We start from the raw sequence: 72,089 nt of genomic DNA on the forward strand, positions 1-72,089 counted from the left end.
AAGTCTCACCCATTTCTCACAGTATGGGAGAGTCCCAGGGGTGTGGGTGACATTCATATGTTAAAAGGTTCCTACTACAATTTACTGATCCTGAAACCATAGGCTGCTACTTTTATGGAAACTCATATAGAGGCTGTGGCTGTGTACCTAGTTATGGCTGTGAATGGAGCTACAGAGGACTGAATTGTGAATACAGTTTGAGATATCCACACAAGCAGTCTCTGAGGCAACCTCCAGATGTGGCTGTGGAAATGGTTCTGGCTATTTTGCTACAGAAGGTGTTTTTTTCTTTCTGTTAGAACCAGCACATCCTTTGCCTCCGAAATGTTTCTTCTAAGTAAAATCTAGGTCAAGGTCTTTGTCTGACAAGGCTAAGTCCGTCTTAGAACTAGGTCATCACTTACTTGAAACCACTTAGGCATAAATAAGTGTTCTCATGAATAGAAGCTGAGTGGCCAGTGTTCCACATTCAGCTGAAGACTGGAGATACAAGTTGGATTATTTTTCTAAAGAAACTGTATTTCCGATTCTGTATTATGAACTCTCTCTGGTTGAAGAAAATCACTCCTCCCACCCTCATCAATATGCTTCTTTGGATCCTATCAGTTTGGGTACCCACTTTTGTTTGTTTGTTTGTTTGAATCATTATTATGTTGGGCTTCATGAGACCTCTGCAATATTGGACAACAGACATAATAGATGAATCTTATGTTTTCCATTGGGTCATCCAAACACTTATCCATATATATTTATTTTCAGTAATTTGTGGTTGGTTATTTTTTATACCCCATGGCAACATACTTATACACAAACAGGGAAAATAATTTGGCAATGAAACGTAAAATAGATATTAAGAAGGACAGACCAGAATTTTGGTGAATACTCTTGAAAGAGGACACATGGTCTTAACTTTGAACAACAAATTTCTCTTATATTTAGGGAGACTGTGGGATATGTTGCAGCACCGCAAGAGGACATTGGGGCATATTCAGGATCCAAAGAAATTTGGAACAAGAATAGCAAACCCGGAGGATTTATGCTTTCAGACTTATTATGAGACTTATTATGGATCTGTAGTAGTTAATTACTGTATTATTATCTGAGTGCAAAATCGGTTCCGATATAGAGTGATATGCAAATGAAAGAAAAGAGAGTTCAGAAGCAGGGCATCCCATGTATGGTTTTTCATTATGACAAAAATGACTTTGCATGAGACTTAAAGATTATTTTTTCTAATAAATGGTACTGATCATTGAATAGCCATATTTTTGAAAAAGAAACTAATCCCTACCATAAGCCATACACAAAAGTCTAAAAAGAAACATAGATCTAAATGTGAAAGGTGAAACAAGAATTTCCGACAAAAACATTGGAGAATATTTTTAGGATCTTGGAGTAGGCAAAAATTTCTTAAAGATACAAGAAGCATAAAACATCAATGAAAAACGGATATATGGGACTATATTAGAGTTAATAACTTCTGTTTAATCAAAAACATCCATTAAGAGAGTAAAAAGAAAGGGAATATTATAGGGAATAATAGTGTCTTTTATTCAAGGGCTGTAGATATTAAGTGTAGATTTATAGAGTAGGGTTTATTATATTTTAAGAGTTAATTATCAAAATGTCATCAAAATCATCTCATGGTAATAGACTTTCAAGGAAGAATCGCAACTAGTCACAATCAAACAAATAGAAATATTTCCGAATAGGATGTCATCTCAGAATAAAAATTGTTTATCCGTTAGTTATTGAAGTCCAAAGTGTCATACAACACCAGACTACTTTCATTATATTTTAAATAGTAAATAATTATTTAAAGCATTTCAGGGGGGAAAAAGGCCACTGAAACATTGATTACCAATAAGATCTCCTGTTACAAGAAAGAATGATTTCAGTTCATTAAAATTGGGCATTTCAGAGTCTCAACTTAATGACATATAATGATTAAAATTCCAGAATTTGGCATAAACATTCTTGATTTCAAAGTCCTAATCTTCTTTCTGTCATTTGCTTGATTTGTGATCTTGGAAAATTTATTTTTTTCTCTAAATTGTATTTGAAGAAATAAATTATAGGGAACAATAGTGTCTTTTATTAGAGTGTTGTGGAAATTAAGTGTAGCTTTATAGAGTAGGGTTTATTATATTCTAAGAGTTAATTATCAAAATGTCATCAAAATCATCTGATGGTAATAGACTTTCAAGGAAGAATTACAACTAGTCACAATCAAACATATAGAAATATTTCCAAATAGGATGTCATCCCAGAATAAAAATTGTGACTAAATCCCTTAGTTACTGAAGTCTAAAGTGTCATACGGCACCAGACTACTTTCATTACATTTTGAATAGTAAGTAATTATTTAAAGCATTTCAGGGAAAAAAAGGCCACTAAAAGTAAGATATTATATTTCCATGGTTTGGCTCTTTTTATTTTCTGTTTCTTCATAAAATAATACAGTAATTATTTCAAGACATCAATTACATTTGACAATTAGTTCAATTATGGTGATCTTAATACTGATCACTTAAGCAGAGTAGTGAGATTGACTATACTTCGCTTAACTTGTGAGGGAATGAAAATTAAAGAAGTGAACAGGGACACCTGGGTGGCTCAGTTGGTTAAGCGTCCAACTTCGGCTCAGGTCATGATCCCACGGTTTGTGGGTTCAAGCCCCATGTCGGGCTCTGCGTTGACAGCTAGCTCGGAGCCTGGAGGCTGCTTCAGATTCTGTATCTCCCTCTCTCTCTGACCCTTCCCTGCTCACACTGTCTCTCTCTCTCTCTCTCTCTCTCTCTCAGAAATAAATCAAAAGAAAAAAAAAAGAAGTGAACAAAATTAGTACAGGCTACTGTTCTAAGAAGCTTCATGGTCAAGAGAAAGAGGAAGACTAATAGTCACTGATGGTGTAGGGTGAAGAGGAAGTTCCAAAACATTGTATCAGGAAATATAAGACTAAAATATGTTCAAGTCCCTGGGGATTGGCTCATGTGCCAATACTCTATTGCTATGTAACTATAGACTTAGAAGATTAAAACAATATATATTCACTATCTACCAGTTGGTGAGAAGGTTGGGAACAACTTAAGTGGGACTCTGGTCAGGGTGTCACAAGGCTAAAATCAAGTTGTTGGTGAAACAAGTGGAGGCTGAACTAGAAGGATCTACCTCAAGTTTCTCCAAGTCTTGGGCAGAATTCATTTCCTTAATGCTGCAGAATTCATTCCTGTCATTTGGATTTTCAAAGCCAGGAATGGAGAGATAGTTGGATGGAGAGAGAAAGAGAGAGAGAGGGAGAGAGAGGGAGAGAGATGTGAATGATGCTTTGGATTAGTCAGGTATACCTAGGATGATCTGCCTTTTGATTAACTCAAAGTCAACATTTAGAGACCTTGATTACATCAGCAAATTCCTTCACTTTTGCTATATGAGGTAGCCCAATCCTGGGAATGATATCCCATCATTTTTATGATGTTCTAACCGGTTAGAAGAATATTACAGCTCCTCCTTCTACTCAAGGTGAGGGAATTATAAAAGAGTGAAAACCATTTGATGAGAGTCAGGAGGGCCATCTGAGAGTTCTGTTGGCCATGGCCCACCATCTGATATATGATCTATGTTTAACAAGAGCTTGTTGCTTATTAAGACAACAAACTAAATTAATTACAAATACTGACATTATAAAACTACTTGAGAGAGAAGGAATGTGAGGGAAAAAATGCAGAAAAATACTTGGCCTCAGGAAGAAATGAGGGAAGATGGCTACCCTGTAGTGGATAAAAATTACCAAAGTTTACCAGTCATGATTAAATACTAAAGAATTTTTACAAATAGCTAAGAACTTGAAGCTTTGTGCTTGCTTGAATATTTTTGATCTTTTGTATTATACTACAAACAACAAAAAAGGAAAAAAAAAGAAGAAAAGAAAACTCTGGAGTGATCCCACTCCTTCTCTCTATATTCTCCTTTAGTTTAGTTTAATGTTTATAAGAGAGCACAAGTGATAATAATCTTCTCCACCTCAGAGAAGATATACAATAGGTTTGTGAGCCAGTCACAGTGACCTACTTGCAAAACAAACTATGGCGACATCATTACAATAAAAATTACAGAAGACCAAGTTATGGCAAATACAAGGAAATAATTTAGTATTAAATTATCAGATTTGTTGCATATTGGCATCTGAAAATGCAAGCATGGGCAATTGCTTCAGATTCTAGAATAAAAAGAAGTCCGTTTCATAGTATTTAAAATGGTAGGAATGGGAGGGAGCAGGACACAGTGTCCGTGGTGGTATATATTCGAAGACTATGAGGCACTGTATTTCATTTGCTTTGTCCAACTCAAGAGGCTATAATCATAATGAAAAAGTGTAAGATTCAAGGGGTTAGTCTTCTTGAGATAAGAAATCTCTCTAAAAATTAGTTCTGCCTGAAAAGCAGATGGGCAATTTGCCTGGTTCCTCTCTGAAGGTGTTAAAGCAGCCAAGGCCCCAGTTTGTAGACATGTTGTGGATGGAATTCCAGCCTCTAGAAGAAAAGCGGACTCCCTGTTCTCCTAGGTGTCTTCTCACTGTAGCACTCGGGGATTCCGTATGCGGAGAGCAGCATTGAAATATGAAGCTTTGGGGAGAATGATGCTGATAAATCTAGAGACAGAAAAAAAACCCATGATTTTGTACAGGCTTATGTAATGCAGGGAGAGGTCAAATAGTCATAGTTAGGAACCCCATCACATTGTGGAGAGATATCTTCCGGCATTGAATAACTTTGAGATCCAAAGTAGGGAGCACATTGTGCGCGTGTGCATGTGTGTGTGCGCGCTTGCGCCCGCGCTTTGAGGAAACATAGAAATTCACCTCTGTGGGCGAATCTCTATTTTAGATTCTGGGCTATAAATATTTACTTATCACTGTTTATGAAATATGTGTTGAGTTTTACCACGGGCTGTGGATTTAATGGTATAAGAAAGTTTTAGACTCTAACGAGTTCTCACTCTGGCATACGGGGGAGATAACAAGATCACACATTCCATTTTATATCAAAAATAAAACTTCTTAAATAGCACTTACTAGAAGCCATGTGTTACTATAAGGGGTTTATAGATACTAACTTAAATTCTCTTCAAAAACTTAAAAAGGTAGATATTACCATTATATTCATTTTATAGATGATGAAACTGAGGCACAGAGAGGTAAAGAGTATTGCCAAAGATGCTAGAGCTAGTAAGCGGCAGAGGTAGAATTTGAAGCTAGGCTCCATGTTTTTAAAGTCCCACAGCAAGAGGCCTCTCTTGAATATGGGTGTGGCGGGCCTGCATCAGCTTGTGAGGGTTTGAATGCCTGTGACTCTTCCCAAACCCACACCAGGGACGTCATGTTGCTAATTTAAAGTTGGCCAAATAGAAATAGTTCTTAATTTTTTCCTGGTGAGTAAGTGTACCAGCTCCCACTGGCAGTTTATGGTACAGATGACCATCATTGCTCTAATAGTTTACACATGAGGTGTTCTGGAGGGAAAATCTTAAAAGGGTGGCATTAAAATCAGACATGATAGGGAGTGAGAGGTTCAGGACACCTGAGTTCATTCTGTTTTTTTTTCCCCCCTTCTAAGGTTTTATTTAAATTCCAGTTGGTTAACATACAGTGTAATATTAGTTTCAGATGTAGGACTTAGTGATTCTGTCTTGAAGGATGAATGGGAGGCAGACTACCAGATGACTGGAGAAATGATCTTTGAGACCAAAGAAGGGAAAAGGAAACAATAAGGTGTCATCTTATTGACAGAAGTTTGGCCTTTTCTGGAACATCCAGATTTAGGAGTGACAGTCCCAGGTTTCTCTTACAAATATTCTCCCAGTATGAGTGTGTTGGAAGGCCTGGCTAGAAGATGTCACATCAGCTGATCTGCAATAGTCAGCGGGACCTGCCTTCTCAACTTGGAACTGGGAACAGAGAAAGATCACGTTAGGCAACAGTGTTGCATCAAAATTCATAAAAAAGACTCTGAGAAGAACCCAGTGTAGACAATGATATTTCCATCAGGAATTCTAAGTACCTGGGGTTCTCTTCATTTGTTGAATGCTGATGGACTCTGGAGAGGTTGAAACTATTTCTGAATAAATATTCCCAAGAATATTCATGGGAATGAGTTATCTCTGTGTTATGACCAGTCTTCAGTAAGAGACTGGGAAATCATCTTGTACGACGTGGATCAGGGAAATGAGCTCTGGATCTAGAAGCTATTGGGTAGCTACCTACGAGTGGGAAGACTTTCAGGAAAGCCCAATTCTCCTTCAGTCTCATTTTTCTCTTCTATGTGAAGCTGGGATTCAAATAATTGCTGTCTCTTTCACAATATTTTTTACTGGGATCAAATAATTTTGTTTTTTGTTGATAAAGTCACTGTGTAATTTAAGCATATACAGATATTTCTGTTGGAGAGTATTTCTTTGTTTGAGAGAATGCCTCAATCGTTTCTCTTTTTTCAGTAGTTTCTTGATTTAGCACTGACGGCATTCGGTGAGTTGTCATGAGGTAAAGAGTATATTTAGCATCACTACAGTCTTTCCTTTCCTGTGTACTATACATAATAATGTTCCTAAGTCAGTATTTAGCAGGCAACAACTATTCGTATCAAGGTTAATGAACTCTGAATTATGTCATGATGCCAAGCCTAGTAACATACTGTTTAGCACTTATTTTTGGCAATAAATTATTATACAAAGTGCTCCAGGCAATGTGTGGTAAAGCTTCTATGGCTTGTTTATTATCTGAATGTTTAGTCTTGATTGTTTCATTCATTCTGAAAACATTAGATAAGATACTTTTGTAATAAAATGCCCAGACTTTAGTATATCAATTTGAAAAATATATAAGGATATATTACAGCAAGATCAGTAGAGTTATAACCAGTGAATATCGATTCGTTGCATTTTGAGGGGGACTTAAGTATTTTGAGGGTAAAATTGTCAAGTAAGAAATTAAAATTCAATAAGGAGATGGAGGCTTATGTTGTTAAATGCTCCAGAGAGGTTAAGTAATACTAAGATCTGTTTAGTACCCAGGCAATAAGTCCATTCTTGGTGGCTTACTGAGAGTAGTAACTTTAAAGCTCTAATGGGGGATGGAATGCAAACTGCAATTAATTGAAAAATTAGTAGGTAAGAGGAAGGCCACATTCTGGGCACAGCCCACATTTGAAGAAGTTTCATTGTGAAGGAAAGCAGCAAGGTAGAGTGAATGCTGGACCAGATGCAGGGTCAAGGACTACTTCCTAAAATACTGATGGAAACTTGAACGTCTGAGAACCTATGTTTTTCCTACATACATCCTCCCAAATCTTAACATTGTGCCAGGAGCCAGCTACATAATTTGAAGGCGCAAACTGAAAATGTGATACCCCTTGTTTAAAAAGCTGAAGAGCAAATCTTTTTCTTGGGTCCTGTGCTCTCTTTTGACATGTCATGGTTGCTTTTTGTTCACTCTTTAATGTCATGTGCTCTTGGGAACAGGGATACCTACTGAGTGATGCTAGACTCTCACAGAGCCTAGACCCCAACCTCTCCTATGCCTGTGCCTAGGCTCCCATGGCAGGGGCTGGGGGGGGATGGGACAGAAGGTGGCAGCAGTCACTGGATGGGAATGGGGCAGTAGAAAACTGAGAATGCATTTGGGGAAGGGGGTAGGTGGTGGGAGGTGAGACTTCATATGAGAAGACACCCCAAGTCCCTAGTATGTGTCCCATTGTTCCAGCAGACTTCACTTACACACCACAATTCAAAGGTGGAAATATTAAGGACCTGTGCAGGTTGGTCTGATTGTGCTTCAGATATAGTGTCTACTCAGCCCATGTGGGATAAATTGAATTGATTTGTTTAGTGACTATTTAGTGAAGAATCCAATTAAACTTGAGCTGGGAAACATCATCATCCTAGACTTGTCTGGGGAGAAGGCAGGCAAAACTTTGCAGTGGGATGGAATCATAAAATTTTAAAGGATCACATGTGTATTGGGGATTTTGGGGTAAGGTGGGAACGGCCACAGATAATCATACTGGAAGTCTAAGCTTCAAGATGGCTTTTACTTTCTGGCTTAATTTTATACGGTCAGAATTAAAGTTAGCATACTTTTACATAGGCTTAAATCCAGAATTAGAGCACTTATAAACAGCCATATTCATTCTCTCCTACATGTAGTCTTTTTTTCAGGAAGAAGAATAGTAAGCAATTCTGACCTGAAGGGACAAAACCTGGAGAAATAGGTAATAATGGTACTTTGTTCATTAAGGGATGCTTGGAACTCACAGAAGTATAGTCAACTTGCATTTGGTTTATACAAATCTGTGAGGGTCAAAACACAATGTATGAAATGACCTAATATAAAATAACATGTTTATGGAGGTTAGCAACTTATGAAATACAAGTATTGGAATTTTTATTTTTAATGAAATCTAATTTATTAGATTCTGCCTTTCTTTCGAGGTCAAACATAAGGAGTATAGAATTTGAAGTCAAAATGACCTCAAATATCTCTCTGATTACACAAGTATGCGATTCTGGCCAAGTCACTTTTTTAAATGTTAGCACAGTAACACTGTTTGGTATAAAATGAGAATATGATGATAAGAATAGTAGTATTGCCCAACAAGGATTAACACACACACATACATAACATACATGCACCATGTACACATGCACATACAATTTCAAAGTCACTGAATTTAATTAGAGGACAAAACACATATTTTGCTGTATGTAAAGTCATGAGTCACATTAAAGATAGGTTTTTAGTAGAACTGGGGTGATGAAAAAGAAGTCAATTGTATTCCAGTCTCTTTATTAACCAGAGATAAACCCTGGTTAAGAGCAAATTCAAGACTTCTAACAAAATTGGAATGCCTAGTGAAATGAGCTCATATGAAGCAAATTATTATGTGACTGAGTAGGCAGACTTTGTGTTTCCCACCCACCTCTGACTGTATGTAAAGTTCTGAGACTGTGGGTAACATTCAGGCCTGCAGAACCATCCAGCACCTGCTCTCACCCTCTCATATACTTATATCTCATTGACATTTTCATCCCCTAAGCACCATGAGCTGTTATTGCTATGAAGATTCCCATAGAGGCTGTGGATGTGGCTCTGACTATAGCCATGTCTGTGGGCACAGGTATGGGATATGGATATGGCTATGGCTGTGGCCAAATGGGTCAAGCTCTGCTTCTGGCTATAGTTACCATGGCTCCTATTCATTTTGCTACAGGAGGTGCTTATTTTCTTGCTGTTAGAAAATCACTACCAGAGAATCCTTTGCTGCTGAAGTGGCAGCAGGAAATCTGTTCCAAGGAGTAGTCATTGACAACTTTTATTCCTTTGAATTGTTTTTTTCCCATGGGCTATAAGGTGGATGGAAGAAAGAGGATAAAAGTTGAGTTGTTTTCTGAAATTTAACTTCTTCCATCTCATGGTTTCTTCCTACACCATAGCCTTGGCCCCAAGTATTAATGCTCCACATTTGGGCAGATCAGTTCCCTAGTGAAATGCTTCTTTGAATCTAGTAAGTCTGTCACCAGTCTTCCTTTAAGTCATCAGTGAGGACAGATTTTGTCATTTCCCTGGTTTTTTTTCTTCCCCCTGACTTTAGGGGGGTTTCCAAATGTTTCTCAAAAATTTTTTTCGATAATTTACTGTTAATGATTAATCACATCTACAATAATAGAAACCTCACACACTTGTACATACATATGCACAGAAATCAGAGTTGTGTTTATGGGAAATGAAACTGGTAATGTCTTATAGAATTGACTGGAAGACGGAGCAATACAAGTCTGAGAGAATGCAGGGTACATGTCATGTAGGTCTGAATGGAGTATCGGCACCAATAAAGGGGAAGAGGTGATAGACTTCTGAACCCATCTGGAGGTCAAATCTCTGGATTCTGGGTATAATGAGGGGGAAGATAGGAGAGAAGAGAAGCTTAGTGAGAATGAATGCTTAGAATATCTAGACTCCTGTGGCACCTGGATGGCTCAGTCAGTTGAGAGAGTCTGACTTTTAATCTCAGCTCAGGTCGTGATCGTAAGGTTAATGAGATTGACCCCAGTGTTGGGCTCTGCACCGACAGTGCAGAATGTGCTTGAGATCCACTCTCTCTCTGTCTCTCTCTTTCTCTGCCCCTCCTCACCTTGCATGTGCTCTCAAAAATGAATAAACATTAACAAAAAAGGTTATCTATACACATAAGGAATGATGTGACATGGATTACCAAAACATATTTAAAGTCTTATGTGGCAAGAGGCTTTTATTTGCTTCTTGTATCCCAGAGGTCACAATTAGAACCAAAGGATGACATTTTTAGGAAGAATAACTTCTAAACGTAATTCATCGTTCCAGTAATTGTAGTTAAGAGTCAAATTGACTGTTCTCTGGGAATCCATGTGATGTCAGCTGCTCAACCACAGGCACTGCTGGCAAGACCATTACAGCGAGAGCTTCCAGTTATGTGGTGGCCTGAGAGTCTGAAAGCTGTTCATCAAGTATCACTTGGAGGTGTGGAGGCTGGCTAGCAGAGCAAATGATTTTGGCACTCACAGAGACCAATCAATCAATCAATCAATCAATACCAAAAAAGAGGACTATGCTCTCTTTGTCTCTCTGATTTGCTGTCTCCTATATTTGTAGTAGGAGAAGAGAGTGTGGATGAAGCACGGAGTCAGCTTTTCACACTGCAAAGTATTGTAAAAAAATAGGAAGATTGTCACGGCCAGTGTGAATTTCAATCATTCTTTCTTCAAATAAAATTTAGTCCCTCCGAAAGGGGCGCCTGGGTGGCTCAGTCAGTTAAGTGTCTGACTTTGGTTCAGGTCATGATTTCATGGTCTGTGAATTTGAGCCCCACATTGTACTCTGTGCTGAGAGCTCAGAGCCCAAAGCCTCCTGCGGATTCTGTGTCTCCCTCCCTCTCTGCCACTCTCCTGCTCACACTCTGCCTTCTCTCTCAAAAATAAATAAGCATTAAAAAAATTAAAAATATATATACTACTCAGTAGTATAGAAAGGAGTTGTTATCTAGTTTAGAGACTAAGGAAAGATAAGAAAAGCTTGTATTATGGTAGGTGTTGTGGATAACCCATATCTATCTATCTATCTATCTATCTATCTATCTATATCTATCTATTTATCATCTAAATGGTCCCACTTCTCAGTGAATTCATAATCTTGTGTAGGAGAAATAAGGTAAGAATGACAATAGAATGAAGTGACTATTTTTATAGTGATTTGCTATGGGAGTTATACAGTACAGGGTGGTTATTTAGTAGTGTGAGAGTCAGAATTATTCTAAGCAGAGGGGACCCTTGAGTTGAGGTCTGAGACATGAAAAGGACTTGGTCAGTCAGAAAGGAGAGCAAAACAGGCAATCTCCATATGCATTTATGATCATTGCTGGGAGAACTGTAATTACTAACCAGATCTGGAGAGGAATTCCCAGGCTCCCCTAAGAGTATCTAGGCAGCAGGCGTACCTCTTCCATGAGCAGGACAGGGCAGGGCCAGGAAGAGCACAGGCTGATGAACCCACCAGCAGAAGACTAAGAAGACCTGGCTGATTCTCATCTCCTGTGTGACTTCAGGCTAGTAACATAATCACTCTGAGCCTCAGCTTTTTTCTGCAAACGCTTGCGTGTCAGGTATATGCTCTATTCATTTCATTAAGTATTAGAATGAATTGCGATGACATGTAAAGACACTTTACAAAATACAATGTAGATGGACTGGTTAGCAGAGATTTTGCATTGTTTAATGAGAATTTAGAGAAGAAGATTTTTTGTGATTAGAAGCTAGAAAAAATTATACTATGAGGGGGAAATTTATACGCATTCCATACAGATTATGGAAATCTCTAGAATGTATTTCACGCGGATATTGAGGATTCACTGTTTAATAAATCTTTAATCTTGACTAAAATCTCTTATTGTAAGATGATACTTAATCAAGCTGTCTAAACAGACATAGTCCTGAAAATTAAGTACATTTCTACCACAGACTGATCTTTTGACTCCTCTAGAATTTCAAAAAAACCACATCAACTTTTTATATGATATGTACCTAAACATGTTCTCAAAGGATATGCTTTGTAAATACAATATAAAATCAGTCTCTAATTGCTGAACTTGAAAATATGCATAATATTATATCCAATGACATTATGTTGATGCTGTAGTTTTAATAACAAATTACCATACAAAATAGTTAATTCAGGGTGTAAAAATGCCCTTGGGAGAGTAATTTATGTTCCAAGGGGTTTTGCTTCTTCATCATAAAGATGTTTTTAATTAGAGCATATATATATATATATATGCTCTAAAAAAGCACTGAATAGGCGTGAAACATAAAAACCAATTCTGTAATATGCTCAGACCCAATTTTAGAAAGAAGAAACCAGTGTTCAGAGAATTTAAGCATATATCCAAATCTTTTATAGTTTGTAAGTAGCACACCAATATTTGAACTTATGCTTGAATTAATCCATTCATTTTTTTTATTGGATAACTATTGATTAAGTACAAATTATTGAAAGGCTTTGTACTCAGAGCTGGTCATTCAGAGATGCACAGAATAGTGATTGTCTTTTTCATTATGGATCAGTATCCAGAAGATAATGCAATATAGATGGAAGGCTTTTTCAATAATCTAGGGATATTTTTGCATGAAGGTAGGTGTTAGCAATGGCATTGAAAAGAAAATGGTCTATTCTAAGGAATTAGTGAAGTAGAATTTATAATTTTGAATTTCAAGCATGACATAAATGGAAAGAAACAGAAGGTAAGTGGAATGGAATATATTTTCTTTAAGTTTATTATTAAGATGAAACATAGCAGAGTGATCAGATTAGACCAGTGACCAATATCCATAAAAGGGGGGAAAAAGCTTATTGACTGAAGAAAATATGATTAATAATAAAAGTTCTGAAAAAATAAAATGGACAGTTTTGTAAAAATCGCTGTTGAGGGTTGTCAGTGAAATACTGAATCACCACTCTTCCCCTTGCTCTTGAAATTCGAGTATTCAGTACGATGAATGACCTTTCAGAGTTTGTACTCCTTTCCAACTTGGATTTAATAGTGGTTACAATAAATTTAAATTTTGGATTCCGCTTGATTCTGAAAATGATTTAAGTAAAAGCTAGACAAGGAAGATAATCTAAAAACTCTTCCACAAACAAACAAGTTCCCACTTTTTTTGTAAGACAAGCCAAAATATCTTCCACAAACAACAACAAAACCTAGTTTTCTATGACTCCATATAAAAATATATATATTTAAAGGTATATTTATTTATTTTGAGAAATAGAGACAGAGAGAGAGAGAGAGAGACTGAGTGCATGCATAAAAGCCAGTGAGGGGAGAGAAAGAGAGAATCCTAAACAGTCTCTGCACTGTCAGCACAGAGCCTGATGCGGGGCTTGAGCTCACACACCATGAGATCATGACCTAACCTGAAGTCACATGCTTAGCTCACTGAGACATCCAGGCACCCCTATGACTGCATATGTTTGTGGAAAGATTGGATGTTTGATATAGAGTGAGAAGAAATGGTATATTTGGATTTATAAATTTACAGGTATAGAAGCTCATGTGTAGATGCATAACTATAAACCAGAGTTTTTAGATCTCAGCACCATTGGTATCTTGGATTAGATATTTCATTGTTATTGGGGGCTGTTCTGTGCCCTGAAGAATTTGTAACGTCTCCGGTTTCTACCACTATACGCCAGTAGCATCCGACCACACTCAGGGCTTGACAGTTGACAATGTGTCTAGATAATGTCAGTTGTCTCCAAGAGTCCACGAGGCAAAGTCACTCACAGGTTGACAACTAATACGGACGTGCTCATAGGTTCATAGTTTCTGTTTCTCTTGTGTGGAAAGCAGATGAGCACGACAGTAGAGGCAGTTGAAATGGAGGGTGGCCCAGAGAGAACCACTGGATCTTCTTTTGAGGAGTCTCTTTATGAGCGCAGATGCTTAATCCTGGGACAAGAACGTGTGACCATCTTTGCAAATTCCCAGTTCCCAAGACCACACTTTGGCTGTGGCATGTGCTTACTTAGTGCCTGCGGAATTCAGCTAAGTTGCTGAAGGAATGCCTAGCAAACAAAGCAGTCAACACAAATATGTTATCATTTCCAAACTATTATCATTGTAGAACTATGTGCAGAGTTGAGAAAAACTCAATTACAAAAATAATGGGATTCTGGGTAAGTCGAGTGAAAATTTAGTATATTTTCCTTGGAAGAGGGGATGCAGGTAAATAGATGTGTAGTCTTGTTCTTTGGATTAAATACAGTGTTAGACTTTTAGGGTTACAGGGTTTCTGGGACTAAAAAGCTGGGAGGGACTTTGTATTGTAGGAACCAAAGCACTGGGGGTCCTGATATTATTTCTTTAACCCTCCACACCCTGCTGGCAGGGTGTGTGGTCTTCCTAAGTTTCCTTCAGGAACCAGTTGTCTTTAGAGTTTACATATATATATTTTAGAAGTTTATTTACTTTATTCATTTTGAGGGAGAGAGAGATAAAGCGTGAGCGGGAGATGGGCAGAGAGAGATGAGATCGAGAATGCCAAGCAGGCTCCACACTGTCAGCACAGAGTCCGAAGTAGGGTTCCAACTTACAAACCAAACCATGAGATTAAGACCTGAGCTGAAGTCAGATGCTTGACCAACTGAACCAACAAGGTGAACTGAGAGTTTATATTCTTTTAAATGGAATTTTATGAAGCTTCAATGGGAGTCCTTCTGAGATGGTGATTAAATGCAAGTGCAAAAGGAAGCAATAGAATAGGTATTTTTTCATTTGCTTGATTCCAGCAGTACACACCCTCATGAAAAGTGTCATTGACAGTGGACTACCCCATGGAAGAAACCAGGACAAGGCATGATGCTGAGTTCTGCAGAGCATGTCATTTTCGACCGAGTTCTAAATCTTTTCTGAAATATCAAGAAATTGGAGCAAGTGTCTTTCTGATCACTTGCCACTAACATAACCCAACTGGATCATTGTATGGCAAATCATACATGATAACGGGTCTGAGGAAGGGCTGGGGAGGAAAAAAAAAAAAAGAGTCTGAGGAATTCTGAAAAACAATGTTCAACATTAGTCTATACTGTCTTATGGATGTGGATAAATTTTGTAATTTTTTGGTGATAGGAATGCTGAGTTGAGGTTCATTGAAAGATATATTTTCCTGATGAATTCTTTGCTTATCCAAGTCACTTTTAGGATATCAGAAGGATATTTTGCTGTGGAGTGCAGAGTTGTGTTGCACATGGAATTTTGTTATTGAGGTGATGTATGAATGGTATTGAGGTTATATACAGATATATATATATATGCATATGTGCATATCTATGCATATATATACACACACATATATATATACACATATATATATGATCCAAGTGCTAATTATAGGTATCTTCTTGAAAAATTACAGTGATTCAGCTGAGGCTATAAATATCAATTAAAAAAATTAGAGAAAGAAGTCATACATATTAGACATTTCTGGAATCTGGTAGATATTTGAAGTCTAAAAATAAACAAGCAAGTGCTATTTTCTGTATCCTGGTCATTAAAATATGTTTATTTATTTATTTTGAGAGAAAAAGAGAGAGAGAGAGAGAGCATGCGTAGGGGAGGGGTAGAGAGAGAAGAGAGAGAGAATCCCAAGCTGTCAGACCAAAGCCTGATGAGATCATCACCTGAGCCAAAATCAAGAATCAGACACTTAACTGACTGAGCCATTTAGGTGCCCCAATCCTGGTTAGATTTTGATCTTCTATAGAAAGACTACTCAGTGTGGCATCAAAACACCTTGCTACATTTCTTTCTCTCAGAGTGGCTTCAGTTTGGGTCTATAATTTAACTTCCACTGATCCTTAAATTTATCTTATATAAAATGTGGACCAAACACTAGCTCTGCCCAAAATTTCTAACATTGAAGGGACAGTGCTTCCTCAAGAGTATCATGTTGTAATTAGTAAAAAAAAAAAAAAAAAAGGAGTTTCAAGAAACGTTGGCAAGTGCTGTGACATATGTCTGCATATTGGAGCAAAAGGGAGATCATTCAATCCAGACAGTAGCAGCAAGGAAAAGCATCATGTAGGAAGTGATTGGAGACCTGAGTGTGGAGGAAAGTTTTATGAACTGAGAACTAAGGGTAGCAAGAACTACTGGCATTAGAAATGATACTTTCCTCTTTTCTATGTTGAAAAGGTAAGTAAGATAGAAAGAATAACTTGGAAGAAAGGGGACATACTATATTTTGAAATTACAATGAGCATTTTTGTCAAAGATTGAGACCTTCTTTTAAGAGAATAATCTTGGGAACTTTGAATAAGTAGAGTAAAATGTACATATAAATAAGGGTTAAAGTTGATTTATGTTCTACTTTATGTCCTGAAGGGGTCAGGAACTGAGAAGGGACTTTTGCTGTATGCCGGGAGCCACACCGGCCTCTCTGGATGGCAATCACAGCAAGGAAATGGCAGTGTTTGCACAGCTCCTGCCATGAGAAACGAAAACTGGTATCTCCTTCTGCTACTGCTGGCTCATGTGGAAATGAGCCTGCTGGTATTGACCAGGCCTCACCGTATTCCATATCAGACCCATGTTCTGAACACAGATACCTCATAAGGAAAAGCATATTCCTGCCTTTACAAAAGAGATTTTAGATGAAAGCTCTATGGGTGACTGTCAAAAGGCTCTTCCTATGGGCCTTGCAGACCCAAGACTTAGATAATAAAGGGGGTTAAGAACACAAGAGTTACAATTGAGCCTGGTCCTGAGACAAAGAGCCTATTTTGGGGTTAAGGGCAGAACATAGTTACTACATATATCTTTGCTAATTGGTGAAGCATGGCGGTCCCTTCCTCAAGGCCTGCTTTCCACAGACACCCTCCCTTACACTGGCAGCTGGGATGAGGATCGATAAGAGTAGCTAAAACATAAACCCAGGTGCAAAGACTGACACATTTAGGGCCCCCATGATAGTTTCCACAAACAAACCAGTTCAGAAACATTCATCCTCTTGAGAGCCAGACAGAATGACTCCTAGCTTATCTATATACAATTTAACCTATATGTTATCCTGTTTTTCACTAAGAGCATCCTGTTAATTCCTTGGTTGTAAATTTACTATGACTGAGATAATTCTGCAATTGTTATCTCAAAAGGCCTCCCACTGTAGAAATTCCTTTCTTTGACTTCATGTTGTTGCTGAACCTTTAAATAAAGACACCAAAACCGACAGGACAGAGATGCCTGCCTGGTGATCAGAAAGAATCTCGGGGCTCTCTCACTCTCTCTCTCGCCAACACCGTCCATCCTTCAGGGACCCCTGGACCTGTCGGACCTGGGCTCCGACAGCTGTACGTATCTTAAAGTCATTCACTCTTACTTCAGCTTCTGAACTAAATGTGCAATGAAGAATAGTGGTAGGAGACTTTTTCAAACAAGAAAGATATATTTATTAAATTCAAGGAATGCACTGATATCTCATGATGTGAAACTCTGATAAGATCTGCATTGGAAAAAAAAGTTTAGTTTTTGGTTTAATTGAGGCATTTGTTTTCTCTTCCAAATAAAGTGCATGACACTTATATTAGCCACAGAAAATGAGAGAAAAGGAGGATTGCCCTACTTTCCCGGACCTCACTTAGCCTGGTATATGGAAGAAGAAAATATAGAAGATACACTTATATATAGCACAGGTCCCCAAACTTATTAGTAGTCAGTGTCCCAGTGAAAGTGAATGAATTATCAGATGTTGAAATACTTCTTGGGATTTGAGGAAAATTGAGCAAAGGGGTGGGGAATTGGAAGTCCAGGGTGGGTGGGAAAATCCTGGCAAAAAGTAACAATGGATCCAGAAAGGAGATTGGAGTTGGTTTTTTTCCCCCTATGGGCAAAGGTAGATATTTTAAGAAAGAGAAGAGATCAGGAGGAGCCTGAGTGGCTCAGTTGCCTAAGTGTCTGACTTGGGCTCAGGTCATGATCTCAAGGTTTGTGAGTTCTAGCCCTGCTTTGAGCTCTGTGATGACAGTGCGGAGACTACATCAGTTCTTTCTCTCTTCCTCTCTCCTTTCTCTTGCTCTCTCATTCTTTCTCAAACATAAGTGAATAAACTTAAAAAAAAAAGAGGGGCAGAATTTTTCTATTCCCCTCTGCGTTGCTGTATATATTATAGGATAGGAGATTGTGAAGATGAGTATAAGTTTTATATAGAGCACATGATTGTAGAGAGACAATTCTTTGGCAGGGTGAATTAAAATGCTGTTCTTTAAATAAAACAAGAGTGTCCAAAAATAATGAGTTCATTTATCCCAAGCCATTATTGATTGTTGACAGAGCCTGCCACACCACAGCTGCTTACATATTTGTTGGGTATGTCAGGGGGTGAATGGTATGTTTTGCCAGTCACTGACAGTATATAAAGGTCCAAGGCAAGTAGAAGACACACAGTTCACCACATCTTCTCACAACCCACGTGAATCTCCTCTCTTGACAACATGTGTTGCAACTACGGCAACTCCTGTGGCTATGGGTGTGGATATGGCTATGGCTGTGGCTATGGAACTGGCTATGGCTGTGGATATGGCTCCCGATATGGCTGTAGATGTGGCTGTGGATACGGCTCCTGCTGTGGCTATGGCACCAGATATGGCTGTGGATATGGCACCGGATATGGCTGTGGCTATGGCACTGGATATGGCTGTGGCTATGGCTATGGCTATGGCTGCTGTGGCTACCGGCCATTTTGCTATAGGAGATGTTATTCTTCTTGCTGCTAGAACATCACTGACCAAACCCCATATGCTTCTGAAATGACAGGACTTAAGAGAGGGCCGATTCAAGGATCCCATACCCCAAGGTCTATATCCAAGAAATTGCATGCTTCACAGAGGCTTTGACCTCCAGTTAACTATTGTAGGATGGCATCTTTTGGCTGTGTAGTATGATCTTACTCTTTTTCATATGTTGGTCTTCACTTCCTTAATCTCGATTCTGTGTTGTGACTGTGGCAACAATCCTAACACCCCACAGTTGGGCAAATCCTTTATTCTCAATAAAATGGTTCTTTGCTTCTAAGACATCTCTGTGTTCTTGCTTGTGAATTACTCCTTTTTTGAGATGTTTTGTATTCTCTTGAAAGTTGGGCTACAGTATGTTTCATGAACATGAGGGCTCTTCCTTGATATAATACAAGCATTTCTTCTCATACATCAATCAGAGGAAATGTCTTCTTTGCCTGTTTCTCATATTCCTCATGCTCAGGTCCTCAAACCCCAACACAAATCACATAGTATTTCAGAACTGTCACCTGGATATCACAGTGTATCTAGAATGGAGATGGAAGGGAATGACAAGAAGGGATGTCACCTCTTCAGGAGGTTGTGACACAAGCTCAAAGGAGAGGAGGTGTGGCCTGAGTACTTAAAGGATGAATGGAATGAAAGAGAGGGTTTTCAAGATTAATGAAACTTACAAGTGGACTCAGGTGTTTAATGAGCTAAGGAAAGGATAAATTAGAATAAAGAGGCGGTATTGTACCATCTGCATTTTTGTGGAAGCGCGAATACATTTGTTGGCATATATTGAGTCTGAGGAAATTTATTTAGGTCACTTAACTCACAAATAGTTTGGAATGTTTGTGAAAGGTAAATGTCCCACACACTGAAGATATGGGAGCAAAATTATAGCCAGGTTTCCTGCCGTCAGAGTGTATCCATTCTAGTAAGTAAAAAAAAAAAAAAAAAAAAGACTTAATTCAGGTAAATTTAGAGAAATAATTCCTATAGAGAGAATAAACCAGCACCTTTGAGAAGAGAGTGCAGGATGAAGTATTGGGGAGTCTGTTCAAGGAGGTATTTTGACATTTTGTGACCAATGAACGATGCCCGTTGAAGAAAATACTAGAAAGGACAGTGGTAAGTATGAAGGAGAATGAGAAATTCATTAAGTTTTGGGTATGATCAGTGGTGCCACAATTTTTAGTTGAAAAGAGCAAGGACTAGTGCTTTAAATGAGCTCCCTTTGTTTGGTGCAGATGTAAGAATGAGATTGAAAGTCCCAGTTGATTTTCTGAGTTTGAGGGCTTACTACTTTGTTGGGTTCTGACTTCAGTGTTCTATCCCTGTGTGACTTTCCAAATCTCTAACATTTGTCCCTACATCAGAAAATATCTTTTTAGATTCAATTTCCACCAACAGAAAAAAATGACTCACTCTCTCATCTCCATGACAAGGGTCACTGCACAGAGGTTGGGTCTGAGGAACATGGAGCTGGGAGACTCTAAAACACGGCCATTTCCAAGGAAGATGGTTCTGCCATTAAGGTCAGCCCTGGAGGGAGGTTATGCCCAGGATATAATGTGTCCTAACGTTGAAGAAATAGGGCTTATTTTAAGGGTTAGATAGTTTTCATAGATAGGATTTTTGTAAGTCATTTAGAGGACTGACTGTGCTCTGGGTTAATCTGAGGTGGGTACATCTTACAAACAGTAGAAAATAATCTTAATAATTACAGTTTATTAAAAATCAACTCATTGTCTCATTATGTTCTTGTCTTTGAAGGGTTTTTGAAAGAAGGAAGAATCAAATTAGGCATGTATATAATAATTTACAGATCCAGTAAAGGGTTAATCATTTATTAGGAATATAATTTACACAATAGGAAAAATGTGTTTGTAAACCAAAAACTATCTCTAAATGTGAAATTTGAGGCTCACTTAGTCAAAGAACATTTATGACTTTCAGCTTGAATGGAATAAGAACATTGTGATAATATACTGAAGTACCTTATAACTACTAAATGCACATCAACGTTTGAACACATTTTTGTTTTAATGCATTTTTTAATTTGGAAAATATTGATTAATTTCAAATTATGTGCCAGGCACTCTACTTCATGGTGGAATAGGGGTGCACAGAATAAGAGGGGTTTTTTTCTGCCATATTGGATCTGTATTCAGAGAGCTGAATGGAAAGGTACTAGAAATAATGCAATAAAGACAGAAAACTTTTCCAGTAGTTCAGGAGTGTTGTGACCAGAAAGAGGGTGTTTGAAAAGCAAAGTGTGTGTTCTAGGGAACTTGTGCATTAGAATTTATAATTGTGGATGTCAAGAATGGTGGAAATGTAGGGAAATTAAGCTAAAGGACAATTGTAATGCGGTATATTTTCCTTAAGTTTCTTGTAAGGGATGAATCACAGCAGAGTGATCAGATAGACCAGTGACCAGTATAAGAAACATTAGTAGGAAATACTCTCAACTGATGGAAAAATGTCTACTAATGAAAGATCACAGTAAAGGAAATTAGCAGTTTTATGAAACTCCCAGTTGAAAGCATTCAGTAAAGAACTGGAGGTCATCCATTTCTTTGTTGTGGAATTTGTGTGGAGTAGAAGGAATGATCTTCCTGAGTTTGTACTCCCTTTCAGCTTGGATTTTATAGTTTTTACAGTGAAAAGTAATGTAAATTTTGGATTCGGCCCAATTCAGAAAATTATGATTAATGAAAAGCCTAGACAACCAGTATACACAAAAATATCCCAGGAAACAACCAAACAAGCAAAAAAGAGAGACACCTTTCTTTTCTTACTTTCTTTTTTTCTTTCTCTCTTTCCTGTTTTTTTTTTTTTTTCCTTGGTTTTGTGTCTGGTAGTGGAATGATTCTCTATTTGGTTTACTTGAAAGGAAAGGAGGGGAGCCTGGATGGCTCAGGTGGTTAAGCACCAGACTTCAGCTCAGGTCATGATCTCACAGCTTGTGAGTTAGAGCCCTGTGTCAGTCTCTGTGCTGACAGCTCAGAGCCTGGAGTTTGTTTTGGATTTCATATCTCTCTTTGTTCCTCCCCTGCTCATGCTCTGTCTCTCTCTGAAAAATAAGCAGTTAAAAATTTAAAAAATAAAAGAAAGGAAATATTTGGAATTACACACCAGTAAAGAGATAAGCTATAGATGTGAGGTTATCAACCAAGATTTCTAGATCTCAACAGTACTGATATTTTATATCAGATGTTTCAGTGTTGTTGGGGTTTGTTTTGTGGCTTGATTAGAATCTGCCTTCATTTCTCCCACAAGGATCCAGTAGGTATCTAGAGTAGGTCTCTGGATGTCAGAAGCCTGGCAAGATATTGCAATGATTCCAGAAATGAGCTGAAGTATTTCTTTCCTTATGGGCAGAGGTAGATGTTTTAGGAGTGTGGAGAGATCATAAAAGACAAAACTTTCCTAAATTCCCATCAGGTTTCTTATACAAGGTATATTAAAAGACAGGATGTTGTAAACATGATTTCAGTTTTACGTAGAGCACATGATTCTCCTGAAACATGTTTTTAACAGAATGAATTAAAATGCTGTTCTTTAAATAAAACTGGAATCTCCCTAATAATGTGCTCACATTTCCCATGACATTATTGATTGTTGACAGTAATGGCCACAACACAGCTGCTTACATATTTGTTGGGTAAGTCAGGGGGTGAATGGTATGCTCTGTCAATTACTGACAGTATATAAAGGTCCAAGGCAAGTAGAAGACACACAGTTCACCACATCCTCTCAAAACCCACGTGAATTCTCCTCTCTTGACAACATGTGTTGCAACTACGGCAACTCCTGTGGCTATGGCTGCGGATATGGCTATGGCTGTGGATGTGCTCCCTATTATGGCTGTGGTTGTGGAACAGGCTATGGCTGTGGCTGTGGCACTGGATATGGCTGTGGATACGGCTCCTGCTGTGGCTATGGAACCAGATATGGCTGTGGCTATGGCACCGGATATGGCTGTGGCTATGGCTATGGCTCTGGCTGCTGTGGCTACAGGCCATTTTGCTATAGAAGATGTTATTCTTCTTGCTGCTAGAACATCACTGTCTAAGCCCACTTGCTTCTGAAATGACAAGACTTAAGAGATGGCTGATTCAAGGATCTGTTCCCAAGATTTATATTTCCAAGTAATTGTATACTTCACAGAAGTTTTGACCTCAGATAAACATTTGTAGGATGACATCTTCTGGTTTGAGGCTGTGAAGTACTATCTGACTATTTTCCAAATGTTAATCTTTACTCCCCTAATCTGGAGTCTGTTATGTGACTGTGGCAAATCCTGCATTTAGCAAATCCCTTATTCTCAATAAAAATGGTTCTTTGCATCTCACACCTCTCTGTGTTCTTGTTGGTGAATTACTTCTTTTTGAAGTGTTATGACCTCTCTTGAAAATTGGACTGACAATATATTTCATGAAGCTGAGGGCTATTCTTGACATAATACATGCATTTCTTCTCTTATGTGCATCAGAGATAATGCCTTCTCCACCTATTTCCCGTATCCCTAACACCACAACATAAATCACACAATGTAAGAACTGTGTCCTGGAAATCACACTGTATGAAGAACGGAGTCTTAGGGGTAAAGAGGAGTTAGGACACCTCTTCAGGAGGTTGTGACACAAGCCCAAGGGAGAGGAGGTGTGGCCTGAGTGCTTCAAGGATGAATGGAATGGCAGAGAGAGTTTCTGGGATTAAAGAGAAATTAAAACCTGCCTCAGCTGAGATACAAAGAACTAAGGAAAAGCAAAGTAAAATAAAAATGCGTTATCAATCATCAGCATTATAAGGAAAGTGCAAATATATTTGATGGCATATATTGAGTTTGAAGAAAATGATTTAAGTCAATTTATTGACAAATAATTTTGAATGTTTTTGAAAGGGAATGAATTTACACACTGAAGACATAGTAGGAAAGTTATAGGTGAATTTCTTGCTACCAGAGTGTTTACATTCTAATAGGTGATAATAAAAATATAAGAATTAATTCAGATAGATTTAGAGAGATAATTCCTTTGGAGGAAATAAAATAGCATCTTTGGGAAGAGAGTGTAAGTTGAAGTATTGGAGAGTTTGTTCAAGGAGGTATTTTGACATTTGTGTCAAATGAGCTGATGTGAGTTTCAAGAAATACTAGAAAAGACAGTTGTAAGTGTAAAGGGGATGAGAAATCCATTAAGTTTTGAGTATGATCAGTGGTGTCATGATTTTTAGTGCAAAAGAGCAATGGCTAGTGTCTTAAATGGGCTCTGTTTGTTGGCAGGCAGAGATAGAATGAGATTAATAGTTCCAGATGGACTTTCTGAGCTTGAGGGCTTACTACTTTGTTGGATTCTGATGTCCATGTCTTTCTCTCCTATGCCTTTCCAGACCTCTAACATTTAGATCCTACAACAAAAAATGTCTTTTCAGACACAATTTCAACCAACAGAATGAAAGACTCACTGTCTCGTCTCCATGACAAGGGTCATTGCAAAGAGTCCTAGTCTGAGATTCCTGAAGTCTGGAAGACTCCACAACATGGCCACTTCCAAGGAACATGGCTTTGCCATCAAGGTCAGCCCTGGAATGAGGCTATGTCCAAGATATGTGTCTTACCAATGAGGAAAGAGGTGTTCCTTCAAGAGTCCACAATTCTTACAGAAGGAACATCTGTAAGTCATTTCTGGGGACTGACTGTGCTCTGGGTAAATCAGAGGTGAGAAAATTCTATAAACAGGGAAGTCAATTCCAATGATTACAATTTGTTGAGCATCTAACTTACGATTTCATTATGTTCCTTTGCATTGAAGACTTTCTAAAAGAGGGCAGAATAGTATTAATTAGGCATGTGTATCATCATTTCTATTTATAGTAGAGGGTTCTATTTATAGTAGAGGTGATTTGTATATCTGGAGAAATGACTTTGAAGACGAACACATCTCTTCAAAAGGTGAAATTTGTGACTCTCTTAGCAATGATCATTTGGGACTTTCAGCTTGAATGAATTGAGAACATTATGACATATATCCACATTCTTATAGATTCTAAGTGACACTAAAGTTTGAGCATGTTTTTGTTTTAATGAGTCTGTTTGTTATTGGCAGAAATATTGATGGAATTGGAGTTATTTGCCAGGCACCATGCTTAAAACTTATGGATGATTCAAGGATGCACAGAATAAGAGATTTTTTTCTGCCATTACACATCATTATCCTAAGATCTGAATGGAAGAGTATAGAAATAATGCAATAAAGATAAGAAGTGCTTTTCAATAGTTTATGGGTATTGTGACCAGAGAGTGAGTGTTTAAAAAGTATCATGTTTATTCTAGGGAACTTGTGCATTAAAATTTATGGTTTTGAATTTTAGGAATGATGGAAAAGTAGAAAAATTAAAGGTAAAGGACATTTGTAAGGCCATATATATGTTTTAAGCTTTTTGTTAGGGAGGAAACATAGCGGAATGAACAAATAACTTATGACCAATATTAGAAAAAATAGTAGGAAGTATTCTCTACTGAAGGAAAAATTTCTAATAATGAAAGTACTCACAAAAAGAAATCAGCAGCTTTATTAAAATCCCTGTGGAAGGCATTCATTAAAGGACTAGATAATACTCATTTCTTGGTGTTGAAATTTGAGTGTGGAGTAGAAGAAATGATACTTGAATTTGTACTTCTTTCCAGCTAGGATTTCACAGTTGTTACAGTGAAAAGTAATTTAAATTTTGGGATCTGCCTGAATCTGAATATAGTGACCTAGACAATGAAGATAAGAAAAACATCACAAACAAACAAACAAATAANTGTCTGGAGATGGAGAGGTTGGATGTTTAGTTTAGTTGAGAAGAGAGGGAATATTTGGACTTAGACAAAAGTAAAGAGAGAGGCTAATTTATAGATGCAAGGTGACAAAACAAGGTTTCTAGATCTCAGCACTATTGACATTTGACATGAGGTGTTTCAACGTTGTTGAGGGCTTTTCTGTGCCCTGAAATGTGCATCATTCCTAGCTTCTACCAAATGGAGCCAGTAGGTATGTGCAGTAGGTCTCTGGATGCCAGAGGCCAGGCAAGATGTTGCAATGATTCCAGAAAGGAACTGAAGTATTTATTACCTTATGGGCAGAGGTATACATTTTAGGAGTGTAGAGAGATCAAGAAGGACAAAACTTTCCTAAAATCCCTGCATCCATCTTATTAAATGATTCAAGATTGTGAACATGGATTTTAGGTTTACTTAGGGTACATGATACTACTGAGAAATTTTTTTGGCAAAGTGAATTAAAATGCCATTCTTTAAATAAAACTGGAGACTCCAATAGAATGAATTCCCATTTTCATGAGACATTTATTGGTTGTTGACAGTGATTGGCATACCAGAGCTGCTTACATATTTGTCGGGTAAGTCAGGGGATGAATGATATGCTCTGTCAATTACTGACAGTATATAAAGGTCCAAGGCAAGTAGAAGACACACAGTTCACCACATCCTCTCACATTCCACGTGAATTCTCATCTCTTGACAACATGTGTTGCAACTCCTGTGGCTATGGCTGCGGATATGGCTATTGCTGTGGCTGTGGCCCCTACTATGGCTGTGGTTATGGAACAGGCTATGGCTGTGGTTATGGAACAGGCTATGGCTGTGGCTATGGTGTTGGATATGGCTGTGGATATGGCTCCCGATATGGCTGTGGATACGGTTCCTGCTGTGGCTATGGCACCGGATATGGCTGTGGCTCTGGCACCGGATATGGCTGCTGTGGCTACCGGCCATTTTGCTATAGAAGATGTTATTCTTCTTGCTGCTAGAACATCACTGTCTAAGCCCAATTTGCTTCTGAAATGACACACCTTAAGAGAGGGCTCTTCCAAGGATCTATACACCAAGATTTCTATATCTAAAACATTGCATGCTTCATAGAATATTTGACCTCAGGTGAACATTTGTAGGATGGCATCATGTGGCTTGAGGCTATGGGGTATCATCTGATACTTTTCCGTAAAGTGTTGGCGTTTACCCCTTTAATCTGGATTCTGTGTTGTGACTTTGGCAGGGATCCTAACATCTCACATTTGGAAACCTCCTTATTCTCAATAAAAATGTTTAATTACTTTTAAAAAATCTGTGTTCTTGCTTGTGAATGACTCCTTTCTTGAGGTGTTACAACATCTCTTGAAAATTGGGCTGACAATATGTCTCATGTACCTGGGTCTCTTTCTTGATATCATACAAGCATTTCTTTTCTTACATGCATCGGATATAATGTCTTATCACCTAATTCTCATATCTCTACTGTGCCCTGGAACTCACACTGTAGGTAGAATGGACGTGGAAGGAAAGATGAAGAGGGATGTCACCTTTTGGGGAGGTTGTGGCATATGCCCAAGGGAAAGTGGCTGAGGCCTGAGCACTTAAAGAACGAATAGGATAGAAGAGAGAATTTCTGGTATTAATGAGAAATTGAAAGCTGCCTCAGCTGAAGTATAAGAATAAGAATAAGTTAGAAGAAAAATGTGGTATCATATCATCTGAATTGGATGGATTTGCTAATATATTTTTTGGCATAAATTGAGTTTGAAGAAATTGATTTAAGTCACTTAATTGACAAATAGTTTTGAACGTTTTTGAAAGAGAACTGTCCTACATACTGAAGAAACAGGAGCAAAATTTTAGAATAATTTCTTACCATCAGAGTGTTTACAAACTAGTAGGTGTTAATATATATTTTGTGAGTTAATGAAGATAAATTTAGACAGATAATTGGCATGGGGGGAATAAAACTGCTTCCTGGGGAAGACAATGAAGGTGAAATATTGGATATTTCAGGGAGTTATTTTGATGTTTTGTGTCACATGAACTGATCTAAGTTGCTAGAATGACTAGAAAGAACAGTATTAAGTAAAAAGGGGGAAGAGAAATTCATTAAGTTTTGGGTATGATCAGTGCTGCCATACTTTTCAGTTGAAAAGAGGAAGGACTAGTGCTTTAATGATATCATTTAGTGCCTTACTTGATACAGATTTAAGAACAGGATGAAAAGCCCAACTCTTTCTGAGTTTGAGAACCTACTGATTTGTTGGGGTGTGCTTTGAGTGTCCTTCCCTCATGTGCCATTCCAGAGTTCTAACATTCAGATCTTACAATAGAAAATGTATTTCAGACTCAAATTCAAATTCAACTACCAGTGAAAAGTGACTCACTGACTGATCTCCATGACAAGGATCAATGCACAAAGTCTGAGTGTGAGGTACCTGGAGTTTGGAGACTCTGAAATATGTCCAATTTTAAGGAACATGGTCCTTCCATCAAGATCAGCCCTGGACTGAGGCTATGCCCAGAATGTTAAGTGTCCTACTGATGAAGAATTACAATTTCTCTCAAGGAATGGAGCTTTCACAAATGGAATATTCTAAGTCTGATCTGATGACTGAATATGCTCTGGGTAGTCTAAGATGGGTACACACTACAAACCGAGGAAGAGAATTCTAATAATTACAGTTTGTTGAAAATCTACTCATTGTTTCATAATGTTCCTTGTCTTTGAAGGCTTTCTGAAAGAGGGAAGAATATCATCAATTAGGCACGTGCATCATAATTTACATATCCAGTAAAGGGTTGATTATTTATAAGGCATGGAAGATAATTTGTGGAAAATGTGTCCATAAACAGACAAATATCTTTAAAGTGTGAAATTTGAGACTCTCTTAGTCCAAGACTATTTGGGACTCAGGTTGAATGGAATGAGAATATTGAGATCATAGACTGAAATATTTTGTCTTCTAAATGGCACACTAACATTTGCCATTTTTCTGTTTTAAGGCATTATTTTTTAATTGGGGAAATATTGACTGATTTCAAATTATGTGCCAGACACTCTACTTCATGGTGGAATAGGGGTGCACAGAATAAGAGATTTTTTTTTCTGCCTTATGGATCTGTGTTCAGAGATCTGAATGGAAAGGTACTAGAAATAATGCAATAAAGATAGAAAACGTTTTCAATAGTTCAGGAGTGTTGTGACCAGAAAGAGGGTGTTAGAAAAGCAGAGTGTGTGTTCTATGGATCTTGTTCATTAGAATTTATAGTTTTGAATTTTAAGAATGGTGGAAAGGTAGAGAAAATTAAGGTAAGAATAATTGTAATGGAGTATATTTTTCCTTAAGCTTCTTATAAGGGATGAATCACAGCAGAGTGGTCAGATAGACCAGTGACTAGTATAAGAAACAGTAGTAGGAAATACTGTCAACTGTATTGTAAAATGTCTACTAATGAAAGATCACAGTAAAGGAAATTAGCAGTTTTATGAAACTCCCAGTTGAAAGCATTCAATAAAGAACTGGAGGTCATCCATTTCTTTGCTGTGGAATTTTAGTGTGGAGTAGAAGGTATGAACTTCCTGAGTTTGTACTCCCTTCCAGCTTGGATTTTATAGTTGTTACAGTAAAAAGTAGTGTAAATTTTGGATTCTGCCCAGTGCAGAAAATGGTGGTTGATGTAACAGCTAGATAGCCAAGGTAAGCAACAACATCCCAAGAAACAACCAAACAAAAAAAGAGATTTCTTTCTTTCTTTCTTTCTTTCTTTCTTTCTTTCTTTCTTTCTTTCTTTCTTTCTTTCTTTCTTTCTTTCTTTCTTTCTTTCTTTCTTTCTTTCTTTCTTTCTTCCTTTCTTCCTTTCTTCCTTTCTTCCTTCCTTCCTTCCTTCCTTCCTTCCTTCCTTCCTTCCTTCCTTCCTTCCTTCCTTCCTTTTTGACTACATGTCTGGTAATGGAATGATTGGGTATTGGGTTTAGTTGAGAAAAAATGAAGTGTTTGGAATCAGACACCAATAAAGAGAGAAGATATAGATGTGAGGTTACAAACCAAGGTTTCTAGATCCCAACACTACCGACATTTTACCTCAGATGTTTCAGTGTTGTTGGGGTTTGTTCTGTGGCCTGGAAATAGCATCTTCCCTCATTTATCCCACATGGAGCTAGTAGGTAAATGCAATGGGTATCTGGGTGTGAAAAACCTAGTGAAAATTTTCAAGGAATCTAGCAAGCAAATGGAGTCATTTTCTTTCCTACAAGGAGAAGTAGATATTTTAGGAAAGCAGAGAGATCAAGAGGACAAAATTTTCCTAAACTTCCCTCAACCATGATATATAAGGTATATTAAATAATGGTAAGTTGTGAAGTTGGGTATCAGCTTTATGTATGGCACGTGATTCTAGTGAGACAATTCTTTGGCAGAGCAAATTAAAATGCTGTTCTTTAAATAAAACTGGAGACTCCAATAGAATGAATTCACGTTTTCTCAAGACATTTATTGGTTGTTGACAGTGATTGACATACCAGAGCTGCTTACATATTTGTCGGGTAAGTCAGGGGGTGAATGGCATGCTTTGCCAATTACTGACAGTATATAAAGGTCCAAAGCAAGTAGAAGACACACAGTTCACCTCATCCTCTTGCAACCCCCGTGAATTCTCATCTCTTGACAACATGTGTTGCAACTACGGCAACTCCTGTGGCTATGGCTGTGGCTATGGCTATGGCTGCGGATGTGGCCCCTATTATGGCTGTGGTTATGGAACAGGCTATGGCTGTGGCTATGGAACTGGCTATGGCTGTGGATATGGCTCCCGATATGGCTGTGGATACGGCTCCTGCTGTGGCTATGGCACTGGATATGGCTGTGGCTATGGTACCAGATATGGCTGTGGCTATGGCACTGGATATGGCTGCTGTGGCTACCGGCCATTTTTCTATAGAAGATGTTATTCTTCTTGCTGCTAGAACATCAATGTCAAAGCCACTTTTGCTTCTGAAATTGCACACCTTAAGAGATGGCTGATTCAGTGATCCACACTCCAAGATTTCTATATCCAAAAGCTTGCATGTTTAAGGAAGTTTTGACCTCCAGCTAACATTTGTATAAAGGCATATTGTGGTTGGAGGCTACGTGTATCAACTGACTATTTTCCAAATGTTAATCTTTACTCCCTTAATCTGGATTCTGTTTTGAGACTGTGACAACAGTCCTAAATTCCCACTGTTAGGCAAATCCCTTATTCTCAATAAACATGTTTCATTCCTTCTAACACATCTCTGTGTTCTTGCTTGTGAATGATTCCTTTATTGAGGTGTTATGGCTTCTCTTGAAGATCAGGCAACAATATGTTTCACGAACCTGGGGTTCTTCCTAGATATAATACAAGCATCAGAGATAATATCTTCTTCATCTATTTCTCATATCCATAACACTGCAACACTGTGTAAAGCTATGTCCTTGAAATCACACCATGTCTAGAATGGAGCTGGAGGCTTGAGGTGTAAGAGGAGGAGTTAAGACACCTCTTCAGGAAATTGTGACACAAGCCCAAGGGGGAGGAGGTGTGGTGTGAGTGCTTCAAGGATGGAATAGAAGAGAGACTTTCAGGGATTAATGAAAAGTTGGAAGCTGCCTCGGTGGAGATATAAAAAACTTAGAAACAGAGAAGCAAAAGAAAAATGTGGTATTTTATCATCTGCATTTTGATGGAAGTGCAAATACATTTGTTGGCATACATTGAGTTGAGGAAATTGATTTAAGTCAATTAATTCATTTGGAATCTTTTGAAAGGGAACTGTCTTATACGCTGAAGGCATAGTAGGAAAGTTCTAGGTGAATTTCTTGCTCTCAGAGTGTTTCCATTCTAGTAGGTTAATAAAAAAATTAAGAATTAATTCAGATAAATTTAGAGAGATAATTCCTATGGAGGGACTAAAACAGCATCCTTGAGAAGAGTACAGATTGGAGTATTGAAGAGTTAGCTCAAGGAGGTATTTTGACATTTGTGTCAAATGAGCTGATGTGAGTGTCAGGAAATACTAGAAAGGACAGTTATAAGTGTAAAGGAGAAAGAGGAATTCATTAAGTTTTGGGTATGATCAGTAGTGCCACAACTTTTAGTGCGAAAGAGCAATAACTAGTGCCTTAAATCGGCTCTCTGATGGGGCAGAGATAGAATGAGATTAATAGTTCCAGTTGATTTTCTGAGTTTGAGGGCTTACTATTTTGTTGAATTCTGATTTCAGTGTCCTTCTCTCCTATACCTTTCCAGACCTCTAACATTTAGATCGTACAACAAAAAATGTCTTTTCAGGCACAATTTCAACCAACAGAATGAAAGACTCACTGTCTCATCTCCATGATCAGGGCCATTGCACAAAGTCCTAGTCTGAGTTTCCTGAAGTTTGGAGACTCCACAACTTGGCCACTTCCAAGGAACATGGCCCTGCCATCAAGGTCAGCCCTGGAGCGAGACTATCTTACTTATGAGGAAAGAGGTGTTCCCTTAAGATCTGGACAATTTTCACAGAAGGGGCATCTGTAAGTCATTTCTGGGGACTGACTGTGCTCTGGGTAAATCAGAGGTGAGAAAATTCTATAAACAGGGAAGTCAATTCCAATGATTACAATTTGTTGAGCATCTAACTTACGATTTCATTATGTTCCTTTGCATTGAAGACTATCTGAAAGAGGGCAGACTAGTATTAATTAGGCATGTGTGTCATCGTTTCTATTTATAGTAGAGGGTTTATTATTTATTAGGCATAGGGGGTGATTTGTATATTTGGAAAAATGACTTTGAAGATGAACACATCTCTTCAAAAGGTGAAATTTGTGACTCTCTTAGCAATGATCATTTGGGACTTTCAGCTTGAATGAATTGAGAACATTATGACATATATCCACATTCTTATAGATTCTAAGTGACACTAAAGTTTGAGCATGTTTTTGTTTTAATGAGTCTGTTTGTTATTGGCAGAAATATTGATGGAATTAAAACTATGTGCCAGGCACCATGCTTAGAACTTACCGATGATTCAAAGATGCACAATATTATTTTTTCTGCCATTACACATCATTATCCCGAGATCTGAATGGAAGTATATTAGAAATAATAAAATAAAGGTAGGAAGTGTTTTTCAAGAATTCATGGGCATTGTGACCAGTAAGTGAGTGTTTAAAAAGTATCATGTCTACTCTAGGGAACTCACGCATTAGAATTTATTGTTTTGAATTTCAGGAATGATGGAAAAGTAGAAAAATTAAAGGTAAAGAATGTTTGTAAGGCCATATATATGTTTTCAGCTTGTTAGAAATGAAATAGGTTAGGTATTGAGTGATCAGATAAAAAATAGTAGGAAGTATTCTCAGTTGAAGAAAAATATCTAATAATGAAAGTTCTCAAAAAAGGAAATCAGCGACTCTACTAAAATCCCCGTGGAAGGCATTCAATAAAGGACTGGATGACATTCATTTCTTGGTGTTGAAATTTGAGTGTGGAGTAGAAGAGATGACAGTGAATTTGTATTCCTTTCCAGTTAGGATTTCATAGTTGTTACAGTGAAAAGTAATTTAAATTTTGGATTCTGCCTGAATCTGAATGCAGTGACCTAAACAATGAAAATAAACAGAAACATCACAAACAAACAAAACACCTTTCCCCCCCACTGTATGTCTGGTGATGGAGAGGGTGGATGTTTAGTTTAGTTGAGGAGAAAGGGAATATTTGGACTTAGACACTAGTAATGAGAGAAGCTAATTTATAGATGTGAGGATACAAAACAAGATTTCTTGATCTTAACACTTTTGAAATTTGACATGAGATGTTTCAATGTTGTTGAGGGCTTTTCTGTGCCCTGAAATGGGCATCATTCCTAGCTTCTACCACATGGAGCCAGTAGGTATCTGCAGTAGGTCTCTGGATGCTGGAGGCGGGCAAGATGTTGCAATGATTTCATAAAGGAGCTGAAGTATTTCTTTCCTTATGGGCAGAGGCATACATTTTAGGCGTGTCGAGAGATCAAGAAGGACAAAACTTTCCTAAATTCCCCTCAGCCTTCATATATAAGATATATTAAATCATAGGACATTGTAAACATGGATTTTAGTTTTAATTAGAGCACATGATTCTCCTCAAACATTTTTTTGGCAGAATGAATTAAAATGCTGCTCTTTAAATAAAGTTGGAATCTCCATAATAATGAGCTCTCATTTCCCTTGGCATTATTGACTGTTGACAATGTCGGGCACAACATAGTTGCTTACATATTTGTTGGGTAAGTCAGGGGGGTGAATGGCATGATCTGTCAATTACTGACAGTATATAAAGGTCCAAGTCTAGTAGAGGACACACAGTTCACCACATCCTCTCACAACCCACGTGAATTCTCTCTTGACAACATGTGTTGCAACTACGGCAACTCCTGTGGCTATGGCTGCGGATATGGCTATGGCTGTGGATGTGGCCCCTATTATGGCTGTGGTTATGGAACAGGTTATGGCTGTGGCTATGGAACTGGCTATGGCTGTGGATATGGCTCCCGATATGGCTGTGGATATGGCTCCTGCTGTGGCTATGGCACCGGATATGGCTGTGGCTATGGCACCGGATATGGATGTGGTTATGGCTATGGCTCTGGCTGCTGTGGCTACCAGCCATTTTCCTATAGAAGATGTTATTCTTCTTGCTGCTAGAACATCACTGTCCAAGCCCACTTGTTTCTTAAATAAGGTGGCTTAAGAGAGAGCTTATTCAAGAATCCATATGCCAAGACTTCTATATCCAAGAAATTGCATGCTTTGTAGAAGATTTGGGCACCAGTTAACTTTTTTAAGATGGCATCTTGTGGCTGCGTAGTATCATCTAACTCTTTTCCATATGTTGGTTTTTACTCCCTTAATCTGGATTCTGTTTTGTGACTGTGGCAATGCACTTAACATCCCATATGTGTGAAAATCCCTTATTTCCAATAAAAATAGTTCTTTGCTTCTAACACATCTCTGTGTTCTTGATTGTGAATTACACCATTTTTGAGGTCTTATGGCTTCTCTTGAAAATTGGGCTGACATATTTTTCATGAACCTAGGGCTCTTCCTTGATATAATGCAAGCATTCTTCTCATACATGCATCAGAGAAAATGTCTTCTTCACCTGTTTCTTATATCTCTCATGCTCAGGCCCTCACAACTCAGTGCAAATCACACAGTATTTCAAAATTTTGCCCTGGAAGTCACACTGTACCTAGAACTGAGCTGAAGGGAAAGATGATGAGGAATATTACCTCTTCAAGAAGTTGTGACAGAAGCCCAATGCCAGTAGGTGTGGCCTGAGTGCTTAAAGGAGAAGTGTAAAGGAAGAAAGAGTTTCTGTTGGTAATGAGAAATCAGAAGCTGCCACAGCTGAGTTATAAGGATCCAAGGAAAGGATAAGTTAGAAGAAAAATGTGACATCATTTCATCTGAATTTGATTGTTTGCTAATATATTTGTTGGCATATACTGAGTTTAAGGAAATTGATAAGTCACTTAATTGACAAATAGTTTTGAATGTTTTTGAAAGAGAACTGTCCTACACACTGAAGAGGAAGGATCAAATTGGAGAATAATTTCTTGTTCTCACAGTGTTTACATACTAGTAGGTGTTAATATTTTATGAATTATTTTAGATAAATTTAGACATATAATTGACATTGGGGGAATAAAACTGCTTCCTGGGGGAGACAATGAAGATGAAATATTTGATAGTTCAGGGAGGCATTTTCATGTTTTGTGTCAAATGAACCAATCCAAGTTTGATAGAGTGACTAGAAAAGACAGTACTAAGTAAAAAGGGGTAAGAGAATTTCATTAAGTTTTGGGTATGATTAGCGCTGCCACAGTTTTCAGTTGAAAAGAGGAAGGACTAGGGGTTTAATTGGTATCATTTAGGGACTTACTCGATACTGATATAAGAATCGGATGAAAAGCCCAATTCTGAGTTTGAGAACCTACTAGTTTGTTGGAGTCTGATATCAGTGTCCTTCTCTCATGTGCCATTCCAGAATTCTAACATTCAGATCCTACTATTAAAAAAAAGGATTTCAGACTCAAATTCAACCAGCAGTGAAAAGTGACTCACTGACTGATCTCCATGACAAGGGTCACTGCGCAAGTCTGAGCCTGAGGACTTGTAGCTTGGAGACTCCACAACATGGCCAATTCCAAGAAAAATAGCTCTGTCATCAAGGTCAACCCTGGAGAGAGGCTATGCCCAAGATATAATGTTTTCTGTTGATGAAGAAAAAGGGCTTCTTTCAAGAGTTGGACAGTTTTTACAGATGGAACATCTTTAAGTCAAATCTGGGGACTGACTGTCCTATGGGTAAATGTGAGGTGGGGAAATCCTACAAAGATGAGAAGGGAATTCCAACAATTAAGTTCATTGAAGAACTAACTTATGATTTCATTTATGTTTCTTGTCATTGAATACTTTCTGGAAGAGGTTAGAATATCATTAATTAGGCATGTGTATCAAAATTTACATATGTAGTAAAGGACAGATCATTTATGAAGCATTTAAGATCATTTATACCTCTGGAAAAATGTCTTTGTAAACTAACACACATATTGAAAATGTAAAATTTGTGACTCTCTTAGTCAAAGAACATTTGAGACTTTCAGCTTAAGTGAAATGAAAACACTCCAATGTTAGAACATGTTTTGTTTTAATGTATCAGCTCAAGTGAAATGAGAACACACCAAAGTTAGCATGTTTTATATTCTTGCATCTGTTTTTACTGGTGGAAATATAGATGGATTTCAAATTATGTGCCAAGCAGTCTACTTAGAACTTGTGATTCAGGGATGTACAAAATATAGATTTTTTTCTGCTGTTATAGGTCAGTATCCAGAGAGCTGAATGGAAATGTACTAGAAATAATGCAATAAATATCGGAGTGGATTTCAATGGATCAGGCATATGGTGGCCAGAAAGTGTGTGCTTGAAAATTAACATGTCTATTCTAGGGAACTTGTACATTAGAATTTATCGTTTTGAATTTCAAGACTGACAGAAAAGGAGAGAAAATAAAAGATAAAGAATAATAAGAATAATTGCATGGGACCTATTTTCTTAAGCTTCTTGTTAGTGATGACACATAGCAGACTGATCAAACAGATTAGTGACCAGTATTATAAAAAACAGTGGGAGGTATTTGTAACTGAAGGAAAAATGTCTAATAATGAAAGTTCTCAGAAAAGAAAATCAGCAGCTTTATGAAAAATCTCTGTCGAAGGCACTCATAACTTTGTTGTTGAAATATGAATGTGGAGTAGAAGGAAAATTTCCTGAGTTTCTACTTCCAGCTCAGATTTCACAATTGTTACAGCAGAAAGTAATTTAAATTTTGGATTGTGCCTGAATCTGAAAATAGTGACCTAGTCAACAAAAATAACCAAAAATATCACAAACAAACAATAACCAACTTTGTTTTTAAATTACACATCTGCTGATGGAAAGGTCAGATGTTTCGTTTAATTGAGAAGAAAGGGAATATTTGGACTTAGACACCAATACAGAAAGAACTTAATTTATAGATGCAATGTTATAAACCAAATTTTCTGGATCTCAGCACTATTGACATTTGACATTAGATCTTTCAATGTTCTTCTGGGTTGTTCTGTGCCCTGAGATTATCATCATCCCTGGTTTCTCCCACAAGGAGCCAGTAGGTATCTATAGTAGGTATCTGGGTACAAGAAGCCTGGCAAGAAGTTGCAATGATTCCAGAATGGAGTTGGGTGTTGCTTCCTTCCTTAAGGGCAGAGGTAGATATTTTGAGAAGGAGGAGAGATCAAGAGGGACAAAATTTTCCTAAATTCCCTCTAAATTTGTTATAGGAAGTATATTAAAAGGAGGTTGTGAAGTTTGGAATAAGTTTTATGTAAAGCATATGATTCTACTGAGACAATTCTCTGGCAGAGGGAATTAAAATGCTGCTCTTTAAATAGGGGCCCCTGGGTGGCTCAGTCTGTTAAGCATATGACTCTTGATTTCAGCTCAAATCATGATCTCATGGTTCATGAGTTGGAGTCCCGCACTGGGCTCTGCACTGGCAGAGCAGAGCCTGCTTGGGATTCTCTCTCTGTCTCTCTGCCTCTCTTCTGCTCATGCTCTATCTCTCAAAATAAATCAATTAACTTAAAAAAATTCTTGCTCTTTAAATAAAATGGGAGTCACCAAAATAATAAGCTCACTTTACCCAAGACATTATTGATTGTTGACAGTCACTGGCACAGCATAGTTGCTTACATATTTGTTGGATAAGTCAGGGGGTGAATGGCATGCTTTGCCAATTACTGACCATATATAAAGGTCCAAGGCAAGTAGAAGACACACAGTTCACCACATTCTCTCACAACCTGTGTGAATTCTCGCCTCTTGACAGCATGTATTGCAACTACAGCAACTCCTGTGGCTATGGCTGCGGATATGGCTATGGCTGTGGCTGTGGCCCCTATTACGGCTGCACTTATAGAACAGGCTATGGCTGTGGCTATGGAACTGGCTATGGTTGTGGATATGGCTCCCGATATGGCTGTGGATATGGCTCCTGCTGTGGCTATGGCACCAGATATGGCTGTGGCTATGGCTATGGCTCTGGTTGCTGTACCTACCGGCCATTTTTCTATAGAAGATGCTATTCTTCTTGCTGCTAGAACATCATTGTCCCAGCCCACTTGCTTCTGAAATGACATCTTAAGAGAGGGCTAATTCAAGGATCCATATCCCAAGATTTCTCTATCCAAGAAATTGCATGCTTCATAGATTTGAACACCAGCTAACATTTGTAGGATGGCATTTTATGGCTTGAGGCTGTGTTGTATTGTCTGACAATTTTCTAAATGTTGGTCTTTACTCCCTTAATCTGGATTCTGTTTTGTGACTGTGGCAACGATCCTAATATCCCACAGCTGGGAAAATCCCTTATTCTCAATAAAGATGGTTCATTGTTTCTAACACATCTCTGTGTTCTTGATTGTGAATTACTCCTTATTTTGAAGTGTTATGGCCTCTCTTGAAAATCTAGCTGACAATATGTTTCATGAACCTAGAGCTCTTCCTTGATATAGCACAAGAATTTCTTCTCTTATGTGCATCAGAGATAATGTCTTCTGCATCTATTTCTTATATTTTTCATACTCAGCCCTCACACAGTATTTCAAAACTGTATCCTGGAAATCACACTGTAGCTAGAATGGAGGTAATGGAGCAGGATGAGGTGGCATGTCACCTCTTCAGGAGGTTGTGACAGAAGCCCAAAGGAAAGGAGGTATGGCTTGAGTACTTAAAGGATAAATGGAATGGAAGAGAGTTCTCAGGATTAATGAGAAATTTGAAGCAGACCCAGGTGATAGATGAATAACTAAGGAAAGAATAAGTAGAATAAAAATGTGGTATCATATCATCTGCATTTTGATGGACGTGCAAACACATTTGTTTGCATATATTGAGTTTGTGAAACTGATATTTGCCACTTAACTGACAAATAGTTTTGAATATTTTTGAAGGGGAACTGTCTTACACACTCATGATACAGATCCAACATTGTAAACGGGTTTTCTGCTGTCAAAGTGTTTACATTCTAGTAGGTGATGTAAAAAGAAAGTAAGAATTAATTAAAATAAATTTAAATGGATAATTGTTATGGTGGGAATAAAACAGCTTCCTGGGGAAGAAAGTGCAGTTTGAAGTATTGGAAAGCGTTCCAGGCAGTATTTTGACATTTTCTGTCAAATGAAATTTTGTCAGTTGTAAGAAAGTCTAGAAAGGATAGTAGTAAGTGTAAAAGGAAAGAGAAATTCATTAAACTTTGGGTATGATCAGTGTTGACACAATTTCCAGTTGGAAAGTGCAAGGACTAGTGCTTTAATGGTGTCTTTTCATGCCTATTTGGTGCAGATAAGAATGAGATGAAAAGCCCATTCCTTTCTGCGTTTGAGAGCCTACTAGTTTGTTGGGGTCTGACTTCAGAGGTTTTCCTCATATGCCTTTCCAGAACTCTAACATGTAGATCTTAGAATAGAAAATGTTGTTTCGAACTCAGTTTCATTCAGCAAGGAAAGATGACTCATTGACTCATTCCCATGACAAGGGTCACTGCACAAAGTCTGAGTCTGAGGTTCCTGGAGTTTGGAGACTCCACAACATGGCCAATTCCAAGGAGGATGGCTCTCCCATCAAGGTCAGCCCTAAAGTGAGGCTATGCCCAACATATAATGTGTTTTACTATTGAGGAAATAGGGGTTCTTTCAAGAGCTGGACAGTTTTCAGTGATGGAACATTTGTTAGTCAGAGCTGAGGACTGACTGCTTTGTGTAAGTATACAATTAGCCTTACAAAGAGAAGCTAATTCTAATAATTACAGTTGGTTGAAAATCTACTCATTGTTCCATATGGGCTTTGTCATCACAGACATTTAAAAAAATGTGGGGATACCATTTTTAAGTATTATAATGTCATTTACATATCCAAACAACAGTGTTCACAAAGTAACATTTAATATATGTTCAAATTGCAAATATTGTGACTCTTTTAGTCAAAAAACAATTATATAGAGCATCTGGTGAAGGAGGGAGGAAACCACGAGTTCTTTGTTACGTGGAAGACCAAAGACTAAATTGTAGGAAAACCAAATAGAAGCCATGTTTTGAAGGCCTGTACTACAGGTGATTCATCAGTTTGTAAGACATGAGTCTGAAATAGCCAGCAGCTTTATTCTTGAAAGATCTCTAAGCTGTGTGCAGCTCCTTGGGGCGAGTGGGTCAGGACCCCATCATGAAACAGGTGGAAGGGGAAAACCTGGTCACAATATTTTCTCTAGCAATGAGTGAGGTGTGGCGGTCAGGGGAAAGCAAAATATACCAAATGGGTGATGTCAGTCAAAAGACAACGTGGCGCAGAATATCAGTATTCCAACCAGTCCTCAGAGATATGGTATATCAGTATGTGAAAAAGGGGTCCTGAATTTATGTGGAAAGGAAAGTAGGTTATGATAAATACACAGATAAAAATAATGTGAGGTGACAGGCAACAACAATCATAGCTGATAACATATTTCTGAGTGACCAGACCAAAGAAAAGGCATAGGGAGGATGATTCTTCTTTGGCCATATGATACAGTCTCATTTCCAAATCATGTATCGTCTTTATAGTTCCTAAGCACAAGAATTAAAATATTCTTTTATATAATATGAAGAAAATCCCAAAATAATTGTGATTTTCATCCTGAGTAAATGAGGAAATGAAAATTTTAAAAGATAGGGTTGATAAAATCAGAGATAGTTCATGCGTGAGTGGGTGCGTGCATGTGTGCATGTGTGTGTGTGTACCATTCATTAGAGAAGGTTGGGAAAAATGAATATATGGCTTCAGACATTGGGTCAGATAATGGGGGAAATGGATACCATTAATAAAAGTGATTACTTCTTATAATCAGGAAACGACTGGTGCTTTAAAGCTTCTTCTTGAAGAAACTCAAAATCTTTTTCTTTGATGAGCTGTTGCATATTGTAGATGTACTAAATTGTAAAATTGGGCATTTTTTCTTTCAGTTATTTAACCAACTTTAATATCCAAAATCCGGCTACATGTTATGATTGGTGCTGGGGACAGAGGCACAAAGAACACACAATTTCTCCTTCCAATAATTAAAGATACTCATTTAGATACAAAGTAGTAAATCATGCTTTCACATTATAACATGCATGTTTATAGGTGTTATAGGTCTGCTGAGGAAGAACTCAGAGGAGAAACCAAAATAAGTCATAGTGTAGAAAGGGAGGACTAGACAAGAAATTGCCTCTAAAGGAGAATGACATGAACAGAGCCATAAAGGAAGAGTTGAAATTGGTCTGCTACATGGGAGGGAAATTAAATTTTGAGGAAGAGGAATTTTAAAAGGAAGTGAATAAATTGGCATCTTACTGCTTAAGTTGTAACCTCTATTGGAAAACTTATAATCAGTATTACACTCATAGAAATTCTGAGATTCTCTTAAGTTGCATTGTCCAAGGTAGTAAGGTAGTAGCCACTAGAGGGAAATGGCCATTGAGCACTTGAAATGTGGCTAGTCCAAAATCAAATGCATTGTGTGTATAAAGTACACACTAGGTTTCAAGGACTTAGTATAAAGAAGAATTGAAACCATATCAAATAATTAAAAATATTGATTAAATATTGTTGTAATATTTTGAATATATTAGGTTAAATAAAATATGCTATAAAATCAATTCATCTTTTTCTGTTTCTTTTTCTTTTTTAAATGTGTCTACTGGAAAATTCTAAAATGTATGTGTTTCATGATACATTCCCATTGTATAGTTTGGTTCTATAAAGTCACAAAAAAGTCTTCTTCCTGGCCAGAGAAGACTTTGGTCAAGTAGAGAAGCCATGTTAGGCCACTCATTATCAAGGTAAAGGAAGTAGATCATTCTGAGGAAGTAAGACCACAATAGCCAGTGCTAAAGACTTCAGAGGGTGCTTAGTAACAAAGTTTTCACTTGAGATAGTTTATTCAGTAAAGGGTATCAATCAACTTGCTAACAGTTTAAGATAAAGAAAAGATGGATACCTGCCTTACCCCATTCACAAAAGAAATGGCATATTGATTAAAGTTGTAAACATGAAAGTTAATATATTAAAGTATTAAAAGATGATATAGACTTTCAGGAATTTTGTAAGCCAGTTAATTTGAAACTAGTCATGCTAAGAATATTTACATCATGGAAATTGGCAAATCAGACCACCTACTTTCAGCAGAGGTCATTAAACAATTAATGGCAGACCGCTGCCTACATCCCTCTTGTTATTGAGAATAAACTTATCTTTTTGAAAGTTTTAAAATGTGGATGTATTGTTTATGAGCCTGAAAAAGAAAAATAAAACTCCACAGAAAACAATAAGAGGGATACCAATATTGGTTTATGTCCAGAAATCTTTAGAGCTTGTCTTAAGTTGATATCTATGTTACCCTTGCATGAAACATTGGATTTAACCACATTCTCCCTCTGCAAGATATCATTTCTTCAAGGCCATTCCAATGATTACACTCTCAAGAAGAAAATTATGTGGATAGTGATTAAGGGTCCAGGATCCAGAGTCACACTACTTGTGCTTTAATACAGTCTCTATCAGTTATTAACTGTGTGATCATGGCATATTATTTAACTCCTCTGAGCTTCAGTATACTCAGAGGTAAAAAGATAAAATAGTGCTAAATCAGAATTGTTGAGAGTACAAAATAAAGAAAATATGCAAAACTCTACCACTGTGAGAACTCAGTACATTTTTGTTATTATACTTATTATTAGGTTGCTCTTAATGAAATGGGTGACATTTAGTCATTTTAACCCCCAAATTTTTATATGGCTCAACCGTATACATTATGTTTATTAATATTGGCAATATTTTGATAATTCCAGAATTTTAATCAGTAATCTCAATATTCTCATGTCAAATACATAGGTTAGACTCCCAAGTTAGATGTTCTGTACATCTATTATTTATGTTTTCCATAGTTATGAACTCTGACATATGTTCTGATGCCATGTAAACTGACATTGTGTTTGTCAATGTACTTTTCATAACAAATTAATGGGTTTTAATGGAGAAGTTTATTTTCTGATGGCTGGGTCTTGTTTTTTTATCATCAGATTCTATTAATTAGTAGAGAAGTTTCCATTAGATTTGCAGAAGGTATGGGATCTATAATGAAAAAAAGCTTATTTTAGGGGAGAAGTGATAACAATGGGTATTGGTTGTAGTATATTGAAGAGCTAATGGGGCGGGGAAGAGCAAAAATTGAATATAATCTAATTTTTCATGTAGCATGAGGTGGAAACATAAAGAATGGTCCAATGAAAATGATGATTCACTCTTCCAAGACTTTCTAGGACAGAACTCATCCTTGAGCTCTAGATACATACAATATCCTATGCCCTGGAATAGCATTTGCATGATGCTGGTCTTCAAAATTTCTTGTAAACTTAATTGCACTGTTCAGTCACTGTCTGGAAAAATAATCAATGGAATGATGAGGGGAAATACAATCATATCAAAGATGTTTTAGAAAGCAGGTGACATGAAATGTCAGGGAGTCATGGAATTTTTGGAATGGAGTCAATGTCGAATATATTTTAATGGAAAGAATTATGAAAATTGGGACAATCATAATTGGAAGGCAATCTAGAATGTCAGGCTTTAAGTTTGACCTGGGACTTGTGGATCCAGATGCTTTTAACCTATATTGGCTAAAATTTGAGATGTCTAGAAAAGTTACCATCATTTCTACTTAAATGCTAACTTGCAACATGTTACAAAGATTGTACTCTCAGTAGACAGAGATTGCATATGCAGATGGGCAGCTCTAGTACTACCATGTGGTGCTTAAGAGGAGTCATGGTGCAGGTTTGAAAGGTGGCTGAGTTGTTCTTTGGCTGTGAGGTGAAGACCTCAAAGAAAGAAAATCCAGATGAGAACAGGGTAAGAGAAAAGTTGCAAAATACTGGTAATTTCAGTCAGACCAAGTGAATACTTTGCATTTGAAAAACTGAAGGAAAAAATAATCCATGAAAAAAAATTCATGGGTCCTGTTTTAGCTTTTATGTTATAGGGAGGATTGAGAGAATTCAATTGTACCCCTAAGTAACTTATCATCCTTGGCCAAGACTTAACTATCCTTAGCCTCCCATACTCATCTGGAATGTGCATAAAAATACACACCACAGTTTCCTATGTTGTTTTTGTCAGAATCAGATGAAGTGATAAATCTGAATGTATCTCAAAAGCTATAGAAAGAAATATAAATGTTAGTAATAATTATTGTTGTTATTCCAGTAATTATTTTTTCTTATGTAACATCCTATACATTAAAATAACAATAATTTTTACAGGTGGAAGGAATCTCATAGACTCTCATTCAACAGTTAGTGAGTTGCCTAGTTCTTCAGATTCACATAAAATAAAGACAAAATTATTGGCCTTAAATAACACACAATCGATGGAGGGAATCAAATAATTAAAACAGAGCATGCTAACATAACATATTCATCACCACAATAAAAGTAAACTGTGGAAGATGAGGAATTATGCTTAATACATGTACTTCAGGAATGCTTCTTATACAGGGTATAGTGTAAGCTGTGCTTTAAAGAATCAGTAGAATTTGGGGAAAGTAAAATGTTGGCAATGCAAGTGGCAGACATTTCAAAACATATCATACTGAAAAATGTCTTTAAGTAGAGTGGATTATATTGCATTGGATAAGATCATGGTCATTTTTATTTTGATCTTTTGCATCAGACCCCTGATTTGTACTAATTTAGATCTCTTCTCCTCACCTGTCTCTTGCTCCAGCCACACTGCAGTGGCCATTCTACCTGGGCTCCATCCACTTTCTTGTAGATGAAAAACTGGAGAATGCATCATCTAATGTAGCTGCTGCTTGCCTCTACCTTCCAGCCATGATGCTTTCCTGTTGAACCTGAGATAGGAGATGCTGGAGCATCTTTCAGTGCCCATGTATGTTTCTCCGGAATTGCAGGAGTGCTAGAGCTCCCTGGAGTGAAAATCTAAACTAGGTCTGTTAACATTCCACAGACATGCAATATGAAGTGTACGTCTGTTTTCCTATAATTCTTATGACTAGTTAGGGCCAAATGATGGACATAACTTCCTGAAAAAAAAATTGCTGTCCTTAAAATAATGAGCTTTTTAAAAATGAGAATTGCTATGGTAATGAGGCTACAGAGCCTGTGTTGTGTGCTCCAACCTTTTCTGGTAGTACAAAAAGGTCGCAGGGCAGAAGATGACATTCAGACTCCAGAAACCTCCATCTGCTCTTCTAAAGAACTATTGAAGTGCCATTTCTTGCCACCATGTGTTGCAACTACTATAGAAACTCATGGGTAGCTGTGGCTGTGGCTGTGGATGTGGCTATGGCTGTGGATATGGCTCTGGCTATGGATACGGCTGTGGATGCAAGTCTGGCTATGGCTCTGCCTGCTGTGTCAGGAGGCCATTTTCTACAGAAGATGTTATTCATCTTGCTGCTAGAACATAACTGAAATACATATTTTCCTCTAAGATCATTATTCCAAGCCATTTCTGTTTCAGTGTCCCACAATCACACCAGATCTGACTGAAGAGAGTAGTCGGAGTCTGCAGTAAACCGATTGTCTTTTTGAATGTCTTCGTTTTAATTGAGGGGGACTGAGTTATCCTATGTTTTTGGAAGGAAGACCTCATTTTTGCCATTGTCCAAGGTTAAATCTATCACCTTCTTATACTATGTTTCTATATTGTGATGATTTCCAAATACATATTTTACTACTCATAAATTTGTGTATCTTTTGTGTCAGACATGTTATAGACATATTTTTGTCTATTATTTCTGTGACCTCCTCAGATATTGACAGGGCTCGTGTTCAACTGTTCATTCCCATTATGTATGTCTAGTTTCCATTATGACTGGTCAGTAACCATGACATACTGAATATTACGTATCTTGTATTTCATCCCTAAAATATTGCTCCTTCTTGTCTGAGTCATGTGTTCTTAATTCATTTTACTCCAGGGTTTGTTCTGTATTTGTGTTTCATGATACTGGATCTATCCATTTCACTCTTTCCATGTTAACCAGCATTCATGTACTCAACACACACACACACACACACACACACACACACACACACACACCTCAAAAATTTGCTTCAGGAAAATGCTACTGGTGGAAAAAAACTGGGCTGTAAGGGGAAGGAAAGAAGGCTCAATAGTTAGGGACAGAAATGAGCTGGGGACTGGTTAAATGAACCTGAGTTTAGATGGTGCTGTAGACAATAAGAGGGAACAGATGAGCATCAGGGACTTTGTGAAGGTAGAACCTACAAGATCTTAAATATCATCAGTGAAGGAGATGGGAGAAAATCCTACAGCAGGTAATATCTAAAAAGTGTGTATTTTTTCTTTGCACTTAGAATTGTAAGAAATTCAGGGTGGTATATGCAGTTATAGATCTGAAAGACTGGTATAGCAGGATCAATAAGACTAGCATTGCAGATATGCTCTGTGTTTTTCCAGAGACACTACTCAGGGTGGGATGACCGGGTGATCACAACATCCAAATTTCTCAACACAAGAGCTCGTTCAGTGTGACACCATCTGAAACAAGAGTAATTCCCACATCAGGTGATCTATCACTGAGTAGATCTAAATCGAGGACAGGATTACCTACTACTAGGGTTATTTTAGGGGAGGGGTAGAATTAACCAGTTTTATATAGCCATTTTCTGCTCTATTGTAGGATACCATAGGTTAAAAGCGGATTTGAGCTTTGATGCCTGATTGTGATAATGGTGACGTTAATACCAGGTGAATACAGAACCAGAAACTTTTATGTTGCTATATCTAGAAGGAGAGGCCAGATGTCATATGTTTTGGATTGAAAAATCCTATCTTCATTTGTAGAAAAACTGTTAGAACTGGAGTCAAGATTCAGCCACCCATGGTTAAATAATAATATATCAGTGTTCTTAGTATTCCTTGAATATTTTTTAAAGTTTATTTATATATTTTGAGAGAGAGAGAGAGAGAGAATCCCCAGTAGGCTCCATGCTGCCTATGCAGAGATCAATGCAGGGCTCAAACTCATGAAACCACAAGATCATGACCTGAGCTGAATCCAAGAGCCACCCAGGCATCTCAGCATTCTTTGAATCTTGAAAGAAATTGCAGGCTTGAGAAAAATGACACAAGAAGATGAATGATAGATTATTCTCCTTGAAGAAATAGAATCACTTCTTACAAATCAGAAGAATGAGTAGTCTTAATCATCAAATATTCGTTGAGTTCCTAATAAGGGACATTTAATTATGTGCTATGGACAGAGAATCAAAATATTTTAACCCCACTGTCTAAAGCAAAACTCCACAAGCTACAAAGATCAGAATATTGCTATAATATAATTATAACAAGGGTGTTTGAAAAATATAGAAGGAAACAACAGAAGAGAGGCCAAGACAAAGAATAAACAAAGAAGGGTCAGGCATATTTCTTCAAGGTAGAGAAACTTCTAGCTGAAATATGAAAGATGAATAGAAGTTGGTCCATCATAAAAGTAAATAGCCTCTGGACAGGTGAAAAAGATGTAATACACTTCAGAAAATGTCTATATCCTAGAGCCTTTATTGCAATAGATATCATCAAACCTGGAGGAAATGTAATCACTGGTTGGACTTAAGGAATAAATTCACAGGTATGGGAAGGCTGAATTCACAGGTGACCTCTGGTGACGTGTGTCCTTGTGTGCTTCCCTCCCCTTCAGTGTGAGCAGGTCTCGTAACTTACCTCTTACCTTTGCAAAGCTGATGGAATATCAGTCCTGTAGTTATGTTATGTTTGGGGTTAGAAGATAAAATTCAAGATGGATAAATCTAAATTTCAGATGAAAACCAGATAACTTTTTAGTATGTGTCATGCAATATTTGCGGCATAACAGCGAAATCTGGAAATCCTAGTAAGTTTCACAGAAAGAGATTTTTCAGATGTCCTGGCTGATATCTTGAGTGCAGTATCATGGACCTTGAGCAGAGATCCCAGTTAGGCTGTGCTTAGACTTGTGATCCATTTAGACTGGAAAGAATTAGTGGATGTTGTCCTATAGTGCTATTTTTGTGTGTGGGATAATTTACAACAGGCTTCTTCCACTATTCTCTAAATTATCCGGTAAGAGGTGTGATTGACCTGGGTCACCTGTATATCATTTCTGCATATCAACAGATATTAGGAGACAGTCATACCAATGGGTATCAAGGGTAGACCACTTTAGAGAGAAAGTGAAACAAAGGGCAAGAGGCACTCTCAGACACACTTGAGGAGACTGGTTTGTGAACACAACGTTGAAAGCAATTTTACTTAGGACCCAAAGTGGCACTGGGAATAATGAGACTTGTAAGTGTGTGTGGATTTTATAACAGTAATTTCACAATGAAATGGGTCACCATAAGAAACAATAAGTGTTCAAGCTTCCAAGGAGTAGAAAGGGAGACTTTATGTAATGGAACAAAGAAGAACAGACACTTGATCTTTGTAATGTATTAACTGAGCTTTCAGTAAGTTCCCTAACCTCTTTGTAATCTAATTTCCATATTACAAGTTATCTACCTCTTTTGCATGTTTATTGGGGTCACATAGATTAAAATGTCTGAAGGAAATTTGTGATTTACAAAAACTTCAACTGTATTTTTTTAAACATTTTTTTAATGTTTATTAATTTTTGAGAATGAGAGAGAGAGAAAACAGAGTGGGGGAGAGAGAGCATGAGGCGGGGGAGGGACAGAGAAAGAAGGAGACACAGAATCCAAAGCAGGCTCCAGGCTCTGAGCTGTTGGCACACAGCCTGATATGGGGCACGGGCTCAGGAACCGTGATATCATGACCTGAGCTGAAGTTGCTCAAGTTGGATGCTTAACCAACTGAGCCACCCAGGCACTCCTCAACAGTCTTAGAAAGGATATTTGTGTGTGTGTGTGTGTGTGTGTGTGTGTGTGTGTGTGTTTTCTGTCTGAACTCAATGAATATCTTGAGTTGATAAAAATTTATCGAGGAATGGCTCTTGAGGTAAAAACATTATTATCAGAATATCATATGCATGGGTATTTGGATTCATAGGAACTCTACAACATAGAATGTTGCGTTTCTGTATTGGGCAGCATTAAGTTGCAATGAAATCCCCCATGAAGTAATTAGTAATCTAGTCAGTGTAATTAGTCAAGCTCATTTTAATAGTCATATTTCCTAACATAAACTTTGCTACCCTCCGCAGAGCCTTGTTACACATATCTTTGGAATCATGTGCTCAGATGATTGGATAATTGATGGAACCTTTCTCTACAGATTTGTAATTGGCTCAAGATAAAGCCTAGGTGACAAAAACCAAACACGGTTTCCCAATAAAAATGGAGACTATAGTAATTGGCTCATTTAAGGTAGATGCTGTAGCTGTGAAAAGATCATGTCCTCTTATTATCAACTGACAGGAGCGACTAACACATGCTAGATATTAAATAAATATTTATTGTATGAATCACAAAATTCATTATATGCCCTGGCCTTTCCTTGTCAGTATATAAAGGCTCCATGGTAGTAGGTGGTATTCAAACTTCGGAAGCACTCTTTCCCTTGATGGTAACCTCACTCTCTGCCACAATGTGTTACAACTATTATGGGAACTCCTACAGGGGCTGTGGATACGGCTCTGGCTGTGGCTCTGGCTGTGGATATGGTTCCAGATATGGCTGTAGCTATGGTTGTGGATACAGCTCTGGCTGTGGCTCTGGCTGTGGATATGGTTCCAGATATGGCTGTGGCTATGGTTGTGGATACGGCTCTGGCTGTGGCTGTGGCTATGGAAGCGGCTGCTGTACCTACTGACCATTTTGCTACAGAAAATGCTGTTCTTCTTGCTGCTAGAACATCATCCTAGAATATTCTATGTCTCTGAAGAAATATTTCAAGATTAACATTTTCCCCTCAAAAGATGCTTCATTTTATTATCTCTACATGCGAGTAAGAATTGGATACCACTTGTGTTTACCTCAGAGAACCTGTTATTGAGGAATTATTATGTTTCCATTATGTTGCCTGAAGACAGAAGATTTGATTCTGGTTATGTTGAAAATGTAAATTCTTGGTTATCCTATTCTATGGTTTTGTATTGTTCATGAGCATAAAAACTCCATAAGTAGGATATAAGTATATTTTTTTCAATAAACAAATTTCACTTATTCCTGAAAGTTATTGAGTCCTTTGGGCAAGATTCATCATGGATGTTAATATTTGTGGCTTCCCTGGAAGGCTGGGCAACCACTGTGTTAGCGGAACCTTCTGCTTGATTTTGCCATGCACATAAAATTGCTCTAAAATGTAAAGTCCTGGGGCATCTGGCTGGCTCAGTTGGTAGAGCAGTCACCCTTGACCTTGGGGTGGTGAGTTCCAGCCCCACATTGAGCATGGAGCCAACTTAGAAAAATATAAAATAAAGTGTAAAGTCCAATTTAAAAAATCACATGGTGCTATTTCAGATAGGAGGGTCAGGTTAAATGTCTGAAGAAGTGATAAGTAGGCTGGTATTTGGCAAATGGATAGATGTCAGAACAGGGGGAAGAATGTTGGAGGCAAAGGGAAGAACAGGTGCAAAGCTCTCAGCAGGTAGGAGTTTAGTGTGTTTAGGGACCGTAAGGAGGTCTGGGGACAGGAGAGCAGAAATCATCCAGACTGGAGAGGTGAGTAAGGACCAGGTCACACAAAGCCGTGTGTTATAAGATGTTAAGATTTGCTTGGATTTTGTTTTAAGAGACTTACTGGTTTATCCAGTCATTTGTTCTTGTCTTTGCAACTTCTTCATTCCTTTATGTCTCTTTGCCCTCTTTCATATCAATACTAACAAATTCACACCGTCTCCACGTTTCCGTATGTGCGGATTGGACTATGGAAGAAAGGGAGAAAAGTATCTTCTTTGGAGGATATTGGAATAATTGAAGGGGATATATTCTCTGGTCTGGACTTGAAAATTTGTAAGGGCATCTCACAGACTGGGGGAAGGGAGGTAGAGCTCTGAGAGGGGGTACTTACAAGTGCGTACCTCATAGCACTTTGTGTTGATAGCACCATTTTCTCCCCATATTTTAAAATATTTGTTACATGGAAGATAAATTAATACTGGTTTCCTGGTTCTAGGAACTAGAATTAGATGAGCATGTATGGAATTAAAAGGTAGGCTAACATCTTAATATGTGACAGTTTTTAAAACATAACAAGCAAAAGTGGATTTTGTTGCCAGAGAGGTTACTCAGCTCTGAGGGTGTCTGAGTATTGGCTACATTACTACTTATTCTGGTTTTTACAGAGATAAAACAAATGAAAACACATAGGGGCCAGTTAGATCTGTCTGACTCTTAACACCTCATCCTATTCTAATTTTTAAAAAGTGTTGATCCTATAATTTAAACAATGCCTGCAAGGCATAGGATCAGAGTCACTGAAAAAAGTGGTAATGTTCTTAACAGTGATAGGAAAGAAATGAAATAAAAAACTTCTTATAGGCTTGGATGATGGCCAGAGATAATGAATACATGTTGATATCTTATAGGAGAGAGACAAGGCATGAGGCTGAGGTACAGCAATAGTAACCATACTAGCAAAGTAAGACTGTAGTATTAGCAGAAGTTTAAACGTACACAAAGCTGCACCAATTTGCTTTCCCACCACCAGTGCAAGAGGGTTCCTTTTTCTCCACATCCTTGCCAACTGTTGTTGTTTCTTCTGTTTTCAATTTTCACCATTTTGACAGGTGTGAGGCAACATCTCATTGTAATTTTGATTTGCATTTCCCTGATGTTGAGTGATGTTGAATATCGTTTCATATGTCTGTTGGCCATTTGGATGCCTTCTTTGGAAGAATGTTTGTTCATGTTTTTGCCCATTTCTAACTGTGTTATTTATTTTTTGGATGTTGAGCTGCATAGGTTCTTTATATATTTTGGGTACTAACCCTTTATTGGCTATGTCATTTGCAAGCATCTTCTCCCATTTAGTAGGTTGCCTTTTAGTTTTGTCCATGGTTTCCTTGACTGTGCAGAGACAGCTAAGAAACAAAACAAATTAGCAAAGGAAAAAAAAGAGAAAGAAACCAAGAAACTGACTCTTAACTATAGAGAACACACTGATGGTTACCAGATGGGAGGTAAATCTGTGGGTTGTGGGAGGGGTGAAATAGGTGCTGAGGGTTTGGGAGTACACCTGTGATGAGCACTGGGGGATGTATGGAATTGTTGAATCCCTATATTGCACACCTGAAACTAATACAACACTATATGTTAACTATACTGGAATTTAAAAGTAAAAAATATACAAAATAAAAAGAAAAAATAAACATAAAAAAACTTAGACCAAGTAAGACTGACATATTCCATATTAGCCAAAGTCTATCTTGCAAACTTCATGGGCAGAAATACTTGGGAGGAATCAGGAAAAGAAATATGGCATATGCAAGGATCTTAAGTTACACTAGGAAGTTTTTATGGAGGATTCTGAAAGATTTGAATCATATAGAAACTACTATCAAAAAGATTTCACAGTAAAAAGATCATTTAAAACAATAAATTGAGAGTTCCTCAACATTGAAAATATTCAGGGAGAGGTTACTTGTATTTCCATATTATATTATTATATAATACAATGGTACGGATTATACATCACACTAAGAAAACTCAGAAATGCAATTTTAATTTGGAACTGAACCTTTCTGATTCTCAGTCTCTGTTAAATGACATTTGTAATTCATAATTTGATAGTTTTACCAAATGGCTTCACGGCTCACATACAGACGACTGGAAAAGGAATGTTTTCAGCCAATAAAGCATTTCACAGTAGAGAATACTGCCTAGTTGTGTCGAGGAGCTGGACCAAATCACATTTTGACTCAGATTCAATTGACATCTAAGTAGAAAGAGGGTAAAGGGGGAAAAAGTATATTTGCTGTCAGTGTGATTCTCATAGAACTTTTAGAGTATGATCTCATGAATCAGGAGGGGCCTCTGTACAATGACACATTACTCATCACTTTTGAAACATTCAACTGCAGTATGGTCCCACTTCCAAGCAGCGACTGACTTTACTCTTACATAGCAATCTATTGAACTCTTGGAATGCAGAAATTTACTTTCTCCCTATTAAATACAGAGGCCTGTTTTCAAGGGAGGGGATTGTAACCTCAATAGATGCTCATGTTTACCGATCTTCAAAATATACTATGAAGCCATGCCCTGTGATGTATTGCTTGAAACTACATTTTTATAAAAATATTATTTAAAATACACCCAACAAGATGCATTGAGGCCAATTACATGGTAGCTTGTTTCCTTTTTTCTTTTTTTAATGTTTTATTTATTTCTGAGAGAGAGAGACAGTGCAAGCAGGGGAGGGTGAGAGAGAGAGGGAGACACAGAATCTGAAGCAGGCTCCAGGCTCTGAGCTAGCTGTCAGCACAGAGCCCGATGCAGGGCTCAAACCCACGAACCGTGATATCATGACCTGAGCCAAAGTTGGATGCTTAACGGACTGAGCCACCCAGGCGCCCCGGTAGCTTGTTTTCTCAGGGAGTTGGGCCACTCGTGAAAAATTATTATGAAAAACATTCATTAACACAGACACACTTGAAACCAGAGCAACATTAAAGAACATTTTAAAATTTTAGTATAATATATATATTGGTACAAGTAAGTATAGATATTTGGAAAGCTGCTGTCAGTTGGGAATCCTTGTATTTGGATAAAAGAAAGGGGGAAAGGAAAAATAGAAGGTATTGAGTCTCCACTATATCTCAGGATCTGTGCTATAGTCTTTGTATTCCCTATATATTTTCTATAGACCTTTAGACAAAATTTTAATTTACAGGTAGTTATTTTTGTTCCAATTTAGAGGCTATAAAAACTGAGGTTCACAAATCTGAGGACATTTTCTATGGTCAAATTGTTAGTAAGTGGCTCAGCCAGGAAGCGAATCAATCTGTTTTCCATGGAAAGCTATTTCTATTACAGAGCCTTGGAACCTTGGAAGAGAAATGTACCAGTTATCATTACTATTGCTGCCTCTCAGCTTCAAATTCGCCCCTCAGTAGATACTCTGTGATAACACATGGGGTTCCTTCAGGCATTTTCTTTTTCCTTTTTTGCTGTGGGTATAGCATGAAGCTTTCTCAGTAGTTGGGACATTGCAAGAGGAAGTAGTTCTGCATTTTTTCGCTGTGGCACTGGAAGGAAGTAGAGGGTGTTGAGCAGTGTGGATGTGAAGACATCTGGTGAAGCTCTACTCAGTCAAGAGTCAAGAATGTGGCGGATCCTCAGTGATGCTGGAACTTCAGACGGGCAATTATCTTTATTTGCCTCCCTCTATATGGAAACCTGTACTTTGAAGACTTCTCATCCATGAATCCTGTTGACCTCCTGCCCTCAAAGACACCCAGATTCCCTCTACAGGACTGGCCATCCCCAGTCTGCCTGTATCCCAGAGCTTTCCCCCCACACCACTGGTTACTTGTCTTTCATCTGTGTTCCAGAAAGAGTTGTCTCCTGTTTGGTCAGTGATTGCAGAACTGCCCTGATCTGGCCAAACCAGTGAACTTTTCTGCTTTCTAGGGGGTTGAACTAATCTTTTCAAGTTTTTTTTTTCTTTTTTGAGTAATCTCTCACATTCTTAGGGAACCACATAGAGTTTCCTCCTATCTTATAGTTACTCTTTTACCATGGTTTAATAATTTTGTTTTACATTAAAATGTCTCTGTTTATCCTACTATGTGGTTTCTGTCTCCAGATTAGAATCAAAATGATAGAGAGATCTTTAGTTTTAGGCATCATTTGTGTATTTCTGGTGGTCAAATCAGTGTGGCAGCAGGTAAGGTTTCATAGTGTATGAAGTGAAAAGCAAAGATGGAGGATAAAGTAACCACAAGAAGCTCAAAACTTAGGGAAAAGTAAGGAAAGATTGGTAACGAAAGAGACCAGAAGCCCATTCATCAGGGAAATGGTGGTAAAAGAGGATATCAAGTTAAAAGTAAGGATGAATAATAAGTACCATGGAAAGGTCACTATTATTAATGTCATGATGCAAGTCATCCAACAAAAGCAGTACAGGCAAATACCATTATCATTATTAATATGTTGTTTGTTGGAGAAGACAGGTGAGAATAAAATCAAGAAAATATTGTAGAGCCTGGAAGAATTAATTATTGAGTGGCTACATTTTAGTGGGAAGTATGGATAGGTAGCACAAACATGGGAGCAGTATGAAAAACTTTATGAACAGAGTTATGTTTAACAACTGGACTTTAGGGGTGTCTGGGTGGCTCAGACAGTTAAGTGCCTGACTCTTGATTTTAGTTCAGTTCATGATCTCAGGTTTCGTGAGATTAAGCCATATGTTGGGCTCTTCGCTAACAGTGAGGAGCCTGCTTGAGATTCTCTCTCTCTCTCTCTCTCTCTCTCTCTCTGACTCTCTTTGCCCCTCCCCTGCTCTCCCTCTCTTTCTTTAAAAATAAATAAATGAACATTTTTTAAAGGAACTGGACTTGAACAAAGAAGTTGTTGAACCAAGGCATTTTCCTTGCTTTAAATTGAAACCCTTGGAAAAGTTTGTTCTCTGTTTAAATAATAAATATTAAATAATGTACTCATCTGGAATTCAACCACCACAAGACAACCACAACAACAAACAAACAAACAAACAAACAAAGGAAGAGAATGTAATAACCTGACTGGAAAAAATTGGGATAGACAAACACTCCTCCAGAGAGAATAAGGATGTTTCCAGGTGAGTATTAAACATGCTGAAATATTTAATTCCTTGTCCAAAATTCATGAGAAGTGCTTCAGAGTGGTTATGATGGAAAAAACAAAATACTAAGAAAGGATAAAAAATATACCAAGATGCTATGATGATCATGATTAAGGTGATGAAGATGAGGAGGAGGAAGATATTAATAGTAGTGAGCAGAAATTTGTGTTTTGTGGATGATTTCTAAGATGACCAAAGAGCAAAAAACCCCCAAATATATTTATAGGTCAAACATACTTTGGTGATGTGATATGTCATGGTCATGAAATGCAATTATGGGAGAGAAAATTATGGTCCTATGTGCTTGAGTGCTTAGGAAATGTATCTTTATTTGGTTTTAAAGCCTTAGAAAATTCCTAGATTAGCAACTAAATTAGGGCATCCAGATAAAATTGTTGTACACAGAATGAGCTAATATTAGGCAAATAGTTGCAAAATGAGAGAGCAGAGCTCACGTGAGCTTTGATCCATACATCCCTGGAAGTATATAAAGGTCCTAGATGAGGAGATGATATCCAGACTTCAGGAATATCTTCCTACACCTCAACTGAAACCTCACCTCCCAACACCATGTGTAGTAACTACTACAGAAACTTCTGTGGTGGCTATGGCTCTGGTTGTGGCTCTGGCTCTGGCTGTGGCTATGGCTGTGGCTGTGGCTGTGGCTATGGCTCCCGCTATGGCTGTGGCTCTGGCTGTGGCTGTGGCTATGGCTCCCGCTATGGCTGTGGTTATGGCTGTGGCTATGGCTCCCGCTATGGCTGTGGATATGGCTCTGGCTGTGGATATGGCTGTGGCTATGGCTCCCGCTATGGCTGTGGATATGGCTCTGGCTGTGGCTATGGCTGTGGCTATCGCTCCCGCTATGGCTGTGGTTCTGGCTCTGGATGTGGATATGGCTGTGGCTCTGGCTCTGGCTGTGGCTATGGCTCTAAATGCTGATATGGCTGTGGATACAGTTCCCGCTATGGCTGCGGATATGGCTGTGTTTACTGACCATTTTGCTACAGGAGATGACCTTCCTCATACTGTGCCTTTGAAACGATCACTGCAAGTCCATCCAACTGAAATCTCCCCATCCATGAACTTCATAACAAAGAATTATTATTGTCTGTCAAGAGCTTCAAAGAAGCTCTTTGTAGTTGATGGAGACTGAGTAGTTTCGTCACATCACTGAAGAGAGAAGATCTTAGTCTGATCATTTTTCAATCGTAAATTCTTGTATCTTTTTCTCTGTCCTGTGGCTCCTTGCACAGGCACAGGAGGATTATCTGATTGGAGTACACTAAAATGGAGCAAAAATAGCAATTTCTTAATAAAATATTTTATTTACTAAGAAGTTGGGTTTTCTTTATATCACAGGCATCATTGATTTCAGGGTTTGTACTCTTCAAGAAATATGGGTGGCCACAACTTTGGATAAGAGTGTTTATTGATTGGGGCACCTGAGTGGCTCAGTCGGTTGAGCATCTGACTCTTGATTTTGGCTCAGGTCATGATCTCATGGTTCATGGAAAGGAGCCCTGAGTTGGGCTCTGCACTGATGGCATGGCACCTGCATGGTATTTCCTCTCTCCCTCTCTCTCTGCTCTTCCCCTGCTTGAGGTCTCTCTCTTCCTCTCAAAACAAACAAACAAAAAAAACCAAAACCCAAGCGGATCTTGTAAATGACGAGTGTCATGTTCATATTCCATGCAGGTAAAGACAGGGAGGACAAATGGTGAATAGCATCAGGTTTTTAAAGAAATGTTGTCTTTGGGGCACCTGCATGGCTCATTGGGTTAAGTGTCCGACGTTAGCTCAGGTCATGGTCTCATGGTTTGTGAGTTCAAGCCCTGCATTTGGCTCTGTGCTGATAGCTGATAGCCTGAAGCCTGCTTCAGATTCTGTGTCTCTATCTCTCTCTGCCCCTCCCCTGCTTGTGCTCTCTCTCTCTCTCTCAAAAATAAATAAACATTTAAAAAATAAAAAAGTTAGAAATGTTGTCTTTTTATTTGGGAAGGGGAACACCTCCCAGATAAAAGACATTTGCTTACACCTCATGGACCATTATTGTGTCATGTGGCCACTCTCAGCTGAAGATGGACAAGGAAAAAGGAATTGTCTACAGAGGTTCTGCTAGTCAGCCAACAATGTGTGCCAAGACCCTACAGGTCTTGAATATCGGTGGAAAAGGACAAAAGGCGGGGTGCCTGGGTGGCTCAGTCAGTTAAGCATCCAACTTCAGCTCAGGTCATGATCTTACAGTTCGTGGGTTCGAGCCCCACATCGGGCTCTGTGCTGACAGCTCAGAGCCTGGAGCCTGCTTTAGATTCTGTGTCTCCCTCTCTCTCTGACCCTCCCCTGCTCACGCTGTCTCTCTCTCTCAGAAATAAATAAAACATTAAAAAAAAAATAAAGAAAAGGACAAAAGGCAAGGAAAGCAAAAAGTTAGATAAATGCATATTTGAGTTTGAGCAATGGCACAATGAAAGCTTGTCTTCGAGTTATGGGGGTTAAGTTTATATTCCTCTGTTTCTATTATGTTATTTGTCCACACAGGGCTCTTTTCTTTATTTTTTTAAATTTTTAAACATATTTATTCTCTGTTATTTTTCTTTTATGTTGTTTCTCACTCTCATCCCTCATTTTCTGCCATTTTCCTTTCCTTGAGGTCTCTCTCTTCACTGAGTTGTACACCTGAAAGTAATACAACATTGTGTGTCAACTATACTTAAAAAAAAAAAAAAAAAAAAAANCCAGCAATTCAGATCTTGGGTTGATTCTCACAAAATCCCACAAGGGAACATGTGTTTATTGAAGAAATGTTGTGGTAAAGGGGACCTGAGGGCAGTTGCGGGAATGACTGAGATAGTGAATGCGAAAAATCTTTTATCTACAATACATAGAGCTTGTATATACATGGTACATAGAGCACCATGCGGCAATAGAAATCGCATTCTGAATGTACACACAATAGCATAGATGGCTCTGTCAACACAAATCATGCTGCATGAAGAAAAGGGAAAGGAAAGGAAAGGAAAGGAAAGGAAAGGAAAGGAAAGGAAAGGAAAGGAAAGGAAAGGAAAGGAAAGGAAAGGAAAGGAAAGGAAAAATAAAGNGAAAGGAAATGAAAGGAAAGGAAAGGAAAGGAAAGGAAAGGAAAGGAAAGGAAAAATAAAGAGATATATTATTTATATAAATTTAAAATATATAATATAAAATGAAATGGTTCCATATAAAATACAGGTTGGCAAAAAATGAGGGATGAGAGTGAGAATAACCATGAAAGAAAAATAACAGAGAATAAATATTAAAACAACAACAACAACAACAACCAGAAAAGTGTCAAGTGCGGACAAATAACATTATATAAACAAGTACAAATATCTTCTCCCACTCATTAGATTGCCTTTATTTTATTGTCAGTTTCTTTTGCTGTGCAAAAGCCAGGTTACTTTTTAGAATGTCTACACAAGTCCAAAACCCTAAAATTATAGTTCTTATGTCTTCACATCTGTGCTAAAACTTGGTATTATCTAATTTTCTTTCTTTTTGTTTTTCTTTTTGTTTGAGGCTGATGTGGGCCTCAAACTCACAAACTGTGAGATCATGACCCCAGCCAAAACCAAGAGCTGTACTCTCAACTGCCTGAACCACCTAGACACCCTGTAATTGGTAGACTTATGGGAATCCCTACCCAGAAGTTGTGCAAGAGTTTGGATTCTACTTTTATCAGAGAAATGAGTAGAGCTGTGCATTCAGAACATGAACTTAATTAATTGATTCATTTCATTCACTTCTACTTTGAAATTTAGAGAGTCTATAAGTAAAGAATAATTTGAAGTTCAGGCATCCTGAATGAGAATGATATGGTCAGGAAAGCCAAAAAAATAATAATACCCCTTACTATAGCCGAAACTGGAAGAAGAGTATTGATTTGAGTTTCACTCTGAAGACTTCACTTTGAGTCAATATTTCAAGATTTCTGTGAATTTGTACAAATGATCCTCAGAGCAGGGAAAAGAGAGAGTCCAGATTCAGTAAGGCATTTGCAAAAGAACTCATGACTGTGGCCAGGGATTAATGTGATGATGAATAGTCTAGTCTAGTTCTTGAAGGGATATCAAGCTCTACTCATTGTGGATTGCTAAGAGATTATGAGATATGATGTGGGTAATAACTGTTCAGTTGTCTTGAGAAACTGGTATCATTACTGTAACTATTCAAAGACAGATGAACTGATCATCTGTAAGCAGTAAGTATGCAGAATGACATAGCACTTTGCTACTTACCAGCTTTGTTACTTTGGTCTAGTAATCTAACCCCTCCTTAAAAATCAATTTCTTTATATGAAAATGTGGATAAATTATCTTCCCCATATTGTGGGGTGGTTCAGACTTAATATTTTCAAAGGCAATTTGCACAACATAAGCCACTGAAAAAATTTGTTAGAATGAATTTCTCTGCTCTACTGGGAAGTTGCAAAGAGAAAGCAGTAATTAAATTTTTAAAAGATTAATCGATATATTTATTCACACACACCCCTGAGACATATTCTCTGTAATTAGTGATAGATATTTCATAATCAACAGTTTTATTCACTTAAGTCTCCAGTTGCAAGATTTTAAATTCTGAATATATTAAAAAGTAGTCACACTCTCCACATAATCTGGTTTCCTATGATGTTAATCTTTTTGGTGATACCAAAATTAAAATAAGGATCTCAATTGTTTTACATATTGAAACCAGGAAATGTTTTCAAGCCAGAAGTTTTATAGGTATAAGTGTTCACTTTCATAATTACTAAATTGAATGTATGTTATGATCCCAAGTTTATTGAACTAATATAGTATTCTGAGAAACAATTTGTTGTATAATGCTTCAATCACATTATAGTTGGTTTTGTATTAGGATAATTAATTTTCTCAGGATTTGGTTGTATTTGCTTTCTTCATTAAAGCTCAGTTAATAGAGATTGAACAAATACATGGGGTACATACTATCAGACACATTTTCATTTGATGCTCAATTAGCTTAAGAACATTTCTGAGGTTTCTGAGTGCCTCAGTTGTTTGAGTATCTGACTCTTGATTTTGGCTAGGTCATGATCCCAGGGTCATGGGATCGAGCCCCAGGTTGGGCTTCAGACTGAGTGTGTAGCCTGTTAAGATTGTCTTCTCTCTCTCTTCCATCTTCCCACCTCACGCTCTCTCTCTCTCTCTTAAGAACAAACAAACAAATACACACACACAAAAAAAAACAAAACAAAGAAAAAATATTTCTTAAGGCTACAAATGGTGGGGGCAGGATTCTGATCCCTGATTTCAAAAGGTTTTCCACATTATAAAGATTTGTGAATTAACCTGGGAATGAGAAACATAATCCAGTTCTTAAAAGAGGCAAAGGCTGGTGGCCATCAAAACTTGATTCCAGATCAGGGATAGAAAGTAGCATGTGATCCATAATGAGAAAATAGGATGATACTTAGTGACTATTTTTGTAGGTGGCATGACCATACCTAAGGGGACTATAAAGAACCTGGGAAGATTTTGTATTAATTTTAAAAAACCTATGAAATGTTTTAATACATTTAGCTTCAATTTTGAATTAAAATTTTCTAGCAAGACAACAAGTTCTGAAAATAGAACAACCAATGTTTGGAAAATTGTTTTTTTTTTTTTCTTTTGCAATCTTGGGATGGGGGCGCAAGAGAAGTGATCATAACTAAGGAGGAAAAAGAGCTCTAAACTAGAAGAACACATGTTTCTTAAATATTGGCAATTTTAAAATTGTGGCAAAGGCTGACAAACAAGAATTTGAAAATGTCAGAAAATTACAACTTGGGGTCTTTTGAAGACATGAGAATGAACACTAATAGTCAGAAAGTTAAATTTACTCTAAGAGATGAAATGCAACAGGGATTTAAATCAAGGTAATTAGACATTAAAACACAATTGCATATTTTATCATGAAAATTTGTCATTGAGGACATGTTTTGAGATGAGTAGATTTCTGCACTGGGAATGCAAATGTTTTTTGAAATTAGTGTTATGTGGCAAACAAGATGCAGATATCTTTGATTAAAGCACAGAGCTTTTTAAGAACAGTGGGCTGTTTTCTGGAAATTTCCACATCCCACCCTTTGTCAAGAGACAGGTAGTTTAAATGACATAGAAGCTACTGATATTGGTGCTGATTGTATACTTCAATGAGAAAAAGTCTTTGAAATAATGAAATAATTCTTACCTAAAAATACTTGAAATAAAATGCAAAGTGGCAAAACCATTTAAATATAGTCAGGCAATTTAACAACAACAACAACAATGCAAAGTATTTTATCTACAGCAGCCAAATAATCAAACAATTTCAGTTAAAATGAGGGAGTAGACAGAGTTAGCAGCTCTCATGATCCTCATCAGGTCTACAGAAGGAAGAAATTAACAGGCAAAAACATTGAGGAAAATGATCATTTTGATGGTTATATTGTTGTGTACAGAGAAAACACAAGATATTAGAGTAAAAAAATACAAAAAATAATCCAAATTTTGCAAGATATATGGACACCAAAAAAGATTTTCTAATTGCCTGGATTTAGAAAATGGTGAAAATAAATTTTATAATATGATAAGACTCCAAAATTCTCAGGAAAAAAATTAAATAAGAAAGATGAAAAGACCTATTTGAAGAACATTATGGATGGACCTTGAGGGTGTTATGCTGAGCGAAATAAGTCAGGCAGAGAAGGACAAATATCATATGTTTGCATGTATAGGAGGATTAGGAGGAACTTAACTGAGGAACAAGGTGGAGAAGAAGGGCGGAAATGGTGGGGGAAAGGACGAGAGGCAAACCATGAGAGACCCTTGAATGCTGACAAAAACTGAGGACTGATGGATGTGGGGGGGGAGGGGGGATGGGCATGGAGGAGGGCACTTGTGGAGATGAGCACTGGGTGTTATGTGGAAACTAATTTGACAATAAACTATTTGTAAAAAAAAAAAAGAAAGAAATGAAGGACATTATAATAGAATATTTTATTAAAGAACAAAGTCTCAAATATTGGAAATGCAGATCTTGTTTTCAATGGGAAGACTTATTGTAAAATGTAAATCTTCCAAATTAATATGTAAATTAATATGTCTAGTGGATTCTTCATTGAATAGGATTATTCTAAATGTACATAAAATACACCCCTAATACTTAACAGAAAAAAATGAACAAGAATATGTTTTGGTTTAAAAATAGGAAATAGGAGAAAGAGATATAATAAAGAATTTAGAAATAAAAAGTACATTTGAATATGTAATATGTGATAAAATTTGTAGTACAATACAGTAACAAACTGATTATTTCGCAGTAGAGCCAATAAAACAGGCTGCCCATCTATAAAACAATAAATGTGGACCTTTGATTACAGTTACAGTACCTAAAAACGATTCTGAAAGGATTAAAGATTAAACATAAAAATAACAAAACACAACAAAGCCCTGAAAATAGAAAATCAAAGAGAATACATATATCATCTTTACAAAATGGATATCTTTACCAAGAGTGGACAGCTAGAAGCTATGAATGAAAAGATAGATGAGCAAAACTGAAAATAACAGATGAATATTAATATCTTAATATTATACAGAAAGCCTACAAACCCAATAGAAAATTAGGCAGAGGAAATATGTAGACATTCCATGGAGGGGAGATATAAATGTCCAAGCATATTAACAGGTGTTGAAATTCCATCATAGCCAGAAGATTTAAAAATCAAACCGCCAGAATATTATTTTTATCAAGTAGATAACAAAATGTTTTTATTTTAATTAAGACTTAATTTTTTTTCAGAAAAGTTGCAGATGCATAACAAAATTGATGGAAAGGAACAGAGATGTCCCATATACCCACTGCCCCTGATGGATACAAATAAAGTTTCTACACCTGTTGCTGGCAGGGGGGTGGGGAAATGAGTGCATTCACCCTGCATCGGTGGAAGTTGTTCCCTGCGCTCCTGTTAAGACTGCAGGGAAGGAGCCTGCTCTTGCTGTGCCTGCAGGTCTGGTTGCTATGACTACAGACCATCCAGTGACCAAAGGTGCTAGTTATCTTTCTCTTAGATTGTGACTTTCAACACACTCCATGTATTTTGACATTATCTTCTAAGATATACTTTCCTTCCCTGGCCTCATATTTATGCTTTTCCTCTCAATACAAGTTTGCGAGTCACTTCTAAATATTTTGATGTTAAGTACTTGCTTATCAAAAAAAGATTTCAGTTCTTAGAGTCCATATTTCATTTTTAGAAGACATAAAAATTCATACATTCAGGAAAAAATACTCTCGTCCTTGTTGATTCTGCTGTGTAGTTGTGATCTCGAGCATATTCTTAGAAGGCTTAGGATGAAGTTCCTAATACAGCTCTCTTTGCCATACGAAGTCTGTTTTGTTTTTTTATTTTAAAAAAGTTTTTAAATGTTTATTTGTTTTTGAGAATGAGAGAGAGACAGACAGACAGAGCGTGAGTGAGTGAGAGGCAGAGAGAGACACACACATAGAATCTGAAGCAGGCTTCATGCTCCAAGCTGTCAGCACAGAGCCTGACATGGGGCTCAAGCTCATGAGCCATGAGATCATGACTTGAGCTGAAGTTGGACGCTTAACAGACTGAACCACCCAGGTATCTAGGAAGTCTATTTTAAAACATATATCAGATCTAAGTAATTGGCTATAACCTTTGGGTTCTTTTTGGTAAACTAAGCCACTATGGTCTCACTTATTTGGTTTATGTCAAATTAAATGTTGATTTTCAAATTTTTCAAACCCAAGTTTTGTTTAATTCTTGATACTTAAATATCAGCATGCACGCACCTGTATGCACAGGGTATGCAAAGGGAGAAACAGTGGATCTTTTCATTTATTGTGCTTTGAATTTTATGTTCACAGCTTTTGTGATAAGAGACAACAGCTCATAGACACATTTGGTATGATGAGGGAACAGAATTGCAGTGGTGATATCATGTCAATTATTTGCCCTCAGAGGTCTACCAAATTGCCTCAACCAGATATTTATAGACTTGTGGTTTCTGACAAGGTCCCTAGGTTTCTCCATTAATTTCAAAATTCAACTTTTGTATATAATACGACTAGACTTTCCCCCAAATATCTTTAGTGTATTTGGAAATACTGCAAAGCACTGAAGAAAAGGAAAACGCAAGTATTCAGTGCAAGACGGTGGTGAAATTTTTGACTTCAAACAAAACATGAAGGTGGAGTTATTTGAATATTGCCAGGTAAACAAGAGGGACTTCATGAAAGATAACAGCCTTGAATGAATTTTCTCTGAAGAGATTGAAAAGCACACAGTAGCATGGGGCTGGGGTCAATATTTTGCGAAAACAAGGGTGATGAATGTCTTCCTGAAAATGTACATAAAGTAATATTTCCAAAGATTTATACTAGGAAACAAAGTGTACTGCTTAATGCTTTAAAAAATGTTAGAAACGCTAACTCAATGAAAGATTAAATGTTACTATATTGAGATAAGAAAAAATACTGGCAGAAATAGGAAAGACAAGGAAGCAATAATATCAGTAAAGAATTTTAAAAGAACTATGAAAGAAGTAAAAAACATAACTAATGTGGAGTAAAATTGTGTCAGTGACAGAGGGCAGCCATGGGAAAATAAATATATGGAACCCAAAATAAAAAGCCATGGGGAGGAAAGTGATCAGAAGATGATACTGGTCTGATTAAATGTTATCCCGGAGATGATACTTTCGAAGATCAACTTGAGTGGTATTTCTAAAGAAAACAATTCAAAATAAGAAAGAAAATATTCAAAGGCACAGTAAATGAAACTTGCAGTAAGCTGAAGAAATAAAATCTATTGATGATGACCACTGCAGGTGCCCACCAAAATGAAGGAAATATGGTAGCAACGAGGCATAACTAGCTGGAATTAGTAAACTTCAAGTGTAAACCTAGATTTCTACATGGAACTGGGTAGAAGAAATGTCTAAAGACAACAAAAGCAATTTCTGTTCTTCAACATCTCTTCCACAGCTGGGATACTAGAAGAAAGTAGAACACTGATTACAATATTATGAGGGAAAGAATTGCTAACCCAAAAATTTACTTCCTCCTTCAATGTTGTCCCATAGATCAAGACATTAGGAAATGATTTTCAAGTACACAAAGATTCAGAAAAGAGATCATTAATGTATCTTTGATAGACGCAAAGCAAAACAAAATAACATTACTTGAAGATGTAGATCAGTCAACTGAGGATGGAATGAAAAGTAATAAGTGGGGCACCTGGGTGGCTCAGTTGATTAAGCATTAGGCTCTTGATTTTGGCTCAGGTCATGATCTCATGGCTTGTGAGTTTGAGCCCTGTGTCAGGCTCTGTGCTGTCAGTGTGGATCCTGCCTGAGATTTTTTCTCTCTCTCTCTCTTCCCCTCCCCAACTTATGCTTTCTCATGCTCTCTCTCTTTCAAAATGAATAAATAGCTTAAATTAAAAAACAGTATATAAAGAAGGAAGTTTTGGTTCCAAGGAATAATGGTAAACATTGAAACCATTTAAACATATAACGTGGTATAAGTAATTAAAATATGTCTAAAATTGAATAAAGATATTAAATACCAAGAGAGAATATACATGTAGAAACGAGGAAAATGTTCACAGACTAAAGGAATAAAAATAAAAGCCTCTTGAAAAAATTGGAAATAAATCATAGGCTATAAAGTAAAATATGGACAAAAGCAAAAGCAAAGCACAAAAACAAATTTGTACTTTCTATGAGATACGCACGTAATAAAAACCAGTAGTTCAAAATTCAAAAGAAGTGAGAAGATTGGTCATCAAATAGATGCGAATCTGAAAATGTTTGCAAGACCAATATTAAACTTTTAGTGAAGGTAACATGAAACAACATGAGAGGAGACTGATGTTTTATGGATAGGCATCTGAAGAAATGGCAGTACTAAAAACGTATCTAGTCAAACTAAAGAAAATATTGTATCTAGAAGTTGACAGAAGGTCAGTACTAGTGAGGATGGACGGTGTCAGCGAGGGAGGGATGAGAGAGGTGACTCTAACGCTACTGGGTTCTATGCTACATTTGAGTAGTTCTCTATTCTGTGACGCTGAAAAGTTATCCAGTTACATTCCACAAGAAAAATCAAACCTTGCCAAATCTTCACCACCCTTTCACTTCTGCTGCCCCAGTGAAACACACTCTGAACTCCTGAATCCTGCTCCTCTGTGGAACTTTATACTCCAGGATTTATCAGTCTCCAGACTCGCCCAGGGCAGGTCCGCCTGTTTCTTCCCAGGCTTTAGGTAAGTTAGCAAGAATAAAAGGTCTACCTTTATCTCTAAGTCAGTAACGCTGCCATCCCTAAAATTTGGAGGAGGAGGGTGAGAAGATGAGGAGTTGGGGCTAGAAAGAAAAAGGAAGGAGAAAGAGAAAAAGGTGGAAGGAAGAGAAGGAGAGAGACTATGTTCTAGAGAAGCAAAAAGGAAGCTTGAGATGTAGTCCAGCTACTTTAAGAGTTTTCTCATTTGAAGCTTCTCAACATTGCAGGATTCAGTCCCTAGGCCTCCCGCTCTGTGCTCTCACCACACCCTCTGTACCTTATATTTATCGGGCATTTTTCTCAGATATTACAATAACAGATTCACCTGATGACTGTGTTTGTAGGACAAGCCTAGGAAGGCTTTGTTTAGATAAATGATTCTCATATCTGAATGCACATCAAGTTTACCTGATGAGCTTTTGTTAAATGCAAATGCCTGGACCCCATTGTGAGATTTTTATTTAATTGACCTGGGGTGTGACTGTTGGCATGTTATAAAAGCTTCCCCAGGAAATTTAGTCCACCTCCATATTTGAGAAAAGGTTCCCTATTACCTCAAAGCCTGCTAAGAAAAATTGTGCCTCAGACCAGGAATTGAGAACTCCCTTCAAACAGCCAGATCTTTTTTTTTTCTTTGCTGGCATTTGGAAATATATATTTTCTACTTGATTGATGTTAAATTCAAGAGAGTCCCTCTGTTGTTAAATATACACAGAGAGACTGAATTACCCTACAGCAATCACTGGGGACTCAGGCATTTTACCATCTACATTGGTTAATTTTATGGATCCATTTGGCTAGGCTATGGAGCCTGGATGTTCAGCTAAACACCAGTCTAGATGTTTCTGTGAATGTATATTTTAGATGAGATTAACATTTAAATTAGCTGACTTTGAATAAAGCTGATTACCTTCCATAATGTGAGTGGGCCTGTTCCAATCAGTCAAAGGCCATAAGAGACTGAAGTCCACCAGAGGAGAGAGAATTCTGTTTCTCGACTGTCTTTGGACTCAAGCTGAAATATTAATTCTTCCCTGTGTTTCCAGTCTGCTTTGATGATTTTGCTCTTGACTCCCCCAAATCATGTGATCAATTACTTAAAACAAATCTGTCTCTTAGACCTCCTACTATATCCTACATATATTGTACATAGCTCTCATTATATCTTACACATACATCTTTATATCTCTTCTATTGTATATATATCATATACACCTCGTATTGTAGCCTATATATATCATCTACCGACCTACTTATCTACCTATCTCCTATTGTGTCTGTTTCTCTGAAGAACTGGGACTAATATACCATCCAATTAGGTGTAAATGAAATTACATTTTCATTAACACTCAGTTCCCTAAATTATCCTTAAAACCTTCTGAGCATGTAATGGCCTTTCTGGGGTCTTTGGCTTCAGTGTCTGCAGTCTATTCTGGATCTCACCCTTATTCAGAGCCCCAAAGATGAGGTAATCCATAAGGGGTGGTGGACGGGCCAACTGAAATTTAATGTTTAGGTCTTAAAACCTTTCCAAATATTCTGAAGTATGTGGCGGCTAGACTGAGTTTTCAACAATAACCTTTATACTTTAGGTTCCAATTTGAGCTTCATGATAAAGCTAGCTAGTTTTGGGGGAGAATAAGGCAAAAGATTAAAAAAAAACATGGAATATTAACCTTCACTGCAAAACCTTTTAGATTTAGAAGGATGATTGCACTGTTTCCATTATCATTTAAAACTTTGTGAATCACAAAAAAGTACATTGCTAATCACTGTTTGCCTTGTTTTAAGCAGGTCAGAATGTTTTCAAAAAATAAAAGCTTGGTCAATTAATCATTTGTGTCACCCACTGCTATTTTATCTAGAAATGTTGCTCTGGAAACGAGATGACTGATCCACAACACTAGTTCTCAAATGACAGTGTGTATCATAATCACTCAGAGGGCTTGAAAAACATCGATTTTTGGGCCCCGCCCATGAGAGTTTCTAATTGAGTAGGTCTGGAGTAGAGTCAGGAAATTTTTATTTTTAATAAATTCTCCAGTGATGTTGATGCTGCTGGTCCATGAACCACATTTTCAGAAACTCAGGCTCTCAAAAAAATGAACCCACCAGGGTTCAGCACACAATCAACAGAGATTCATTAAGCACTTATGTGATTGATCACTGCTGTGATAGTTACTGCCATGAAAGAGCTAATCCTCTACTTGGAGAATCAACACTAACACCCCAACAACATTTGGTAGGTAACAGCTCTGTGACACAAACAAGAAAGCTGGCAGGTGTCCAGAGACTTCTGGCAATCACGGGAAGATTCTGTAGAGGGGGAAACTTGAACTGGTCTTGAATAACTGGTCCAATAGACTAGAGAAGGAGAAAAAAAATGCAAGATGGGGCAACCACCTGGGGACTATGGCAGAGATGAAAATGTGCATCAAATTAGTCGTCTAGGCTGGAAAATGACTGGCGTCTTGTATATGTATGAATGTAATAAATAATTCAATGAGTACCATGAGAGCTGAACAGATTTAGAATGGTTGCTAAGAGATATATTATAAAAGATCTATAATCCAGGGAGAAAATTTGGAATTAGCACAATATAAAATCCAGAACTTTAAGCAGAAGAAATCCGTAATAGGAAATATTAATTTAGTAACAATGCGTAAGATAGAATAGAGTGGGGAAATGCAAGATGCCCTGAGTGCCTGGAGCCACAGGTCCACTGGCAGATCCAAGAGTGAGGAGACGGACTGACTGCAATAAGAGAGTGACATGCCCAATGGGAAAGGATTGGGTTTAGTGACAAAAATGAGTAAAGGTGGCACTTTATATTGAACTTGGGTAATCATCGAGAGAGGTAGTGCTACCAACAGGCAGAAATATTTTCAGAAGTCATTGTTGTTACAAAGAAGTATCTGGTTTTAGAAACACAGATTTGATGTTATGATAACATCCAAGAAGGGAATCTTCTAGCTGAAACTTGCAGATTTGAGAGAGAGTACAGGGCTTACCAAATGGGAAGTGATTAATAAGAATTTGTCATTGAAAACTGTATACCTGAGAGAAAATATTTATTCACGTGAATATTTATCTCTTAAGTTTTAATGGAGCACCTTCTGTAAGCAGGGACTGTTAGGAGTACAAAATGATATTTAATAAGAGAACTCAGAGGAAGAGAAGGAGGGAGTAAGGTCAAGGAATTGCTCCTTGGAAGATTCCTGTAGTTGAGTTAGCAGTTAGCATGAAGGCAGGGTTGTGAATGAAGAAACCCTGTGAGAGGAAAACTAGTAGAGAGAGAATGAATATGGCATTGAAAAGGGGTTGAAAAAAGGAGATAAATTGTGGGGACTATAGCCAAGGTCGAGAAATATAAAGGAGCCACTGGGTGGCTCAGTCGGTTAAGCGTCCAACTTCAGCTCAGGTCATGATCTCACAGTTCATGGGTTCGAGCCCTATGTCAGGCTCTGTGCTGACAGCCAGCTCAGGGCCTGGAGACTTTTTCAGATTCTGTGTCTCCCTCTCTCTCTTACCCTCCCCTGCGCACTCTCTCTCTCTCTCTCTCTCAAAAACAAATAAAAATCATTAAAAAATTTTTTAAAAATGAGAACAGGTCACTGGCTTGGCAACAAAACAAAACAAAAAAACAAACAAACATTAAAAATCTCTTAGGGAGGAATAGTCAGGAGAAGATGGAGTTGAAAAGACAGGCAAAGAAAGAGCCAAAGAGAAAAGTAGAAACAAGGTAAGATGCTATACTGATGGGTGCCTAAGGACTATAGGGAAGAAAAAATGAGCTCATCCTGAGATGGAAGAGAAACATAAAGGAGATAGGATTTATTTTCAATGCAATCATCCTCTTTCAAAATTAAATGTATTTATTTACATAAATCTAAAATTATTAAATATTTCTTGCCTATGATGTAATCTACTATAATTATATGTGCATTTTAAAGTACACATTTAATGAACACTGACTTTGAACTAAAGGAATTTCCATTAATATTATGATAGTATTGGATTTTTATGTGACTATTCAATAGAACTGGATACATTCGATCTAATAAATATAAATTACAAAGTATCTAGTGGGGTAATAAATTGCTCATTTTCCATTTAATTTTTTTTCATTTTTGTAGATGAATGAAAGTTAATATTCACACTTTGTTTCCTCCACATTGGAGAAATTTTCATGGAGAATGGAGAATGTGGGAGTTAAGCAATTTTCAGAAAGGGAAACAAATGGAGAGTTCCAGACTGATGATGTTCCAGGTGAAGAACAAAAGCATGAATTCAAGAAAGAAAAGTTGGTTTGAAGGATCAATAGTATATTTGGTAAGAAGTAGGAAATAGTTGGAAGAAGACTACAAAACTTAGTTTTATCATCACAGATTTTGGAAATTTGTTAGTAGTTTTATGGAGAGGGCTGCTGTGGTAAAAGAAACAAGTGTGTTTTACAAATTAAAGTTTGGAAGTATGAAAGTTCTGAAACTTATTTAGAGTGGCACAAAATCGTCATTTATAATTAACACAAGAGCACTGTCCAAAAATGAAAAGGAGAATATGAGAAAGATGAACTACATTGTAGTAAAGTTTTCACAGTTGCATGTGGTGAATTTTTACTAATAAAGAATTCAAGGTAGTGACA

General features: G+C 37.5%; 1 non-coding gene and 1 pseudogene across 1 annotated transcript; both read left to right on the forward strand.

Annotated features, from left to right (window-relative positions):
* Positions 1 to 40,368: 40,368 nt before the first annotated feature.
* Positions 40,369 to 40,813, forward strand: LOC144228341 (single-stranded DNA-binding protein, mitochondrial pseudogene; annotated as a pseudogene).
* A 4,562-nt stretch (positions 40,814 to 45,375) lies between these two features.
* LOC144228412 (small nucleolar RNA SNORD36) lies at positions 45,376 to 45,451 on the forward strand. Its single transcript, XR_013334190.1, has one exon. It is a non-coding gene; the product is annotated as a small nucleolar RNA SNORD36 (small nucleolar RNA).
* Positions 45,452 to 72,089: the final 26,638 nt, after the last annotated feature.

This window comes from Crocuta crocuta, unplaced genomic scaffold (assembly GCF_008692635.1).
Source record: "Crocuta crocuta isolate KB4526 unplaced genomic scaffold, BGI_CrCroc_1.0 scaffold369, whole genome shotgun sequence".
Taxonomy (NCBI): domain Eukaryota; kingdom Metazoa; phylum Chordata; class Mammalia; order Carnivora; family Hyaenidae; genus Crocuta; species Crocuta crocuta.